Source organism: Petaurus breviceps, unplaced genomic scaffold, assembly GCF_028583685.1.
Source record: "Petaurus breviceps papuanus isolate PSGF00001 unplaced genomic scaffold, PetGlider_PUasm1.0 90804, whole genome shotgun sequence".
NCBI classification, from domain to species: Eukaryota; Metazoa; Chordata; class Mammalia; order Diprotodontia; family Petauridae; genus Petaurus; species Petaurus breviceps.
The window spans coordinates 6453204-6525292 of record NW_027187348.1 but is presented as its reverse complement, the minus strand read 5'-3'; the positions used below and the strand labels follow the sequence as shown (position 1 = coordinate 6525292).

Genomic DNA, 72089 nt, shown 5'->3' with positions numbered 1-72089 from the left:
AATCTGGTAGGTAATATGTTCCATCTTCTTCCAACTTTCTTGTAATATTTCTCTTCATATCCACATCATGTACACATTTTGAGTTTATCTTGGTCAATGATATAAGATATTAGTCTGTGCACAGTTTCTGCCATACTGCTTTCCAGTTTTGCCAACAATTTTTCCCAAACAATGAATTCTTATCTGAAAATCTTAAGTCTTTACACTTGTCAAATACAAGGTCATTATGTTTATTTACTACTATAGATTATTTATCTACTCTGTTCCACTGACCTACTGTTCTATTTCTTAGAAAGAACCAGAAATTTTTGACAATCACTGCCTTATAATATAGTTTAAGATCTGATACTGCTAAACCTCCTCCCTTTACATTTTTAAAATTATTTCCTTAGATATTCTTCAGTTTTCTTCCAATGATTTTATTTTTTCTAATTCAGTAAAATAATTTTGTTTATTAAATTGAGATAATGTTGAATATAAAAATCGGTTTTGCTAAAATTTCATTTTTATTATATTGGCCCTGTCTATCCATAAATACTTAATATTTCTCCAATTATTTAAATCTGATTTTATTTTTATGAATTTCAAAAATAATGTTGTTTATATAGTTCCTGGCTTTTTTTTGACAGGTTTACTCCCAGTTATTTTATGTTGTCTAGAGTTATTTTAAATGGGAGTATTTTTAACTATCTCTTTTTTCAGAGTTTAGCTTGTAACATAGATGAATGTTGATGATTTATGTGGATTTGCTTTATATCCTGCTATTTTGATAAAATTATTAATTGTTTCAACTAATTCTTTAGAGTTGTCTTTGGGGTTTTCCAAGTATGTTACCATATAATTTGCCCCCCCAAAAAAAGATAATTTTATTACCTCATTCCCTATTCTGATTCCTTCTATTTCCTTTTCTTCTCTTATTACCATTGCTAGGATTTCCAATACAATACTGAATAACATTGGTAATTTGGTAATCCTTGTGCCATCCTTGTTTCATACCTGATCTTAAGGGGAAAGCTTCTAGCTTATCGCCATTAAAAATAATGCTTGCTGTTGGATTTAATTTTTTTTTATCAATTTAAAGAAACATCCATTTATAGCAATACCTTGAAGTGTTTTTAATAGAAGAGTTTTTAATTTTGTTAAAAACTTTTTCTGCATCTATTGATAGAATCATATATATATATATATATTTTTTACTTTCATGATTGATATAATGAATTACATTAATTCTCTTCCTTATGGTTAGCCATCCATGCATTGCTGGTATAAATCCCACTTGATCATAATGTAGATTCTTTGTAATATATTGTTGTGATCTTTTAACTATTGTTCTATTTAGGATTTTTGTAACCATATTCATTAATTAAATTGGTCTGTACTTTTCTTTCGCTATTTTTACTCTTTCTGGTTCAAATATTAGTATCACATTTGTTTCATAAAAGGAGTTTGGTAGGATGCCTTCTTTACCTATTATTCCAGATAATTTATTTAAGATTGGAATTAGTTGATTTTTAAATAGTTTCATAGAATTCACTTGTCAATGCTTCTGGTCTTGTTGCTTTCTCTTAGAAAGTTCATTTATGGCCTGTTCAATTTCTTCAAAAAAAAAATAAATCTAGTTAGATATTCTATTTCCTTTCCTGAAAATCTTACAATTCATATTTCTAAAATATGCTTCCATTTCACTTAAATTATTAAACTTTTTTGCATATAGCTGGACAATTTAAGCTACCACCTCTCAAGGACAATACTTCTTGATTCTCATAAATGTTCATTTCTCTAGATTGCACAGTGGATACAGTGCTGGACCTGGATTCAAGAGTAACTGAGTTCAAATTCAGCCTCACACACATTCTAGATTTTATGACCCTTCACAAGTCATTTAACTTCTCTCTGTCTCAATTTCCTTAATTATAAAATGGGTGTAATGATAGTATATCCCTCCCCAGATTGTTGTCCGTATCAAATAATTTAATATTTAAAAAATTATTAGCACAGTTGTAGGTGCCATATAAACACTTGCTTCCTTCTGTTCCTCCTAACATTACCTTGTTTATTTAACTATTTAAATGTATATTCCCAAATAGTATACAAACTTCTTGAGGATAAAAATTGTTTTATTGTTGTTGTTTATGTTTCCAGCATTTAGAACTTTCTGTTATGTTTTTTCTTTAATATCACTTGTGAAGAGAAATCCTGGAAAGGAAACTTTTCTGCCAGTACAGATTCATAGCATGTCTGTAATATATGGTCTTGGAAAGCTGCCTGGGGCACTGAAAGCAAACCAACTTATCCAGAGTTACACAGTTAGAATGGTCAAAAACACAACTGGAACCAAGGTTTTCTTGGTTCAAGACTGACATTCTATGACACCTTCCATATTTTTAGAACTTTAAGGTTTACAAAGCATTTTCGTATCTCCTATGCCAGTCTGGTGAAACTCAATTCCCTGCAGGTCACATATTGACTTCAACAGCCACAAATTAAAATTATTCATGTTGTATTTTTATTTATTTTTGTTAACATTTCTCAGTTGGGGCCCAGGAGAGAAGTTTGACACCTCTGCACCATGATGACACAGAATATGTTTTATATGCTTAATATATGCTTGCTGACCTTAAGGAATGAGGGAGTATTTTTTGCAGGGGAGGTAGTTCTCTTCTGGTGGGAGTGGGGGAAGGAGAGAAAAAATATTGTTCTGAATATGATTTTGAATATTTTTTGTTTAGTATTTTATTTTTCCCCAATTACATGTACAAATAATTTTAATGTGCATTTTTCAAACTTTGAGTTCCAAATTATCTCCCTTCCTCTCTCTCCTCATTGTGGAGGCAAGCAATTTGATATAGGTTATGCGTGTGTAATCATGCAAAATATATTTCCATATTAGTCATGTTGTGAAAGAAAACATAAAAAAACCAAAAAGATGTTTTAAAAGTATTCTTCAATCTTTATTCAAACACCATCAATTCTTTCTGTGGGGAGAGATGGCATTGGTCTTGGATCATTATATTGCTGAGAATAGCTAAGTCATCCCCAAATGATCATCTTACAATGATCCTGTTACTTTATACATAGTACATGTCACTTTGCATAAGCTTCTGTAAGTCTTCCCAGATTTTTCTGAGAACATTCTGCTCATCATTTCTTTTCTTTTCTTCTTTTTTTTAAATTTTTTTTACTCATCATTTCTTATAGCACAATAATATTCCATCACAATCACATAACACGTTTGTTCAGCCATGCCCCAGTTGATAAACATCCCCTGAATTTCCAGTTCTTTGCCATTAGTAAAGGTCTGTACAAAATACTTTTGTACATGTATGTCCTTTTCCTTTTTGTTTTTTTAATCTATTTTTGATACAAATCTAATAGTGGTGCTGCTAGGCCAAAGGGTATGCATGGTTTTATAGCCCTTTGGGCATAGTTCCAAAATCTACAGAATGGTTGTATCAGTGGAATAAGGTTTGATAGCAATAAATGTTAGGGGAAAGGTCAGGGCAACCCTTTCCAGTCATTTATTTCCAACTCCCCACTCTCTCCCTCTCAGACATAATTAGGGAATTTTTGTTTTCTAGACAAGTAGCTCAAAGTATGACCTAATGGAATATATGGGAAAGAGGCATAGAGAGATATAGACTTTGGACATCAATATGAGTCCAGTGCTGGGGAGGTGGCTCTGGGAAGAAAGAACAGGAAGAAGCAAGGGTTCATTTGAATTTGTGATGGGATATTATACAATTTCAATTAATACTTGCTACTTAGTTGCTTATTTCAATTAAGACTTACTAAGTAGTTGCTAATTTCAATTACTACTTACCAAGCAGGTGCTAATTTCAGTTTCTGCATTGTTAAAGGGCTAAAAGCTCTATCAGCAGCCACTTTACCCATTGGCAAAGCTCCTTTCTCCCCTCCTTACTTATGGCTCTATGTCCCCTTACTAAAGTAAAATGAAAGTCTAGCTGAAGATTCTTTATCAACCAAAGAGCATCAAAGGAAAATGCAAACTCTTCTTTAAAACAGTTACATTTTGCCAAAGCATACTGTATTTGGTATTTAGATATTAAAATGAATTCACTAAAAATATAGTATTAAAGAAAGAGGTTTAGGTAAAATGCAGTATACAGCTATCTTGGTTTCTTGTTCTTTTTCGTCTACTTGAATTCTCAAAATTGTAATCATTCATTCGTGATTTTCATCTCTAATTGTTATATACGTATATGTATATATAATCATACAACATGTTGGCATTTGAAATGTATCTTTTGAAAAGTCTGTAGATGAACAATTTATTGATCCATAATGGGGAACTTGACCCAAAATATTAGAAATTTAGGGGGGGGATTTGAAGGCTGTTTCAATATTCATTTCAGTCCTTTCTGATACCTTAACTTGCTCTCATCAATATTGGCTTAAAGAGGGAATAATCTACATAATCTACACAGTCAGTTGAATATAGATTCTATCTTAACCGATAGGGAAATAGGAGGGGAGGAGATTAAGTAAAAGTGGTAGGTATGGGATTGTGGGTGAGGAGAGGGACTTAGAGTAGAGAGGAAAGACTGAGGGAAGTGGTAGAAAGAAGCAAAATGCTGTTGAGGAGAGAAAGGATGAAAGGAGAGAGTGAGGACAAACAGGAGTGAAAATAGGATGGAGGGAAATACACAGATAGTAAACATAACTGTGAATATGAATGGAGTGAAACCTCACATAAAAAAAGAAATCAATAGCAAGCAGACATGATCAAAAACCAGAATCCAACAATATGTTGCTTGCAAGAAACTCACTTGAAGCAGAGAGATACATGCAGAGTAAAGGTATTGGGCTGTATTATCTGTCAACTGAAACAATAAAAAAGCAGTTGTATCAATTCCAATCTCAGACAAAGTAAAAGCTAAAATAGACCTAATTAAAAGAAATAAGGAAGGAAACTACATCTTGTAAAAGGTATCATAGACAATGAAGTAATATCAATACTAAACATATACATGTCAAGTGGTCTAGCATCCAAATTCTTAAAGGAGAAGTTAAGTGAGTTATAGGTTCATGACCAAAGAAGAGATGATATTCTGAAATGTAAAATAGGTAATTTTTATTATATTAAATTTTAAAAACTTTTATACAAAGAAAACCAGAGTAAGATTTGAAGGAAAGCAGAAAACTGGGAAAAAATCTTTATGGAAAGTATCTCTGATAAAGACCTCCCTTCTCAAACATATAAAGAACTGAGTCAAATTTATGAGAATACAAGGCATTCCCCAATTGATACATGGTCAAAGGATATGAAGAGGTAGTTTTCAGATGAAGAAATCAAAGCACATGAAGTGTTGTAATTATGTTTGATTAGGAAGTTGAACATTAAAACAACTCTGAGGTGCTATGAGATTGGGTAATACTACAAAAAAGGAAGATGATAAATGTTGGAGAAGTGGGAAAATTGGGGCACTAATTCACTGCTGGTGGAGTCGTGAACTGATTCAACAGTTCTGAAGAACAATTTGGAACTATGCCCAAAGGACAACCAAATTATGCATAAACTTTGATCCAGCAATACCACTGCTAGGTCTGTATCCCAAAGACATCATAAAAAAGGGAAAAGGAATTACATGTGCAAAAATATTATAGCAGCCCTTTTTGTGGTGGCAAAATATTAGAAATTGAGAGGATACCTATCAGTTAGGGAATGCTGAACAAGTTGTGGTGTATGAATGTAATGGAACACTAGTATTCAATAAGAAATGATGCACAGGCATATTTCAGAAAATCATGACAAGATCTGAACCGATGCAAAGTGAAATGAGCAGAACCAGGAAAACACTGTAGACAGTATCAGAAACATTATGTGATGATCAGCTATGAATGACTCAAGTCTTCTCAGTAACAAAATGAACCAGAACAACTACAAAGGACTCATCCAGAAAAATATTATCCATATCCAGATAAAGAACTGATAGGCTCTAAATGCAGAACAAAGCATACTTTTTCACTTTATTCTTTTTCATGTTTTTCCTCTTTTGATCTGTTTCTTCTTTCACAACTGTGACTAATATAGAATATGTTTTTACATGTTGGAGTATGCATAACCTATATCAAATGGCCTACCATTTTAGGAAGAACGGAGGGAAGGGAGGAAGGAAGAAAAACTTGGAACTCAAAACCTTGTAAAACTGAATGCTAAAAATTATCTTGATATGTAATTGGAAGAAAATAAAATACCATAAAAATAAAGCAAAAAAAAATAATGTAGAAAAGGGGTAAGAAGCAGGGAAGATGGAAAAGGAAAGAACTCATTAGAGGGAGGACATCACAGATAATCCAGCAAAGACTTAGAAAGAGAGAAGTAGAGGAAAGAAAACTTGCATTTTTCTTCATTTTTTTCTTCTTCTTGACCTGTATTTATTTTCATTAACAAGTCACTGGTCTAACTATATGTGGAAAACTGAGATATAACTTCTCACAACATCTCAATAAGAATGATTCCATCCACTCCCAAATAAATAACAAGTGATTTCATCTCTATTGAAATAGAGGCAATTTCATTTTCTATGATTTTGTTCTGTGTTTACTATGTCCAGTACTTTCCTATTTTTAAAAATGTTTAAATATGTTTTAGTGATGCTTTTCATTTTAAAATCACAGACATTACTAGAAATACCTCAGACATTTCACCCCAAACTTCCTACCGTGTTTCCCCGATAATAAGACACTGTCTTATTAATTTTTTTGGACAGAAAAACACCAGAGGGCTTATTTTCAGGGGAGGGCTTATTTTAATGAACATTGACAGCAATTTTAATAAACAGGTAAATGTGAACAAAAAAATGTACCTTTATTCAATAAGCAAATCACTGGGGAAGTACAGGATGACGCGCTCACTGCTGCAGCTCTGAATGGATGCAGCTCGGAGCGTGGCGTGCGTTTCATGGGGGGGGGGGGGGATACGGGGGCGGGGTTCCCCTGCCGGGGGTGCATAAAGCGAAGGGGGTTACTTTCAGTGCAGTGGTAATCTCAATAGGGCTTATTTTCGGGGGAGGGCTTATTTTAGAGGAATCTTACACAGTAAGGGGAGGGCTTATTTTCGGGATAGGTCTTCTTATTGGGGAAACACGGTATTATTACAAACTCTCCCTTTTAACATTTAAGCAAAATAGTGACTGTTTCTGATAATAAATACAATATTCTGCCTTGGAAGCCACTTGTTTCTCCGCTAACAGGAGGAAAGTATGTCTGGAACTACTCTTGGTTTTTCATTTATTTGCTCACAGTTACTTTCCTTTTAATGATTTTCCAGTGATTCATTGAGGAAACTATTCATGTTGTGTAGGTTAGAAGTTTCTGTACAATCTGCATATCTTTAACCTTCTGTTTCCTTAATCCTGTACCCTATTTCCCAATATAACTTTTTTTGCCAATCTCATCTAGTCCAACCTTTGTGTTCAAATCAAAGTTATTTTGTCTAATTTGGGCAATATTTGATAGTTTTATAATGTGTTTCCTATTTATCTTTTTATTTAATTCCTCATATTCTGATACAAGGTGTCAAAGCCTACTATTATTGATCTTTTAAAATTATTTCTCCTTCTGTAAAGTTGTGAACTTTTATAAATGTTACATTATCATCATTAGGTAGATGCATATTTAAAATTTGTGTGCTCTCTTTTTGGATAGAATCTTTTAGTATGATAAAATATTATTATTTATCTCCTTTAATGCTCTATGGTTTGAATTCCACTTTCTTGCTCATCCATGTCACTACTACTTTTCTTTATTTAGTATGATGACATGATAAATTTTATATCACCCTTTCGGTCAAATCTATTGAATATTTATAGATCAAATGTTGCCAAGTCTGGAAATAAATAACCAAAAAGTCAAAGAAGTTATGCAACCACTGTTAACTCTAAAAATACCAAAGAGCTCACCAGTTCATCACAACCACAGTTAACACTAAGAAACACAATAAAATAAAGACAAAATTTAAAAAAAGTAGGGCCAACAAAAGTCACAAGGAAAAAGTTTACTTTTTTCTATTGGAGGAGGGAAACTGGACATATGTGCTAGGGTCTACTCTAATAGGAGACCTGCTTTAATGTGGGCAAATATTAATATATATATATATATATATATATATACATACATGAATTTACAGTGAGATGTAGCCTTGACAATGAAGGGTAATAGCAACAATAAGATAAGCTTGATTCATAGCAGGGCTTCATGACTGAAACATCGGTCCTGCAGGTGCTTGTCTGAGCTCAAGGACCACCGAAAATGGTATGAATAATGGGATGTTGCTGCAACTGAGTTCATCCGGGGGGGAGGGTGCAAAAGATTTTTATTATACCAAGATCAGGGCACAGCTTGCTTGTTGGAACTTAGTTCTGGAAAATAGGGTGTCGCCTAATAGTAAATACAGAGGAGTAAAAAGAGAGGGGTAGTCTTGGCATGTGGATCCTGACAATGTGTTTCCTGAAAACAACTGAATTCTTGATTTTAATTCCTTATTTCTTTTTCTCATCGAAGAATCCAATTAATTTAGCTTTACTGGTCAATTTTTTTTCTTTTTTGAATCATTATTGAATTTATCACAAGGGAATAAAATAATGTTTTGATATTTTCCTGGACTTGTGAAATCATCAATATGGATATTTCTTCTAATAATGTAGACCATAACACATTCATGACTTCCTATTCCACATGCCTCTTGGTAATGTTCTCCTTGCCAGCTTTTTAAAGGGTGCCCAGCTGGCAGTTTAGGAACTTGTTTTGAAATCTCTTGACATTGAATGAATACCATTGAATTGTGCAGTTTGGGCATCAGTTACCTAGTCCTTTCTGTTTATTGGCCCCTTCCAGTACTTCAGTTTTGAGCCCTTCCTTGTAACCAGCAAAAAACAATTAATACAGTGACAGTGTCTTACCAAGTATGAAGCATTCTTCCCTCTCTGCTAAGAGGATGCAAATAGAGTTTATTACCTATTGTCTGGGGTTAAGGCTGGTCATTTTAATTACTTAGTGTTTTTGCTCCTTTTAAAGTTTTTTCCATTTATATTATTTTAATCTTGTGTATAATCTTGATGATAATCTTAATCTTGTATATCTTTGTACCATCATCTTTTGGTTCCACTTACTTCACTCTTTCTCTTCATCCTTGTCTTCCCATTTTTCTTTTCCATCCTTCACTTCCTCGTATTCATAATTTATTATTTAACAACATTGCAACAATTCATATACCACAGTTTGTTCAGCCATTTCCAAACTTTGTTTTTAATTCTTGATTCCCAAAAAATAAATTGCTACTATGAATATTTTGTTATACATATCTGGTTTCTCTTTGACAACCTGAGTGTATATGACCAGCAGTGGGATCTCTCACATAAAGGTATGAATAGTTTAGTCATTATTCTTACATAGTTCCAAATTATTTCTCATCATGGTTAAAACAATTCGCATTAATCCTACTTTTTGTTTCTTTGTAGCTATGCATTTCTCTGATGACATTCTTTATATTGCTTTTATATATATTCTGTATATTCTTTTGTGATTCTTTGTTTCCATTTTTTGTTCATAAAAAATTAAAAATCTTATTATTTACTTTGATAAACCTGAGCTTAACAAAACTCTCAAAAGTCTTCTTGTTATGTGACTAACTGTAGGCTTTAAAACATCAAAGATAGCTCTCAACTCCTTTAGCAAATAAAAGCACATTAACATTATCTTACCATGTCTCTTATTCCTTCTTAGTTTTCCCTTTTTCAATTTATCAGAAACATTTAGTCATCCAGGCTATATGATATGGTCTAAGTAGAAACTAATTTGTTTTGAATTGAGAAAGATGAATCATTTCAAATAACTCCCTTTTGGAGTGGAATCATGGTTATAATTAAAAGATTTCCTGAAAGACATGTCTCTCTGAAAACTCTTTTTGACAGTTTTCTTGAATGATCTACTGGATACTAGTGTTCATATTCTTTTGTTTTGCTAAATTTTCAGGTTGACTCTAATTCATAGGTTGCTCCATCTTCACCTATCCTGTGAGCCTGTCACTTGGCACTGTAAATTGATCCATTTTCCCAGAATGTTCTCCCTTTTCAACATTGCTATATACAGTTATATTTCTTTCCTATTGTTGCAAGCCAGTTGCTTCTGTGGATTACTTTTTTAAGCTTTTTGTTATATGGTTTCAATATTACTTTTTCTTCATTATTTCCTTTCTACAGATTTTATCTATCTTCATGCTGACTTGAGTCCTTCTGATTAAAAAAAAACATTTCTATTAACTCCTTCATTTTTTAGATATTCACACACAAGCTTTTTCTTGCTTAATGACTGCTTAAATGTGTCATTTATTTATCTGAAGTTGTTTCTTAGTGCATCTTATGTTGTTTGATTTTGTTTTTCCATTTAGCATTTGCTTCTGGCATTTTATCCTTTTTCAGCTACATGGAGCATATTTTTTGTATTGCCACTCATTACTTACATTTAATCCTGCTTGATCTATATCTCTCTATGTGGTTTTTTAAAAGACATTTTCCCTTCTCTTTTGTGTTCTTTTTGTTATTTTTTGAAAGATATGAAATGAGCCTGACCCTCTTCAAAATTCTTTTTCTACCATCTTGACTGGAAAGTCCCAGGAGTGTAAATTTCATAAGTATCTTTGACACTTAGTATTTCTCTCATTTATATGAACCAAACATACTAACCCCCACCCCCATCATTGCTAGTAGTTGTATGTAAGGGTTATGGGATTTAAAGATCTCCCATGCCCCATGGACGTGCTGACATAGGAGAGCAAGAGAAAGTGAAAAGCCGAGCTAACGGTCCTGCAGTTGGCAGTTGGTGGCAGTTGCCTTTTTTTTTTTTTTTTTTTGAGTAAGGACTCCGGCTGAGCACTGCCAGGGGCCAGAGCTGCTGGGAGCGCTCTTCCAGGACACTGGGTGGTTGCTGTGAGTGGGGAGAGGAGGACCTTTGCCTGAGGTAGCCTGTTCTGTTTTAAAGGCTTGAAAATGTGGGTGCTTTCTACTTTATCTACCTGTGCCAATATCATAACTACACTGATGGCTTTCACTTTCTGGTTTTGGGACTCAGTCTTTTGGTATCTTAATAAATTTTCTAGTTTATTTCCCCAAATGGCAAACCTGACGTATTTTGTGATGGATAATTATATCAGCATATTTGTAATCTCTATAGGCATTGTGAATATGGCATTGCTGATACATTGTATAATCTTCTAAGGTTTTGAAAATGCTTAACAAAAATTATCTTATTTTATTATTATGACAATCTTGGAAGGGAGGTGCTATTAATATCCCATTTTTATAGATGACTTGCCTAAGACCACACTGCTAGTTTTTGATCTATTGTGTGGCTTAAGTGCTTTACAAATGCAGAAATACATGAAACAAACAAATGCAAACAAACTGAACAGTTATTTGAGATAAACAGTGCCAGTTATCAACATCTCAATGTGAAATGTATCATGGTTAAGGAGAAAGAAGATGGCTATACCAATTTGATCGATATGTATCAACATTTTGATTGACAAATAACCAACTATTTATAAAGCATGGTGCTAAGTGTGGGGGAAATTATATGAAGTAAAAGGCATAGTTCCTACAATTATAAGCTATTTGGAGAGGTGAGAAATACACATAATGCAAAAAAGATAGATAACAATATGTTTGGACATTTGTCAGTAGGAGATCCAAACAAAAGGGTTAAATTGTCCCACCAAAGCCTGCCTTACAGGTAGATGTGACCAGATGCTGTCTATGCCAGTGTTTTCCCTCTTTTAAGGTCCCAGAATACCCAGATATTAATTAATCCCTCTGCTCCAGGATTGCTGAGTGTCAAGGATAGGGCCCCAAAGGGATGACAAGTAAATGTAAGCTCTAATGTATGTGGGAAGTACTTCAGTTCTTGGAACTGAGAGTTCCATGTGAAGAGGCAAGGATACTGTCAGAGGTGCAATAATCTCTTCCTGTGTAATCGGCTGAAAAAGAGAATCTTTTAGTCTATGACTAGAGAACTGAATTTTACAAAACTCTCAAGTTTTCCTTTTATGCCTGGTAGGGGAAATCTTGGAAGAACAAAAATATTACCTCTCAGCCTCAGTTAGTCATGCCTAAGGCTCTTAGTAATGTGAGTATACATTTTTCCCCTCTCCTTTTTCTCCTCCCTGCCCCTCTTCTCCTTCACCTCTCCATTCTTCTTTTCTCTCCTTTTCCAGATTTCTCACATTCATTTGAAGAAGTTTGGACTCTGGGAAGTGAGATTGCTAGTGTTCAGAGGCCTCATACTCATTGTTGGAAAGCCTAAAACTGCAAAAGATAGCAAGTCACCCTAGGAAAGAGAACAGTAGGCCCCAAATTTGGGCCTTGAACAATTTGATCCTGTTTTCAAAGACAGAGACATGGCTCAAAGAGGGGTTTTGCACATTTTTTTGCTCAGATATGCTTAATTTATATTCTTCTATGACAATCTGCCCAATTAATGACAAACCTTTGGTTCTGTAGCAACAATGCCTTTGCAATTTTTCAGGTTCCTATCTTTCATTTTTTCCTGTAATACAAGAGATGTGAGGTAGAGAGGAATCTTTCTCTTCTCTATAAGAATGTTACATTTCACATTAGAAGAGGATCAGGAGAGTTGAAAACAAAAGTGTGAGATCTAATACTGATGTTGGGATAAAATCTTGTCTAGTTGTAAAACATAAGGAGTGGGGAGGTCCTCTTTCTGAACCTTGGCTTAACTCGTAACAAATTGAATTATTCTAAATTTTGAGGTTATGGGTTTACTTTTGAATTTTATTATTTGGATTTCTTGTTTAATTCTCTTCTTGGTTGGGGAAGATTAAAGGTGAGAAGGGGATGGGAAAAGAGGGAAGGGGAGAGGAAGAAATCAAAGGGGAACAAAAGAAAATTAGTTGGCTCATTGTTTACCTAGGAAAATAGGTAATAGATAACCCACTGTAATCAGGAGGCTTTATGATTTAAGGGAGACTTTGGGATTTTATAATGGAGTAGTCAGCTAAGATAACATTGATTCCAATTCTTCAAAGGGTGTTCTAGGATAAGAGATATTGTTCTTTTCTGGTGCCTTCAAGAAATTTGAAGGACTTGTACAAAATGAAGTTGTGATGGGCCAAATTAGACCCAGGAAACGGAAACTAGAGAGAATAGCATATGATTCAAGTGTCAAGTACTTAGGACTGGATAGTTTTCTTTTATACTCACTTTCAGTTACTTTACCCAGAATTTGAAAATTCCTTATAAATAAATGGCAGAAGTTCATTCCCATAGGTTTATATGTGTATAGACAAGGAGTAAAGTGGAAAGAAGGAGATGTCAACTTTGAGTGAAAAGTTATGGAGGAATAAGGAAAAGAAGAAAATAATTAGGGATTAAGTATAACAGACCTCTCAATCAAGGTAGTAAATAGGTTCAGGTGTCAGAAAATTGGGGAAATTCAATACCTTAAATTGAGGTTAAGTGATGTAGAAGTTTAGGAATAATTGAAAAGTAAAAGCCTAAAATATTTCCATGAACCTTCTGGTTCTTGGAAGTGGCTAGAATTCCAAAGGTTCCCAAGAACCCACCATTCTTGGAAATGGCTGGAACTGCTGTGTAACCAACTTGAATGTACAAGAACTAAAAACAAGGCTGGTTCTTTTCTTGGGTTGTCAGGCACCAAATCTTTGTTTTTCCACTTTGTTCTAGTGAGGAAGAATTTGAAATAATGCTGTTGGCTTAGTTGTATGGAAGTTGTCAGATCTTGACAATTCTACTTCCACAATGTCTCTCAAACACACTTCCTTCTTTATACCCACACTACTACTACTATGGTTTTGAGTCACATTCACCCTAAGTTAGACTATATCAATAACATTGATTAGTTTCCCTGTTCCCCATCTCTATATTCTCTAATCTATCCACCACACAGCTGCCAAAATAGTCTTTCTAAGGCACAGCTTTGACCATGTTTCTTCATAGATTAAAAAATTTCAATGGCTCCCAATGGCCTCTAGAACAAAATAAAGTTGCCTGAGTCTGGTATTTAAAGTCTGGTTCCAATCTTGTAGTGGTTTTCTGTTGTTCTCAAAAGGACCAAAATAACATTCCTATGTTAGAGTCAAGTTGCAATGAGTCTGACAGTGGCTGATCAGGCTACAATGAAATTGGAATGCTCTACCCTAGGTAGGGCACAAATAGTCCATGTGATCATTTGGGGGTGGATTCTCTTAACTTGTGCATCTCTCATTTCTTTTGAGCTGCTTCAGTTCTGCTCTGCTCATAAAACACAGCATCATATTCGATGCAGGCACACCATGTGGGGCTGTCCTTTGGCAGGGTCTCCCATGTCACACAGCTGATTCTAAAGTTCTTCAGAGAGATCTTGAGAGTGTCCTTGTGTCACTTCTGACTACAATGTGAGCACCTGTCTTGTGTAGGTTCTCTGTAAATAGTCTCTTAGGCAAGCATACATTTGGCAATTGAACAACATGGCCAGCTCATTGGAGTTGCACTTTCTGCAATAGAGTTTGAATGTTTTCACTTTGGTTTAAAGAAGGAACTCACTGATATCTTATACTTCCAGGTGAAAAATTCAGTATCTTCCTAGGACAGTGCAAATAGAAGCAATTCACCTTCCTGGTATGACACTGTTATGCTGTCCAGTCTTCACAGGCATACAACAATGAGGTCAGCACAACAGCTCTGTAGCCCTTCAGTTTGGTAGAGTCTAATGCCTCTTCTCTCCTACACCTACTCCAATTGACATTCTTTCTGTCTAATTTTCTGTGGATATAACTGTCAGAGAGATCTTGATTCCTTTTTACTTTGTAATCAGAAGTTGTGGGACCCTAACAGCAGCAGTCTATAATTTCTGGGGCAATTTGAAACATTTTTTTTTCTTGACTTCAAAATCTGCGTGTTTTAAAAAATTAAATTTTGTTATACATTTTCTTTCACAGATAGCTAAGAGCTGACTTTTCCATGGAAATGAGGAACTACACAGTCGTGACCGAGTTCATCCTGTTGGGAATCCCAGAGACAGAGGGGCTAGAGACACTGCTCTTTGTTCTCTTCTTGTCTCTGTACCTGTGCACACTGTCAGGGAATGTGCTCATCCTCATGACCATCATTTCTTCCTCTCGTCTTCATACCCCTATGTATTTCTTCCTGGGAAACCTGTCCATATTTGACATGGGTTTCTCCTCAGTTACCTCACCCAAAATGTTGTTCTATCTTTCTGGTAAGACACCAGTCATCTCTTTCCAAGGATGTGTAACCCAGTTGTTCTTCTATCATTTCCTGGGCTGCACTGAGGGCTTCCTGTACACAGTAATGGCATATGATCGTTTTGTTGCCATCTGTCACCCTCTACGTTACACAGTTATCATGAATCAGAGGGTGTGCTCCATCCTAGCAACAAGCACCTGGATGTGTGGATGTGTTCATGCTATTCTCCTGACTTCCCTTACTTTCCAGTTACCTTATTGTGAACTCAACCAAGTAGGCTACTATTTCTGTGACATTCCTGCTGTTCTAGCTCTGGCCTGTGCAGATACATCTTTAGCCCAGTGGGTCAGTTTCACTAATGTTGGTCTTGTGTCTGTCATATGCCTTTCTGTCATTCTCATTTCCTATACTCGCATTGGGATCTCCATATCACGAATACGCTCCACAGAAGGTAGACAAAGAGCGTTTTCCACTTGCAGTGCACACCTCACAGCAATCCTTTGTGTCTATGGGCCTATTATCATCATCTACCTACAACCCACTCCCAGTCCCTTGCTTGGTTCAGTGGTTCAGATATTAAATAATCTTGTGACCCCCATGTTGAACCCTTTGATCTATAGTTTAAGGAATAAGGATGTGAAATGTGCCCTCAACAAAGTGTTGTCTAAAATAAGACTCGCTGAGAATGAATAAGCCTCTAATTATAGATGGACAAAACTTGATGCCTCCTTGCTGGACCCAATTTGTTAAGAACATCTTTCGAACTTTGTTAAGAAACTGCAAACAATTGTGAATTATTTCATCTTTTGAGCTTGCTGATTCTTAAACATATGTTTATGTGTGTATGCATTTCCCCATGTTTTGTAATGAAATTTTGTTCATATAATAACATATTTTTAATGAGTATTTTCTTTTTATTAAAATATAAACAAAAATTAACATTTCCATTTACAAAGATTACAGAATAGAAAAATATGTGTGGAATTATAAACTTATATTATGTACAGTTCTTCAAAATATCTCAATCTCATACTGTAGTAATAAAACTGCCATATTTATCTGCCTGTAACCCTCTGAAATTGCTTTTGCTCTCTTTGGTATATTTTTAAAATAATTTATTGATGCATTTTTCTTTCTTTTCTTCTTTTTAAAAAATCTCTATCATTTTCAACCATCTTGACTTTCTTCCAGATAGAAACTCTACTTTCAAGTAAGTATAATCAAGTCAGGAAAATCAATATATTCAGTTTGTCTGAAATTATGAATCATTCTGTACTTCTAGTCTGAACTCTCTCTACTGAGAGATGGGAAACAAATTTCTTCAGTCTTTTAAAGTCCTGATTGGTCACTGCATTTGTCAGAATTCTGAAATCTTACAATATTGTTTTCCTTTCCATTATTTTGGTCATTGTGTAAATTATTTTCCTGGCTTGTTTTACTCTACATCTGTAATTGTTACTCAACAAAGGTGCTGGTTGATTGATTTTCCTTTATAAACAAACTGCTTCTTAGTACTTTCATCCTGTTAGAGGACATGTGAAGGTAGAGAGACCCAGTCATTCACTCCCAATATTTCAGAGGTATGTCTCCTCTATTTTATAAGGACATAAAAAAAATTGAGAAGAAAATGAAGAAGGTCAAAGTTGTGAAGGAGTATTGAAATTGCCTTCTGCTTCTCTACTTTTTTTATCATTCCATGAAGACGAACAAGAATTGGGTCCCTTAGTGGAAACTAGATAATATGACTGTCCCTGAACCTGCTAATTATAAGTATCAATAAGAGCCATGGTATGAACTGGTGAAAATTCCCAATATTTGACTGATGAAGTAAAATTCATATGGTGAGACAATAAATCACTAATAGAGTTGCTACATTATTATTATTTTTATTATTATCAAAGAAATCCATTTATACAAATCACAGGAAAATAGAATTCAGAGAAAGTATGTATAGAAGGATATGTGGCAGATAATAAAGAGGCAAGGAGCTTTTCTTTGGAAAGCATGATTTCCAACCAAGAGAGAGAGAGAGAGAGTTCTATATCTAAACTGAGGGGAAATTCCTTGAAACAATAAAGATATTGCATTTGGTAATTTGACTAGTATGGCTCTGAATAAGTAAACTAATTTAGGTAGATTTGTCATTTTTACAATTTTAGCTTGACCTACCCCTGAGTAACTAATATTTTTCTAGTTATTTATATCTGACTTTATTCATGTGGAAAGCATTTTGTAATTATGTTCATATACTTCCTGCATTTGTCTTGGCAAGTAGATTCCCAAATATTGTATATTGTCTATATTTATTTATCCATTCATTCATTCATGTATTCATTTATTCTTTCATTAATTCATTCATTCATTTTAAAGCAATTGGGGTTAAGTAACTTGCCCAAGGTTACATGGCCAGTTATTTTGTGTAGGTGTTAAGTATCTGAGGCTAGAACCAATCCCGGGTCCTCCCAACTCCAGGGCCGGTGTTCTTACTCACTGCGCCACCTAGCTGCCCCTAGTCTACATTTATTTTAAATGGAATTTCTCTTTCTATCTCTTGGTTTATGTGGATTTATTTTACATCTTGCAAGTTTGTTACAGTTGTTAATTATTTTAAGGAGTTTTCTATCTGATTCTCTAGGATTCTCTAAGTATACCATCATATCATCTGCAAAGAGTGATAGCTTTGTTTCCTCATTGTCTATTTTAATTCCTCTAATTTCTTTTTCTTCTCTTATTACTAAAGCTAACATTTCTAATACCATATTGAATGATATTGGTGATAATGGACATCCTTGTTTTACTCCTGATCATGTTGGGAATGTTTCTTGCTTATTTCCATTATATATAATGCTTGCTGATGGTTTTAGATAGATGCTACTTGTGATTTTAAGGAAACTTCATTTATTGCTATGTTCTCTAGTGTTTTTAATAGGAATGGGTGCTATCTTTTTTCAAAAGATTTTTCTGCATCTATTGGAGTAATTATATTATTTCTATTAATTTCATTATTAAAATTGTCCAATTATGCCAATAGTTTTTCTAACATTTAAACATCCTTGCACCTCTGGTCTAAATCCCACTTGGTCCTAGTGTATTATCCTCATGATGAGTTTCTGTAAACTCTTTGCTGATATTTTATTTGAAATCTTTGCATCAATATTCATTAGAGAAATTGGTCTATAATTTTCCTTCCTTATATCTTTTAATTAGACCTATTTTTGCTTTTGCTTTCTCTGAGATCAGGATGGCTACCCATCCTTTTTTTTTAACTTCAGCTGAAGCATAATATATTCTGCTCCAGCCTTTTACCTGTATTCTGTGTGTTTATCTCTCTGCTTCAAATGCATTTTCTTACAAACAACATATTATAGGATTATGGTTTTTTAATCCACTTTGCTATCTGCTTCTGTTTTATGGGAAAGTTCATTGGGGGTAGCTAGATGGTACAGTGAATAGAGCACCAGCCCTGGAGTCAGGAGGACCTGAGTTCAAATCTGGCTTCAGACTCTTGACACACTTAATAGCTGTGTGACCTTAGGCAAGTCACTTAACCCCAATTTCCCTGCCCCCCCTTCCAAAAAAAAAGTTCATTGTATTCATATTCACAGTTATTATTACTGTCTTTCTCTCCATCCTATTCCCCTCCCTGTTTATACTTTTCTCTCTCTTTTCCCCATTTCCTTCCTCACTAGAGTTTTGGCTCTGACTACACCTTCCTCAGCCTGCCCTCCCTTTTCTTTCCCCTTTTTCCTCCTACTTCCCTATAGAATACAATAGATTTCTATAACCAACTGAATGTGTATGTTATTCCCTCTTCGAGTCAAATCTGATGAAAGTAAAGTTGAAACAATGTTCCCCCCATTTCTTGCCTCTTCTCTAATAGGTCTTTGCACAACTTCATGTGATGTTATTTACCCTATTCTGCCTCCCCCATTTCTCTTCCCCCAATGAAATCCTTTTTTTTCATCCCTTATTTTTTTTTATCACATCAAAGTCAATTTGTCTATGTATATCCCTTTAAATGCCATAAAAGAGATACAGTTCTCAACAGTTCTACATTTTCACATGTAGGGATGTAAACAGTTTAACCTTATTGAATAACATGTTTATAATTTGTCTTTCCTATTAAATCTTTTATGTTTCTCCTGAGTATGGTATTTGAAGTTGAATTTTCTGTTCGACTTTGGTTTTTTCATTGGAAATGATTGAAAGTTCCTTATTTCATTGAATGTCCATCTTTCCCCCTGAAAGACTGTGTTCAATTGTACTTGTTAGTTCACTCTTCACTGCCATCCAACCTCCTTTGCCTTCTTGAATATAATATTCCAGGCCCTCTAATCCTTTAATGTAGAAGCTGATAAATCCTGTGTGATCCTGACTATGGTTCTTTGACATTTAAATTGTTTCTTCCTAGCCATGCGTAGTATTTTCTCCTTGACCTGATAGTTCTAGAAGTTGGCTACAATATAACTTGGAATTTTCATTTTGAGATCTCTTTCCAGGAGATTATGGTGGATACTTTCAGTGACTATTTTACCTTCTGGTTCTAGGATATCAGGGCAGTTTTTCTTGATAATTTCTTGAAAGATGCTGTCTGGGCTCTTTTTTTATTCTTATTATCATGGATTCTGATAGTCCAGTAATTCTTAAATTAGCTCTCTTGGATCTATTTTCTAGATCAGTTTTTTTCCCAATGAGGCATTTTACATTTTCTTCTATTTTTTTCCTTCTTTTGATTTTGTTTGACTGATTATTGCTGTCTCATAGTGTCAATAGCTTCCACTTGCTGAATTCTAAATATTAAGTAAAGATTTTCTTCAGTTCTTCCTTTTCCATTTAGCTAATTTTACTTTTTAAGGAGTTGTTTTCTTCAGCAGATTTTTCTTCCATTCATCCAATTGTATTTGTTAATGAATTGCTTTCTTCATTCAGTTTTTGTCCTTTCTTTTCCAACCTGTTGACTCTCTTGCATACCTCCAATTTCTTTTCCCAATTTTTCTTCTACCTCTTTTATTTAACTTTAAAATTCCTTCTTGAGCTCTTCCAAGAAGGATTTCTGGGCTTGAGACCAATTCATATTTCCCTTTGGGGTTTCAGATATAGTCATATTTCCAATGTTGTCCTCATCTGAGTTTGTGTCTTGATCTTGCCTGTCACTTCAGTGACTTTCTATGGTCAGTGTTTGTTTTTGCTTCTTGTTCATCTTTTTTGCTTATTTCCTGACTCTTAAAGTTGAGCTCTCCTGCTGGAGCACAAGGGTCACTGTCCCAAGCTTCTTGTGCTGGGTGTCAAGGGCATGGTCCACTGGCTGTGTGTGCTGGAGCCTCATGTGCTGGAAGCTGGACACTGCAGAAGTCTGGCAGATTACCTGGTGCTGAGCTACGGTCCCAGTGGTGGTGTCTGGCATGTGCTAAGGCGAGGTGATGTTTTTCTGTATTTCCCTGTGCTATACTGAAGAATATGGAGGTCTGGCCACCAGAGGATGGCTGCTCCCCCCGCCCCCCACCCATTTCCACTTCCAGGGCTGTGCTAAAGCACAAGAAAGTCCAGCAGCCAGAAGATGACAATCTTCCCTAGGCTGCACTGGGGTATGTGGAGTTCTGACTGCTGGAGTATGTCTGCCAGCCCTGGACTGCACTGAGGCACATGGTGATTCTTGAAGAATCACCTGCCAATTTCCCTGACTCTGCTAAGACACATATAAGGTCCTGGTGTTGGCATTTCCCACTCCACCACCCTGAGGCTTAGGATATTCTGCTGGTTTTCTGAGGTGGGGCTTGCTGAGATGCTTCCTGTCCTGTAAAGCAACCACTTTTACTCATGTAAGCTGGACCTTTCCTACCAGTCCTCCAAGTTTCCTTGGCTAAAAGGCTTCTCCACCCCATCTTTCTGCTGACTCTGTTATTTCAGGATTTATTCTGGGGGACTATTATATTGTTGTTCTGAGGTGAATATGGAAAAGCAACAGTGTTTTACTGCCTACTTTGCCATCTCGCCTCTAAGATATTGGAGCCTCGAGATCCTGCATTTGAAAATCAAGTAGAAAATAAATTATGTGACATTTGAGCATTGAATATCTTCAGAGAAAGTGCTTGCAGGGCAGAAACATTAAACATCTTGTCAAATGCTAGAAGATAAAATTAAGATGATAGTTTGATTATCCCTTATCTCTTTTATACACATTAAAGAATTTAACCACTTTCTGATGCTGAAAAGTTATTATATCTAATGATCTGTTCACAAAGTGCCATGGTTCTAGTGCAAACTTATAACCTCTATCAAAAATCATTTTTCTTTTGCTTTCTCTCTCTTTGTTTTTTTTGTATTATTTAGTGCAAAGGTGTCAAACATGGGGCCTAATGGCTTTATATGCAGCCACACTCCAGACAATGTCCTGAATCAGATTAAAATGTAATTGGAAATGTTTTAAAAATAAATAAAAATATAAAAAATATACATAATGTTAATACATGTTTTTATAAGTCAATATGCTTCCACATAAATCCTTTTACATGGTTTAGTGACCCCCATTCCACTTGAGTTTGTTATCACCAATCTAGTGTATACCCAATTTGAAGGCCACAGAAGAGATCACATTCAAATAATGCAGGCAGCATGCAGGCAGTGGCATGTCCTGGTTCAAGAGGAATAAAGTAGAATAGGATGTCAATTCAATTCTTTATGAATTGAAGTCATTACTGAAGCTACCACAGTCTTATGGTCCATAACTGATGGAGTGAAACAATGTTACACAGACAAAAATGTCAAAATGGTTTGTCCTTTGCACTTTGGTAACCACGGTGATCCAGGCATCCTTCTCCAAGCAACCCCTCCATGGGTCACTCATATAGAGCTATACTTCAGGCTGTTTTCAAAAGAATGTGTTTGTTCACATGGACACTTTAAAGCTTTAAGTTATTTTTACTGAGTTGTAACCTAAAATTGCAGTTCCGTATAAAGATAATCACATATAGAGATGAAGACCAGCAGAAGCCCAAAACAAAGGTCTGAAGTTGTAATAGTAATGGAATTTAGAGATCCCCCTGTATTGGCTTGGTTTTTGGGTTGAGTGTTAAAACCCAGAGCTTGTGAATCCCACTTGTGGGATGGACTTGTTGACGTGAAAAGAGAGGGCTGAACTGGGAGGAGCTGGTGCTGTAGATTTGGAGAGGCACAAGCAGAGGAAGAGAGGCAGAAGAGTTTTTGGAATCAGCATCGTGGAGGCAGAGTGAGAGAGAGAGAGGATTCCTGAGGCCCATTTCGAGCTGCCCAGAACTTTTGAGAGCTGCCACCAAGAGCTGCCAAGGACTGAGGAGACATGGCTGTGATGCTGGTACTTTGTCTGCCCATTTTGATGTTGTTTTGTTAGATTCATCCACTGGTGAAGGACAGTGTTGTTGCAGAGGTCCTGGAACCTTGCTGTTGGTTCAGGTGTCCTGAGACTGTTCTGCAGACAGAATGAATTGCACCCACTGGTGAAGGCCAGTGCCATTGTTGCAGAGGTCCTGGAACCTTGCTGTTGGTTCAGAAGCCCTGAAGATGGATTTTCTTGTTGCATGTTTACAGAAATCCTGGAAGAGGGTTTTACTAATGTTTTCAGGGGTCTGAAAATCCCTGACTGTTCCACAGACAGAGAATGAATTAATGAGGACACTGGCAATGTATCTTGTGGCCTTGTTAAGCTCTCCACAGGAACAGAGATTGCTGAGAACTTGTCTCTGGTCAAGATGAAGAAAAGGCCTCTCTTTGGGTATTAAATGCTGTGGTTAAGCTTGAGGTAACTCAGGGGTAGATGACCTTTTCAGTTGTGATCCAGGGGTGGGAAACTTTTGACTTTTTTTGTGTTCTGTGATTGACCAAAAAAATGTACTTTGTTTATGATTGGAAACTAATCTCCATTTGAGAAGAGGGTCTTTGGGATTGAATAAATGAATGTACTTCCCAGGGGTGGAGTAGTACTTAGAAATTATTGAATTATACTTGGTGAATGCTGTATTTTAAATTATGCTGTATTTTGATTTTCTCTGTTCTTAATTTGTCACTGAATATAATGAAGAGCAGCTATGCTGGTATTTTGAACCTTTGGGAAGTTGCCTTTGCTTGGCATTACAGAAGTCTAAATTTTTTCTTAATTGCACCCACCTTTATTTAATATTTGCTTTTTATTTTCTCAAAAGCAACCTCCACTCCCCCATCTTGAATGCTTTTTTTTGTTAGGAGTGACATCTAATCAACATAAATTGATTTATTTCTTATAAAAACAGGATCTATTCAGATTCTTGCCCAAATGACTCAGTAATGTTGAGAGAAAATACCATACAAACCAATTACTGGAATCAAAACCAAAACAAAACAAAACAAAAATGCTCACACATTTCATTCAAATTTCTTATCCCAACCTTCTGCCTGGTCTGAGAAAAATACAACAAGCCAATGCCAATTCCTTTGAAAAAATCTCATTTCTTCTTTCTTTTTACTTTTTCCAGAATTTTATTTCCTTTTAAAAATCATCTATTTTACTTTTAATTTATAAAATAAAACAAGCATTTCCATAACATAGTATAATATTATAAAAAAATTATTATACATGAAACTGAAAATCTATTATGGACAACTTGTTACTGCTTTTTATTTTTTATTTAAAAATTTTTTAATTTGTTTATTTTTAGTTTTGAACATTAATTTCCACAAGGTTTTGAGTTACAAATTTTCTCCCAGTCTGTCCCCTACCCCCAATCCCAAAATAGCAAGACTACTAAATATTCCTTCCCCCAATCGACTCTCTCATATCCTGCCCCATTCTCCCTGTAACTTTCTAGTAGGACAAGATGGAATTCTATACCCCAGTGGCTGTATATCTTATTTCCCACTTGCATGTAAAAAAACCAATTTTTAAACATTTGTTTTTAAAACTTTGATTTCCATATTCTTTCTTTCCCTTCTTCCCTCCTCACCCGCCCCCACTGGGAAGATAAGCAATTCGATATAGGTTTACACATGTAGTTATGCAAAACTTTTCCATAGTAATTATGTTGTGAAAGACTAACTATATTTCCCTCCATGCTATACTGCCCCCCACTTATTCTATTTTCTACTTTGACACTGTCCGTTTTCAAAAGTGTGTATTTCTAAATTCCTTCTCCCCCAATCTGCCCTCCCTTCTATCATCCCCCCTCTTAGCCCCTTTCCCTGTACTGGGTAAGATACCCAAATGAGTGTGTATGTTATTTCCTCCTTAAGTCAAATTCAATGAGAGAACTCCCTTTCACGTTCCTGTTCTTCCCCTCTATTGTAATAGTTTTCTCTTGCCTCTTTTATATGAGATAATTTACCCTATTCTATCTCTTTCTCCTTCTCTCATTACAATTCTCTCTCACCTCTTAATTTTATTTTTTAGATATCATCCCTTCCTATTCAAATAATCCTGTGCCCTCTGTCTATATATATACATTTTCACACATATACACACACTCACATATGTATTTATATACACATACACATCCTATACACACATGCACACACAAACACACATATATATGTATATGTGTATGTATATATATACACATATATATATATATTCTCTTCAACTATCCTCATACTGAGGAAAATCTCATGAGTTACAATTATAGATTTTCCATGTAAGAATGTAAATAGTTCAACTTTAATAAGTTCCTTATGATTTCTTTTTCCTGTTTACCTTCTCTTGCTTCTTGCATTTGAAAGTAAAATTTTCTGTTGAGCTCTGGTTTTTTCATCAAGAATGCTTGAAAGTCCTCTATTTCATTGAATGACCATATTTTCCCTGAAGCATTGTACTCAGTTTTGCTGGGTAGGTGGTTTTTGGTTTTAATCCTAGCTCCTTTGACCTCCAGCATATCATATTCAAAGCCCTTTGATCCCTTAGTGTAGAAAGTTCTAGATCTTTTGTTATCCTGACTGTGTTTCCATAATACTCAAATTGTTTCTTTCTGGTTCCTTATAATATTTTTTCCTTGACTTGGGAACTCTGGAATTTGGCTATAATATTCTTAGGAGTTTACTTTTTGGATCTTATTCAAGAGGCGATTGGTTCATTCTTTTGCTTTCAATTTTGCATTCTGGTTCTAGAATATCAGGGCAGTTTTCCTTGAGAATTTCTTGAAGGATGATTTCTAGGTTCTTTTTTTGATCATGGCTTTCAGGTAATCCAATAATTTTCATTTACTTATTTATTTATTTAAAGCAATGGGGGTTAAGTAACTTGCTCAAGGTTACATAGCCAGTTATTTCTGGGTGTGGTGCTAAGTATCTGAGCCCAGATTTGATCCTCAGGTCATCCCGACACTGGAGCTGGTGCTCTTACTCGCTGAGCCATCTGGCCACCCCAATCCAATAATTTTTAAATGATTTCTCCTGGATCTATTTTCCAGGTCAATGGATTTTCCAATGAGATATTTCACATTGCCAACTTATTTTTTATTTGTTTGGTTCTGTTTTATAGTATCTTGATTTCTCATAAAGTCATTAGCTTCCATTTGCTCCATCTAATTTTGAAGAAATTATTATCTTCAGTGAGTTTTTGAAATTCCTTTTCCATCTGGACAAATTGGCTTTTTAAGGCATTTTCTTCTCATTGGCTTTTTGGGCCTCTTTTGCCATTTGAGTTGGTCTATTTTTAAGGTATTATTTTCTTTAGTATTTTTGAGGGTCTCCTTTAGCAGGCTGTTGACTCACTTTTCATGATTTTCTTTCATCATTCTCATTTCTTTTCCCAAATTTTCCTCCACTTGTCTTACTTGATTTTCAAAATCCTTCCTGAGCTCCTCCATAGCCTGTAACCAGTTATTATTTTTCTTGGAAGCTTTTGATGCAAGAGTTTTGCCTTTGTTGACTTCTTCTTGTTCCACGTTTTGATACTTTTTGTCCCCCAAAAGGACTCTATGGTCTGATTGTGCTTCCTCTGCTTGCTCATCTTCTTTCAGAGTGGAGAGAGCTTTGTCCCAAATATCTGGGGTTTTCACAAATGTTTTCAGAGCTAAGAGGAGGGTGCCCTCTCTACAGCCACCACAATCTCTGGCACACTGTTGTTTCTCACCCCAGGACCACCGCCCAAGACAGCGACCCAGATCCAAGCAGGTCAAAGGAGGAATGATTACCCTTTGCATGGTCACTTGGTCCCCCTATGATCTATAGGCCAGGAGCTCTGGAGGTAGCCACACAGCAGCAGCTGCAGCCAGCATACCTCCTTTACCTCTCTCCATGGGGGCAGGAGCTGGACCATGCTTTTCAGTCACCCAGTTGCAACAGAGTTCCCCACTGACCTTTTACTTTCTCTTTCTTGTTAAGGGGTTGAGAAGTCTGAAAACTGCCACAGGTGCTGGTGATTCACTCTCCTGAAGTCTGCTCTAGCTAGTCTATGCCATTGGTAGGGGCTGCCCTGGATCTCAGACCAGCACAGCTGGTGAGACTAAGCTTGGCTCCCAGCTTGGTGAGATAGAATTTGAACTTAGGTCCTCCTGACTACAGGGGCTGGTGCTCTACTCACTGTACCACCTAGCGGCCCCTATCCATGTGTTTCTAAGATGATCAAGTTCATCATTTCATATACCACAGTAATATTACATCATTATCATATAACCACAACTTTTTTAGCCTTCCCCATTTGACAGACATCCCCAAAATTTCCACTTCTTTGCCACCACAAAGGGAGCTACTATAAATATTTTAGAAATATAGGTGTTTTTCCTTTTTCCCTAATCACCCTTAGAAGTATACCAAGTAGTGGTATTGCTGGGTCAAAGTATATAGGTAGTTTAATGACTCTTTGGCTATAATTCCAGTTTGCTCTCCAAAATGGCTAGAATATTTCACAATGCCACTAATAATGAATTAGTATACTATTTTTTCCATATCCCTTTCAACATTTGTTGCTATCCCCTTCAATCATTTTATCCAGTCTGGTAAGTATAAATGATATTTCAAGGTTGTTTTAATTTTTATTTCTCTAATCAAGAATGACAGAGCATTTTTTTCATATGACTATGAATTATTTTGATTTCATCATCTGAAAATTGCCTGTTCCTTTTAATTTATTTTATTTTTAATTTATGGATTAAAACAAGCATATCTATAACATAGGACAATCAAAAAAGATAATTGTACATAAAGCTTCAAATCTACTGTGCAGTTTGCTATTGCTTTGAAATGTACAACAAATTTATCATGTAAATTTATTTTTTCTCATTTTTTCTTACCTCTCCTTTCCACTCCCCACCCTAGAGATGGTTACCATTACACACACACACACACACACACACACACACACACACACACACACTCACACACGTGTGCATATGTGTACATATATACACATACATATATATGTAAAATTATTCTATGCATACTTCTATTTATCAATTCTTTCTCTGGATGTAGATAGAATCTTTGTTCATATGTCCTTTATAGTCAATTTAGGTATTTATAATAGTCAGAGCAACATTCACACAAAGCTGTTCTTAAAACATTATTGCTGTTACTGTACACAATGTTCTCTTGGTCCTGCTCATTTGGTTCTTCATTATTTTGTGTAAGTTTTCCCATGTTTTTTTCTAAAATCATTGAGCTCTTTATTTCTTATAGCACAGTAGTATTCTATCATAGTAATATACCACAACTTGTTCAGCCATTCCCCAATTGGTGGACATCCTTGAAATTTCCAGTTCTTTGCCACCACAAAGAGAGCTGCTGTAAACATTTTGGATCATATAGGTAGTTTTTTTCCCCCTTTTCCACTAATCATCTTTGGGAATAGACCTAATAGTGGTATTTCTGGGTCAAAAGGTATAGGTAGTTGCATAATTCTTCCACCATAATTCCAGATTTTTCCCCAAAATGTTTGGATCAGTTCACAATCCCACCAACAATGAATTAGTGTCCCAATTTTTCCATATCCCCTCCAACATTTGTTGCTTTCCCATTCTATCATTTTAGTCAATTTAGTCAGTGTAAAATGATGTCCCAATCTACATTTGTTAATATTTTAATTTACATTTTTCTAACAAAAAATGACAGAGCATTTTTAAAAATATGACTAAAAATTGTTTTGATTTCTTCATTGGAAAACTACTGGTTCACATCCTTTGACCATTTATCAAGTGGCAAATGATTCATGTTCTTATAGATTTGATTAAATTCTTTATATATTTCAGATATGAGACCTTCATCTGATAAACTGTCTATAAATTCCCACCTCCCTCCCACCCCAATTTTCTGCTTTCCATATGATCTTGGATATATTTGATTATTTTTGATTATAGAAAAACTTTTTAATAAAAATGATCTATTTTACATCTAATTGTGCTCTCTATCTCTTATTTATTCATAAATTGTTCATCTATCCATAAGTCTGATAAGTAATATGCTCCATGTTCTTATAATATTTTTGATAAAATCTCTTCTTATATCTAGGTCATGTATCCATTTTGACCTTATGGTGTAAATGGTATAACATGTTGGTATATTCCCAGTTTCTGCCATAGTGCTTTCCACTTTTCTCAACAATTTTTGCCAAAGAACAAATTCTTATCTAAAAATCTTAGGTCTTTACACTTGCTAAATACAAGGTTATTATATTAATTTACTGCTATAAATGACACCTCTACTGTATTCCACTGATATACCTTTCTGCTTAGCTAGTACCAGATAGTTTTTATATTTGTCTTATAATCTAGTGCAAGATCTGGTACTGCTAACCCTCCTTGCTTTACTTTTTTTTTTCATTATTTCCTATGATATTCTTGACTTTTATTTTTCAAAGTGAATTTTGTTATTACTTTTTTTCCAATTAAGTAAAATATATATAAATTAGTTTGGGTAAAATTGTCATTTGTATTATATTGGCACTGCATACCTATGAATAATGTCATTAATTATTTAAATCAGATTTTGTTTTTATAGAAAGTATTGAATACAATTTTGTTTTTATAACTGCTATGTTTGTTTTGGTAGGTGTACCCCCAGGTATTTTATATTGTCTAGAGTTATTTTAAATGGTGTATGTTTTTTTTTTTTACTATCTTTTCTTGCAGTTTTGTTTGTGACATAGGAATGCTGATGGATTATGTGAATTTACTTTATATTCTTCTATTTCACTAAAATTATTACTTGTTTCAACTTATGTTTTAGTTGAGCCTTTGGGATTTTCCAAGTATATCATCATATCATCTGCAAAAAAAGGGAAAATAGATAGTTTTATTATCTCATTCCTTATTTGAATTTCTTCTAGGTTATCTTCATTATAAATCATGCTTGGTGATGGTTTTAGATAAATGTGTTTTTTTATATCAATTTAAGGGGAAATCCATTTATACCAATACTTCTAAGTGTTTTTTAATAAAATAAATAGTGCTATACTTTCTCAAAAGCTTTTTCTGCAATCAATTGCTATAATGGTGACTTTTGCTACTTTTTTATTGATATTATCAATTATGTTAATACTCTTCCTTACGTTAAACCATTGCTGCGTTCCCAATATAAATCCCACTTGATCATAATGTAGAATTTTTGTAATATATTGTTGTAATCTTTTATCTAGTAATTTATTTAGAATTTTTGCATCCATATTCTTTAATAAAATTGGTCTATAATATTCTTTGTTTTTATTTTTCTGAATTTAGGGTATCCGTATAATATTTTTTTCATAAAAGGAATTTCATTGAATTCTTTCTTTATCTATTATTCTAAATATTTTTTTTAATTTTATGTTTATTTTTAGTTTACAATTTCCAAATTTCCACAAGATTTTGAGTTGCAAATTTTCTTTCTGTCTTTCCCCTACCCACCACTCCAGAACAGCGATCCCACTGAATAGCCACTTCTCCAATATGCTCTCTCAAATATTCTCCCCCCTTCACCCTCCAACTTTACAGTAGGGCAAGATGGATCTCCATTTCCCAGTGCCTGTATATCTTATTTCCCAATGCATGTAAAAATTTTATATATATATATATATATATATATATATATATATATATTATATATGTGTTTATACATTTGATTTTAAAACTTTGAATTCCAGATTCTTTCCCTTCCTCCCTCATCACCCACCCTTACAGGGAAGATAAGCAATTCAGTATAGGTTGTACATGTATAGTTACGCAAAACATTTCCATAGTGGATATATTGTGAAAGACTGACTATATTTCCCTCCATCCTCTCCTGCCCCCACTTTTTCTGTTTTCTACTTTGACCATGTCCCTTTTCAAAAGTGTGTGCTTCTAAGTACTCTCCCCCCCAAATCTGCCTTTCCTTCTATCATCCCCCTCTTTTCCTCTTCTCCCCTACTTTCCTGTAGGGTAAGATACCCAATTTAGTGTGTATGTTATTCCCTCCTTAAGCCAAATTCAATGAGAGTAAGGTTGACCCATTCCCTTTCACCTTCCTGTTCTTCCCCTCCATTGTAACAGTTTTCCCTTTTCTCTTTTATATGAGATAATTTACCTCTTCTGTCTCTCCCTATCTCCTATCATTATATTCCTCTCTCATCTCTTAATTTTATTTTTTAAATATCATCCCTTCCTATTCAACTGATCCTGTGAGCTCTGTCTATGTATACCTGTACACATATATACATACATTTATATATGTATTCATATGCACATATACCCTCCTATATAGACATATATGTATGTATACATATAGAAATATTTATGTATATCCACATTTATATTCCCTCCAACTATCCTCATACTGAGAAAAGTTTCATAAGTTACATTTATTGTTTTTCCATGTAGAAATATAAATAGTTCAACTTTGATAAGTTCCTTATGATTTCTTTTCCCTGTTTACCTTCTCATGCTTCTTTTATTTGAATGTCAAATTTTCTATTCAACTCTGTTTTTTCATCAAGAATGCTTGAAAGTCCTCTATTTTGCTGAATGACCATATTTTCCCCTGAAACATTATACTCAGTTTTGCTCAGTAGGTGATTTGGTAGTTTTAATCCTAGCTCCTTTGACCTCTGGAATATCATATTCCAAGCCCTTCTATACCTTAATGTAGAAGCTACTATATGTTGTGTTATCCTGATTTTGTTTCCACAATATTCAAATTGTTTCTTCTTGGCTGCTTTGTAATATTTTCTCCTTGATCTGAGAATTCTGGAATTTGGCTAGTAAAGTAACATTCCTAGGAGTTTTCTTTTTGGAATCTTTTTCAAGAGGTGATTGGTGAATTCTTTCCATTTCTATTTTGTCCTCTGGTTCTAAAATACCAGAGCAACTTTACTTGAGAATTTCTTGAAGCATGATTTCTAGGTTCTTTTTTTTTATCATGGCTTTTAGGTAGTCCAATAATTTAAAAATGATCTCTCCTGGATCTATTTTCCAGGTCAGTGGTTTTCCACATGAGATATTTCACATTGCCTTCTATTTTTTCTTTTGTTTTAATATGTTTAATAGTATCTTGATTTTGGGGTGGCCAGGTAGCACAGCGAGTAAGAGCACCAGCCCCAGAGTTGGGATGACCTGGGACTGAATCCAGGCTCAGACACTTAGCACCCACCCAGAAACACCTGGCCATGTAACCATGAGCAAGTTACTTAATCCCAATTGCTTAGGGGTGGCCAGGTGGCTCAGTGAGTAAGAGCACTGGCCCCAGAGTCGGGATGACCTGAGATCAAATCCGGGCTCTGATACTTAGAACTGCACCCAGAATTAACTGGTTGTGTAACCTTGAGCAAGTTACTTAACCCCGATTGCTTAAAAAAAAATTATCTTGATTTCTCGTAAAGTTACTAGCTTCCATTTATTCCAATCTAATTCTGAAAGATTTATTCTTTTCAGTGAGCTTTTGAAATACTTTTTCCATCTGGCAAATTTGGCTTTTTAAGGCATTCTTTTCCTCATTGGCTTTTTGGGCCTCTTTTGCCATTAGAATTAGTCTATTTTTAAGTTATTTTCTTCAGTCAGGTTGTTGACTCACTTTTCATGATTTTCTTGCATCATTCTCATTTCTCTTCCCAGTTTTTCCTCCACTTTTCTTATTTGGTTTTCAAAATCCTTCTTGAGCTCTTCTATGGCTTGTAACCAATTCATATTTTTCTTGGAAGCTTTTGGTGCAAGAGTTCTGACTTCATTGTCTTCCTCCTGTTCCATTCTTTGATCCTTTTTGTCCCCAAAAAGAAATCTAAGATTTTACTGCTGTGCTTGCTTTATTTCCTTTGCTTGCTCATGTTGCCACTAAATTACTTAACTTTTGAGCTTTTTGGCACTGTAGAACTCTGCTTCCAGAGAGGAGAGCTTTGTCCCATATTGTTGGGGTTTATGCAGATGCTGGAGCTATTACTTGGGTGCCCTCTCTGAACCTCCACATGCTCTGGCACCTGTCACACACCTCAGGACCTCCAACCAAGACAGTGATCCAGATCCAAGCAGCTTAAACCAAGAGCAATTACACCTCTGAATGGAATCTTGCTCCCCCTACAATCTACAGGCCAGGAGCTCTAAAGCAGCCCTGTGGGGGTAGCTGCATGGCCATAGGCCTCCACCACTTCTTGCCTTCTTGCCCTGGGTGCAGAGGCCAGATGCCACTCTTGGTCCCCTTGTACCCACAATGTCCACACTGACCTTTTGCTTTGCCTTTGGCATTTATGGGTTGATAATTCTGGAAACTGCCACAGCTGCTGATGATCCACTCTCCCAAAGTTCCACTCCAGTTGCTGCTGGAGGATAAAACTGCAGCCTCACGCAGGGCTGGGCATGGCTTCCAGTGTTCTGTGATGGACCCTTCCTGCTGGTCTGCTGGGCTGCCTTCAGTGAGAGATTTTTTTTCTCTGTGTCACTTTGTGGGTTCTGTAGCTCTAAAGTTTATTTAGATTCATATTTTATAGATATTCGAGGTTGTTGTGGAGGGAGCTCATGGAATTTTCCTACTTCTATGCTGCCATCTTGGCTCTGCCACCCCAATTTTTTTTTTATTATTAGAATTAGTTGATCTTTAAATATTTGATAGAATTCACTTGTAAATTCATCTAGTCCTGGTGCTTTTCTCTTAGGTAGATCATTTATAGCCTGTTCAATTTTTTTTTCCTACAATAGATCTGTGTAGATATTTTATTTCCACTTCTACTAGTCTAGGCAATTTGTATTTTTTTTGGTGAATATTCTTTCATTTTACTTAAACTGTTAAATTTATTGGTATAAGATTGGTCATTTTGGTCTTTTGAAATGTTGTAATTTCATCTTCATTAGTGGTATATTCACTGTTACCATTTTTGATACAAAATCAAATTAACCAAGTGTTTATTTCTTTTCATAAAACGAACTCCTAGTTATATTTATTAATTAAATGGCTTTTTTACTCTCAATTTTATTCATCTCATCTTTAGTTGTTAAGATTTCCAATGTAATACTTTGGTTTTTTATTCATTCTTTTTCTAGTTTTAAAAAGATTACATATTCATCTTGTTTTTTCTTATTTTATTGATGTAAGCATTTAGAGATTACATTTTTCCTCCAATCACTGCTTTTGCTCTATATTGTTGATTTTGATATGTAGTCTCATTATTGTAACTCACTTTAATTAAATTGTTGAGTGATTTTATGTTTTGTTCCTGAATCTACTCATTCTTTAAGATTAGGCTGCTTATTCTCTGGTTAGCTTTTTTTTTTAAGCAATCAGGGTTAAGTAACTTGTTCAAGGTTACATGGCCAGTTATTTCTGGTTGTGGTGCTAAGTATCTGAGACCGGATTTGATTCCCAGGTTATCCCAACACTCGGGCTGGTGCTCTTACTCGCTGAGCCACCTGGCTGCCCCTAAGCAATTGGGGTTAAGTAACTTGCTCAAGGTTACACAGCCTGGTGTTTTTGGGTAGGTGCTAAGTGTCTGAGCCTGGATTAAATCCCAAGGTCATCCCAATACTGGGCCGGTGCTCTTACTCACTGTGCTACCTGGCCACCCGTTCTGGTTAGCTTTTAATGTATGTTTCTTTGGTTCCTTTTTAAATAGAAGTTTTATTGCATTATGATCTGAAAAGGATACTTTTGCTATTTCTGCTTTTAACTATAAAATTTTTGTGGCCTAATAGGTGGTCAATTTTTTTTTAATGATATCATGAATCACTGAGAAAAAGCTGTATCTCCCCTCTATTTCCATTCAATTCTTTTTAGACAACTATTGTATCTAAATTATCTAAAATTCTATCCATTTCCTTAACTTATTTCTCAACTTTGTTCCCTCTTCAACACAGAGTAAGGCTGCAACATTATCAGTCCTCCACCCCTACCCATGTCTTCAGTATTTGTTCTTCCTTTCATGCCCTATTTTTATGAGATAATTGCTCCCTTTTACCTTTTCCTACACAATTTTTTTTAGAATCACCCCACCATACACAACTCAGCCACAACCTTTCTTTCAAACTGCCTCAGTAATGATAATAGTTTCAAGAATACTGATAACATGTTCACATATCATAAGTAAACAGTTTAGTCTTTATCAGTGTCTCATAATTGGTCTTTAATGATTTCCTTATATTTCTTCTGGATCTTCTATATTAACTTTTCCATTGAGTTCTGGTCTTTTTGTTACAAATATCTGAAAGTTCATCAAATAGCCATTTATTTTTATTAAGGAGTATAGTCAACTTTGCTGGGTAAGTTATTCTTGGATGCAACCTCAGCTCCTTTGCTCTTTGAAATGTAATGTTCCAAGACCTATAGTCTTTTAGTGTAGGAGCTACCAGGTTTTGTTAAATCCTGACTGTAATTTTTTTTTTTTTGTTTCTTGTTACTTGCAAAGTTTTTTCTTTAATCTAGGAATTTTGAAACTTGGCTATGACATTCCTACAAGTTTTATTTCTAGTATCTCTTTCAGGTGGTGAACAGTAATTTTTTTTCTTTTACTTTCTGGTACTAGAACTACAGAACAACTTTCCTTAATAATTTCTTGTAATATTTTACCAAGATTCTTTTTTTGATCATGATTTTTCGGTAATTAATTCTTTTATTCTCTCTTTGATCTGTTCTCCATATAAGTTAATTTTCTAATAAGATGTTTCAGATTCTCTTTTTTTCCTATTTTTATTATTTCTTGGTGTCTTATAACATCATTTGATTCCACTTGCCCAATTCTAGTTTTACAAAGTTCTTTTCTTCCTTAAGATTTTGTATCTCTTTTTCAAATTGGTTAACTTTCTTTCAATAATTTTCTTGGATTGCCTTTATTTGGTTTTTGAATTCCTTTTTAAGTTCATCCAATAGTTCTTTTGAGATTTGAGAAGATTTGATGTTATTCATAGGGGAAGGAGTAATCTTTTTTTAATCTTGCTATCTTTTGCTGATTATGAATCCAGATCTTCGTTAGCACCAATATAGCTATCCGTGATCATGTTTTTTTTCCTTTGTTTACAAATTTTAGGGTTTTTTTTAGTCACTAGTTATTATTATTATTATTATTATTATTATTATTGAGCTTTAATTCCTAGTTGTAGGCAATTTTGCCCTAGGCTTCAGATCCTTCTTATTGTTGCTTTCTGAATTCTGTTCAGGGGCTCCAGTCACACTGTTCCAAAAATACCACTGTTCCTGTGGTATGGCACTCATCATTGTTCCTCACCCTGCAATTCCCTAGATGAAAGTTCGCAAGGTAAAAGTTCATGAAGTGAAAGTTCCTGAGGCTGTGAAGTAAAAGTTTCTGAAGTGAATTTTCGTGAGGCTGTGAATGAGGTGAAAGTTGAAACAAAATTTCCTGAGGCCTGGGCCCCTTCCCTAAGAGCCTATTATTTGTTGATTCAATGGGGTTGGCCTGAAGGTATTTACACTTCACTGACCAAATCTCAGCCCCTGGAGTCTTTTCTGAGGTCCTCTCAAGTTGTTTTAGGAGAAAGACTGCTTTACTCCTTTATGTTTGCTGCTCTACATTCATTTTGTGGCAATTTTCTGTCTGTTTGTGGAGGAATTCTGGGGAGCCTGGAAATTTCTCCCCTAATCTTCCGTCTTCCCAGAATGCATTCCAAATGCATTCATATCCCTTGCCATTTATCAGCTGGGGAATAATTTGTATTCTTATGGATTTAACAAAATTCTTTGTATATTTGATACAGGAGGCCTTTATTTGAGAAATTGTGCATAAAATTTCCCCCCAAAATTTGTTTTTCTTCAGATTTTGGTTACATTTGTTTTATTTATGCTGCAGAATTGGAAAGGCTAATGATTTACTAACCACCTTGATTTGCTTGAGCTACCTTACTATCCAGAGGAGGCTGAACTAACCTGGGAATCAGAATCAGCTGATCAGGAGGGAGACTATGCATCCTTTGAGTTTGCCATACAAGAGATCCTTTTCAGTGTTCACTTGCTGGCCGGGAACTCCCTTTTGTAGTATTTGCTTGCTGAACCTGGAACCCCATCTGCTGTACAGCAACCGTAGTACTGACTTAAATTGGTTAATACCAGCTCTAATGGAAAGAGCTAGCACAATCATTTTAGTTCTGGAACTTTGGGTACTTTTTCTGTCTCACCCTCTTCCTTGTTCTGTGTAGGTGTCTCATTATCTTTCTTGAAATGGACCCTACTTGGGAAACACAAATTGAACCTGAGGGACTCTGGCAATGTTTAATTGGGCCACTACACAGCCATTCCCACCCAGCTTTGTGGTTTGTTTCTTTCTTTATAATCTATGCAGCCTAATCCCAAAGTGAGCTCAGTTCTGACTGCAACTGTGCATGCATGCCACTAGCTTGAGAGAAATAAAATATGCACCCAGATTAATTAGGCTCACCTTTCTGAGACTGATCTCTAGAGCTGACAATACAAAACCTTTTAAATTTGACGTCATTGAAATCATCCACTGTTCTCTCTCTTCTTTTTTTTTCATATTATTCACCTATCCATAAGTGTAATAAGTAGTATATACGCTCCATGTTTCAGTTTTCTTGTAAGTCTATCTTTATAGCTAGGTCATGTACCCATTTTGATCTTATCTTGGTAAATGGTGTAAAATATTGGTCTATGCCCAATTTCTGTCATATTGATTTTTGTTTTTCCAAGAAATTTTTTTTTTACCAAATAATGATTTTTATCTCAAAATCTTGTCTTTACATTTGTCAAATATAAGCTTACTATATTTATTTGCTGCTGTAAATTGTATATCTACACTTGGTCTCTCCTTTGGTCTATCCTCATATTTCTGATAATTACTGACTTATAATGTAGTTTAAGATCTGGTACTGCTAAACCTCCTTCCTTTACTTTTTTCTCATTATTTCCTTTAATATTCTTGAATTTTTGTTCTTCCAAATGAATTTTGTTAGTATTTTTTCCTCATTGGGTAAAAAAGAAATTAGAAATTTAATTGGGATGGCATCATATATATATATATATATATATATATAAATTATTTTAGGTAAAATTGTCATTTTTATTATGTTGATCCTGCCTAATCACAAACAGTTGCTATGTCTCCAATTATTTAAATCTGATCTTATTTGTATAAAAAGGTTTTTTTTGTTATTTTGTTTATATAGTTCCTAGGTTTGTTTTGGCAGGTATGCTTCCAGGTACTCTATACTGTCTACAATTGATTTAAATGGTGTAATTTTTTGCTATCTCTTCTTGCAGGGTTTTGATTGTGATATAGAGGAATGCTTATATTTTATGTGGATTTATTTTATATTCTGCTACTTTGGTAAAATTATTGTTTCAAATATGGCCTAAGACATTTACTAGTTATGCGACCCTGGGTCAATCATTTAACCTCAGTCTGCCTTAGTTTCCTCATTTGAAAAATGAGGATATAAATAGCACTTGCCTCCCAGGTGTTATGAGGATAAAATGTGAAAATATTTGAAAAGTGTTTTGGAAGCTTCTAAGTGCTAGGTCAATGCAAATTGTTATTATTATGTCCATGCTACTCTTAAACTCCCTTTGCTAAATGTATGAATGTGTCTTTTTATTCTAATCCTGAGCCTAAATCACTAAATAACCTGAATCAGACTTATCCCAGAACAAGTAGACTATTCTAAAAATCTATGATGAGGTTAAGAATCTGAGTTCGTATTCAGGCTTAACATTAACTCTCCCTTTCAACATGGAGACTTGCTTAGATGATTTGAAGTCTTACTGGGCATAAAAGGTATGTCAATGGATAGACTGGAATAATTGATTAAAGAAAATGTGTGCTTAGATAAGCTCCTGTATCCGTGAATGGTGATGAGTATAGATTTTCTCTAACCATATAAGCTCAGAACCTTCATTAGAATAGATCCATATCCTCCTAGGGAAGAATCAGCCTAGAATTATCTGGGCCATACAACTGAATCCTGGTAAGTGACAGATACAGGAGAAGGTAGGTAGACTTCCAGTAAGTGTTCTTTTTTAATATTTGTTATTTGCTTTACTGATATATTTTATTTTTATATTACATTTGCAGATTATTCCCATCTCATGAGAAGTTGCTTGTAACAAAGTAAAACAGTTAAATTTAACTAATAATCAACAATGACCTCATCTGAAAGTTCATGCCATAATTCAGATCTGTAGCACCACCCTATCCCTCTATGATTATGCAACATACTTCTTTAAAAAAAATAATAGAAATCAATTTTCTCTACTTTTATATCCCCACCTCCCATGAAGGGAAGGGAAAAAGAAAATATCTCATAACAAATATTCATAGTGAAGGAAAATAAATTTCTTCAATAGCTGTATATATAGATATATATGTATGCATGTATGTATGTACGTACATATTCACATCTCATTCTGCCCTAGGTCCATCACTTCTCTGTAATGGAGGACATGTTTTATCATTGGTCTCCTGGATTGATGGATGGTCAATGAATTGACCATAGTTCTCATAGTTTTCAAAGTCATTTGTTTTTTACAGTGTTGTTATTGCATGAATTGTTTTACAAATTCTGCTCAATTCTTCCTTCATTAGTTTATAAAAGTCCCCATAATTTTTCACTTTTCAAAAAACCAATGTCATACTATAAATTGTCCTTATGGTTTTGCTCATTTCAATGTTCATCAGTTCATTTAAGTCTTTCTCTGTGTTTTTTAAATCATTTCTTTCCTCATTTCTTATGGCACCGTAGGACTCCATTACATCCATGTACTCTTATGTTGCCATTTTTCAGTTATTAGGCAATCTCTTCATTTCTAGGTGTCACTACACAAAAAAGAATTGATATATATATATATATATATATATATATATCATATATATGATATCATTATATATATATATATAATACAAATGACATATTGTTCCTTCTTTGATTTCTTTTTGGTGTAGGTCTAGTTGTGGAAATTTTAAAAGATACATCTTTTAAACTTATACAGAATCCAAAAGCCACATACCCTGAAATCATGAAGCAGGAATTCTTGTGAAATCAGAAGCATGGCAATAGTAAGATGGTGTGGTGGCCAGTGTATCATAACTACTACCTTTCAGCATAAGGGGAGAAACTCTCTGGACCTCAATTATAAAATGAGAGACAGTATATTATGAGTAGAAAAGAAGTTGGTAACTTTTATTTTCTGTACTCCTTTGCTTGCTGGGCAGAGGGAAAAACCTGATTCTATATCTAGATCATAAAACTACTACATTTATGACCATCACTGCCAATTGGTATCAACTGGTTAAAACCTGTCTGAGTCTAGGCAAAGCTAAAGGCACGCAACTTGATGTTCTACTTTATGTTATTTTGTTCCTTTTATTGAGTCCACTACTAAGGAAAACATGGCATAGGTCAAACTTATTTGCTTGTGGGTTGGAGGCCCATAGTGAACTGATCACATGACAAGCATTCATTGAAATACAGCTGATTAAGGGATGAGGTAGAGATAGAAGTTTCCCAGTAGAATAAGTTCTTCAGGGGCAGCTAGGTGGCGCAGTGAGTGAATAGAGCACCGGCTCTGGATTCAAGAGGACCTGAGTTCAAATTCGGCCTCAGACACAACACAAAAACTAGCCGTGTGACCTTGGGCAAGTCACTTAACTCCAACTGTCCTCTAAAAATCAAATGAATGAATGAATGAATGAAAACAAAAAAGAACAGGTTCTTCACTGCCAAGAGATTAACAAAATGGACATAGCCACCCAGGGTGAGGTGGGTCTCAATGATAGAAGAACCTCATTCCCCAAGAACCATAGAAAACCCAGAGTTGCTCTGGTGTTGAGTGGAGCACCTAACCACCAAGCTGAACAAGTGACAGAGAACTCGGTGATTTAGAAATGGAACCTTAGAAATATCCATCTTGCAGATGAGGAAACAACCCTGGAAACCTTAAGTAATTTGCCCAAGATCACACAGGTAGTAGAATAACTATTAAGAAATTTAGAGTACAGCTTAGGTTCTCTAAATTAAGAAAAAAAAATCAAAATAGAACTTAGTTCCTCTTAACTCCAAATGCAGTTTTTCTTTTCTCTTTATTGAGCAGCCTGGAATGCCAGAAACTGCAAACACCTTTAGTAAAGAGATTAGTGGCTTCGTAGCACCACCTGGTGGTTACATTAAAAATTGGGTTTGACCTTTAAAAAAATAATTCTGATACTTTATGTAACTTCCTTACTATTTACACCTGACTAGTTATGCTGAAAGGGTATCTATGTGGCAGCAACGAGGCACAGTGGAGGGAGCACCAGGCATGGAGGCAGCAGAACAGTTTTCTGAGTTCAAATACAGCCTCAGACACTTTCTAGCTATGTAACCCAGCAGTATGAGACTGGGTAGGTCACTTAACCCTGTTTGCCTCAGTTTCTTCATCTGTAAAATGAACTCACAAAGGAAATGTTAAACCACTCCAGTATTTTTGCCAAGAAAACCCCAAATGGGATAATGATGAGTCAGACGTGACTGAGCAACAAAGTCATACTGAAGCCCAATACAGAATATGCATATCATTACATTTTCCATTAAAATCTTCCCAGGGTGGCTCATCATTCAGGGAGGTGACCCTGGGTTATTGAAAGCCATACCAACAAACTGTGTCAGGTCCCACCAAAATGAAAAGACCTTGAAGCTGGTATTGACAATAAACTGAATTTCTATCATTTGAGCATTGTCCTGACTAAATTGGTAAGGGCTTGTCATGAAGGTGGCTGCAAAATGATGAAATTTTTCATCCCAGAAACTGTCTTAATAACATCTATAGATTATATTGAGGTTGTTATCTGTGTTGGTGGAAGAAATACAGATAGATCATTGATAGTATCAAAATTATTTTTTTTTAAAGCAATCGGGGTTAAGTAACTTGCTCAAGGTTACACGGCTAAGTGTTTCTGGGTAGGTGCTAAGTGTCCGAGCCGAGAATTCGATCTCCAGGTCATCCCAACACTGGGGCCGGTGCTCTTACTTGCTGAGCCACCTGGCCGCCCCTAAAAATATGGAACACTTCATGAATTTGCATGTCATCCTTGCGCTGGGGCCATGCTAATCTTCTCTGTATTGTTCCAATTTTAGTATATGTGCTGCCAAAGCGAGCACTGTCAAAATTATTTTATCATGAAATGTGTAATGGTAAAGGAATTTAAAGATCCCCTTGTATTGGCTTGGTTTTAGGGTTAAGTGTTAAAACCCAGAGCCTGTGAAGCCCACTTGTGGGATGGACTTGTTGACGTGACGAGAGGGGGTTGAACTGGGAGGTGCTGGTGCCATAGATTTAGAGAGAGGCCAGAAGAACTTCTAGGGTCCAGCATCTGGAGGCTGCTGCTACTGCTGGAGAAAGAGAAATGAGAATTGAGGACTGAACTTGGAAGAAGTATGACTGTGGTGCCAGTATTTGTTCTGTCTGTTTTGATGTTACTTTGCCAGATTTGTCTGCTGATGTAGGACAGTGCTGTTGTTGCAGAGGTGCTGGAACCATGCTGTTGGTTCAAAAGCATTGAAGGAGGATTTCCTTGTTGTATGTTTAAAGAGATCCTGAAGGAGGGTCTTGCTGATGTTTTCGGGGATTCTGAGACTGTTCTGAAGACAGATAGTGAATTGATGAGGACACTGGCAATGTATATTATGGCTTTGTTAAGCTTTGTCTTTCCAGGAACAGAGATTGCTGAGAACTTGCCTCTGGTAAAGATGAAAAAAAGACCTCTCCTTGGGTATTGAATGCTGAGATGATATAACTTTGTTGTGGCTTAGGGGTAGATGGCCTTTGTGCTCTCCACTTCCCCTTTGAGAGGATGCTTGGTGGTGATGGATGGTATTGTAATTCATTTGTGATCCAGGGTTGGAAAACTTTTGACTTTTATACTTTGTGACTGACCAAATGAACGTACTTTGTTTATGATTGGAAACTTATCTCCAGTTGAATAGAGAGAAGACTTTGTGATTGACTAAATGAATGTACTTTCCAGGGGTGGAGTACTTGAGAACTTACTAGATGACTGAGTTACCCTCTATTTTGATTTTGATTTTCTGTGCATGATTTGCCTTAATCTGTCATTGAATAGATGGAGTTTGCCATGCTTGTAATCCAAACCTGGAAGTTGCTTGTGCTTGGCATTACAAAATGTCAAATAATTTTTTTTATTAGAATAGCAAAACCTCTATGCTTATCCAGCAAGCATTTATTAAGCACTTACTATATGCAAGGTTTATAGCTTTGGCTCAAGAAGGCTTCCTTTTGCAGGTGAACAGCCATCTGTTCTTTACCCTGTGGGACAGAGAATTATTGATGTGACTGTATTAGAGATAGTTCCCTCTAACTGACCCCTACCAGCTGTACTTTTCCCAGTTCCACCCTCTTAGACTTTAGGGTATCAGAGAAGTTTCTCCAGCCTGGGAGATGGGACAAGAATGGAGGGGAGGAACTTCTCCCTATCTAAGTTCAGCCAGTTTGAGCTAAGGACCCTGCTGGTGCTCAGACTATTCTGAGTATATCATCAACCAACTGCTACTGGCCTCCCCAAATGAGTCCTTAATTGATCTTGACTATTCCAACTGTCCATATATTAAAATTTTTTTTAAAAGTTTCACACAGGCCAAATGTATTTGACCATAAAAAAAAAAGTCCTCAAAACTTGACCTCCAAAAAAAAATGAGAAAAGTCCTACACAGCTACAAGACAGAAAGGAACTGACCATATTTATGGTTCTGAATCTTTTTCATGGTATGGATCCCTTTGGCAGTCTAATGATACAAATAAATCCCTTTGGAGAACGCTGTTTTTAAATGCACAAAATAAAATATATAGGATTACACAAGAAATGAATTTTATTGAAATGCACCTCTCTCTCTCTCTCTCTCTCTCTCTCTATATATATATATATATATATATATGTGTGTGTGTGTGTGTATGTATGTATGTATGTATGTATGTATGTATGTATAAAGTACACAGACCCTAGGTTAAGACTAATGCCCTGACCTAAAGAAATTAATCAGTCCTGGGAAGTTTGAAAAAATAACAGAGGAGGCTAACTTCAGTCCTAGGCTTAGCCTAGGGAAATTGACCAACCTACTAGTAGAATTTATGCCATAATCAGTCATCAAGTACTGATTGAGTGCTCACAGAGAAAAGCAGCACTAAACTTCTTTTCAATGATAAATCTTTCTTGAAACAATACTAAAAACAATAACAAACTGACATCATCCTAGGCCTTGATACTGAGAGTGCATTAACCTAGACAAAATTAAAATCTTGTCAATTGAAATGAGTGCAAAGTTATAAAAATGCATGAAACAGGAAGGGGGCATTAAAATTATTTTGGCAAATTCCAGAAGGGACTGAGTGAATGTGGAAGGGTTTTTGATAACAAGTTATTGTTGGGCTTCCAGTCTCTGCATGTTTCCTTTTGAGCTAGCAGTAAGGTCTTTTAATACCAAAAGGGTGACCTTCATACCCACTCGAACTTTTTGTGCTGTCCTACTTCTAGCTCTCCTTTTGGCTACAAGCCCAATCAGAGCATAGGATGGAGGGAATGACTTGAGCAACCTCTCAGAAACTGAGATGAGGGAAAAGGAGGAAATGGTCCCATGGCTTAACTCCGAAGTGCTTACCATTTGGTACAGTACTTTTCTCAAGGTCAAGTTCATTTCCTTGTTCTTCAATTCAAAAAGCAAGGGATTCAAGGAAGGGGTGAAATGTTATTCAACACTTGAACCACAGAATCCAGCCAAGGTGTAGAAGCAGGTCTGAGATAGATGAGGACCACGGGCCCATAGAACAAGAGGATGGAGGTCAGGTGAGCACTGCAGGTGGAGAAATCCTGGTGCCTGGCCTCTAATGAGTGGATTTTCAATATGGAGAATACAATGGGAATGTATGAAGTAACAATGAGCAAGAAACATAGAAGAGCCAGGATGCCAACACTGGTGAAACTTACCATCTGGACTAGAGAGGTGTCTGCACAAAGTAGGAGCAATGCTACAGGGATATCAAGAAAGAAATAATTTACCTTATTTAGGCCACAGTAGGGTAATTTAAAGATGAGAAATGTAAGTACAGCTGCATACAGGCAGTCACCCAGCCAAGTACTTATGGTGAAGACAGTACATACCCTTTTGTTCATAATGACTGTATACCTCAATGGGTGACAGATGGCTCCAAAGCAGTCATATGCCATCACAGTATAGAGAAAACACCCAGTGCAGCCCAGAAAATGGTAGAAGAACAGCTGGGATGCACAGTCCTGGAAAGAGATGGTGTGACTGCATCCCATGAGGTAGAGCAGCAATTTAGGAGAACTTACTGAAGGAAAAATATATGTCAAACACATATAGATTTGCCAGTAAGAAATACATGGGGAGGTGAAGCTGAGAAGAAGAAATAATGGCTGTGAGGATGAGCAGATTCCCCAACAGGGTGAGGAGATAGAATGTCAGAAACAGGATAAAGAGCTCAGCCTCCAGCCCCTCAGTGTGGGGTATTCGCATCAGGATGAACTTGATCACTACTGTGCAATTCTTCAGTTCCCAAGGAGGATCTACCCTGGGAAAATTAAAAAAAAAACCTGATACAATATTATAAGTAACAGAGTAAGAGATTCATAGGCAACTAGATTTGGAAGTTAACTCAGAGGTCATCTTGTCCAACCTATATCTGAACAGCTAACTCATGTACAATATCATTGATGCCACTCCTGACAATCCCACCTCTGCTTGTAGACCTACAACAATTAAGAACATACTACTTTCCAATAAAACCCATTCCAGTTTTTGGTTCTTTGAATACTGAGAGAAAAAAAGTTATTATAAACCATGAAAATCTATTTCTATGTATTCTCTACCTATTACTCTTAGTTGTACTTTTTGGGGCCAGGCAGAATAAATCATATCAAAAACAGATGCATTGGGGGTGGGGCCAAAATGGAGCAGTAGAAGCAGGAAATTGCTGAGCCCCCACCCCAACCACCTTCAATACCTGTAAAATATGACTCTAAACAACTTTTAGAACTACAGAACCCAAAAAAGTGACAAAGAGAAATGAATCTCCTGCTGAAGACAGCCTGGCAGGCTGGGTCTATCTCACTGAACTGGGAGGCAAGTACAGTCCCGCATGAACCACACTACCCTGGGGTGGCCCTGACCAGCTGCCTAGACCAGCCAGAGCAGACTTCAGGACAGTGAATCATCAGCAGCTGTGGTGGTGTCCGGAATTCTCAAGCCATAAAAACGAAAAGAGAAAGTAAAAGGTCAATGGGGAACTCTGTTGAAACTGAAGGGCTTGTTCTGGCCTCTGCCCCCAGGGTGGGAGGTGGAGGAGGCATGGTGGCTGACGCTGCTGCTGTGTGGCTGCCTCCAGAGGTCCTGGCCTGCAGATCATAGTGGGACCAAGCAACCACGCAGAGGGTAATCTCTCTTGCTTTGACCTGCTTGGATCTGGGTCTCTGTCTTCGATGGTGGTCCTGAGGTGAGAATGTCAGAGCTTGTGGTGGCTATAGAGAACGCACCCTCCTCAGACCTCTGACATTTGCGAAAACCCCAGTGATTTAGCACACAGCTCTCTCCACTGTGGAAGCAGAGTTCTACCATGGCAAAGAGCTCAAAAGTCAAGTAATTGGCTGGCAAGATGGGCAAGCAGAGGAAGCACAATCAGACCATAGAATCCCTTTATGAGGACAAAAATGATCCAACATGGAACCAGAAGAAATCAACTGAGGCAAAACTCCTGCATCAAAAGTGTTCAAGAAAAATATCAACTGGTTACATGGAGGAGCTCAAGAAGGATTTTGAATATCAAGAAAGAGAAGTGGAGGAAAAATTGGGAAGAGAAATGAGAATGATGCAAGAAAATCATGAAGAGTGAGCCAACAGCCTGCTAAAGGAGACCCCCAAAAATACCGAAGAAAGTGACACTTTAAAAAATAGAATAACTCAAAAGGCAAAAGAGGCCCAAAAAGGCAATGAGGATAAGAATGCCTTAAAAAGTCGAATTGCCCAGATGGAAAAGGAATTTCAAAAACTCACTGAAGAGAACAATTCCTTCAAAATTAGATTGGAGCAAATGGAAGGTAATGACTTCATGAGAAATCAAGACACTATAAAATATATCCAAACAATGAAAGAATAGAAGGCAATGTGAAATATCTCAATGAAAAAACAACTGACCTGGAAAATAGATCCAGGAGATATCATTTAAAAATTATTGGACTACCTAAAAGCCATGATCAAAAAGAGAACCCAGAAATCATCTTTCAAGAAATTCTCAAGGAAAATTGCCCTCATATTCTAGAACCAGAGGGTAAAATAGAAAATCAAAGAATTCACCAATAACCTCTTGAAAAAGATCCAAAAAGAAAACTCCTAGAATATTATAGCCCAAATCCAGAGTCCCTAGATCAAGGAAAAAATATTACAAGCAGCCAGAAAGAAACAATTTGAGTGTTGTGGAAACCCAATCAGAATAACACAAGATCTAGCAGCTTCTAATACTAAGGGATCCAAGGGCTTGGAATATAATATTCTGGAGGTCAAAGGAGCTAGAATTAAAACCAAGAATCACTTACCCAAAAAAACTGAGAATAATACTTCAGGAGAAAATATGGTTATTCAATGAAATAGAGGACTTTAAAGCATTCTTGATGAAAAAAAAAACAGAGTTGAATAGAAAATTTTATGTTCAAATACAAGAAGCAAGAGAAGCATGAGAAGGTAAACGTGAAAAAGAAATCAAAAGGAACTTATTAAAGTTGAACTATTGATATTCCTATATGGAAAATCTGTAATTGTAACTCATGAGATTTTTCTCAGTATGAGGATAGTTGGAGGGAATATATATGTGTGTATATATATGCATATATAAATATATGTATATATAGGATGGTATATGTGTGTGTAAATAAATATGTGAGTGTGTGTATATGTGTGTACATGTATACATAGAGGGCATAGGATCAGTTGAATGGGAAGGGATGATATCTAGAAATAAAATTAAGAGGTGAGAGAGGAATGGAATGAGAGAAGTAGAAAGAGATAGAATAGGGTAAATTATCTCATATAAAAGAGGCAAGAGCAAACTGTTACAGTGGAGGGGAAGAACAGGAAGATGAAAGGGAATGGGTCAAATGTACTCTTATTGAATTTGGCTTTAGAAGGGAATAACATACACACTCAATTGGGTATCTCCCAACAGGAAAGTAGGGTGGAAGGGTATAAGAGGGGGATGATAGAAGGGGAGTAGATTGGGGGAGAATGTAGTTAGAAGACCACACTTTTGAAAAGGGATAGGGACAAAGTAAAAAATAGAATAAGTGGGGGGTAGTATAGAATGAAGGGAAATATAGTTAGTCTTTCACAATATAACTACTATGGAAATTTTTTGCATCACTACACATATATACCTACATTGAATTGTTTATCTTACCAGAGAGAATGGGTGAGGAGGGAAGAAAGGAAAGAATCTGGAAATCAAAGTTTTAAAAACAAATGTTTTTATTTTATTTTTTTACATGCAACTGGAAAATAAGATATATAGGCACTGGGGTACAGAAATCCATCTTGCCCTACTAGAAAGTTAGAGGGGGTGTGGAGGAGGATATAAGAGAGGGCAGATTGGGGGTAGGGGTATTCAGTAGGCTTGTTATTTTGGGGTATGGGGTAGTGTAAAACCAAGCATGAGCAGCTTTCCAGAGGATTGTTGCTATGAACAACTTTCAAGTTTCTGATTACATAGTATAGTGAGCTTTTAGTAATCACTTAGTAACTAAGTAACTAACTAAGTAATCAATCACTTAGTAACTCAATAATTCAATCATAAAGTACAAAAGGTCAAAGTCCTCCACTCATGGGGCACACTATGTTATAAATCGATTAGTCACCATTCAGTCATCAGACACTATTCAATCATCAGTCACTACTCAGTACCCTCTTAAGGGGTAGTGGGAAATACACAAGCCATCCACCCCTAGGTCACTAGTAAATTACAATTTCAGTCACTACTCAGTACCTATGGAGAGGTCTTTTCATCTTGACTCGGGCAGCCTTTCAGTCTCCATGGCTCCTCTTCCATGGTTCTAGCTTCCACCCAAATCTAACCAACTGCCACCCAAGTTCAAAGGCAGAAATCTCCCAGTTTCTTTTCCAGCTCTCTGTGCAGTTCCTGCTCCAGTGTCCAGTCCATCTCAAATCCCTCACAGTCTGTGTTCCTGGAAAGACAAGGCTTAACAACACAAGAACATTCATACATATTAACAAAACCACAACAACCTTTGTACAGAATACTGACACCACAGTTATGCTTCGTCAGTCTTCAGCAGTTCCATCTGGCCCTCAGAAATCCTCAGCAGCCTCAGCAGCTCTGGCTGGCCTTCGTAATTTCTTCAGAAGCTTCACTCTCAAAATCAAAATCACTTTCTCCACAGAAGTTCCAGTCCAGCAGCAGCATACCAGCCTTCACGTGCTCATTCCAAGAAGTTCTGACTTTTCCAGCTGGGGTTTTTCCTTATATACAGTATTGCTACTCCTTGTTCAGCCCCTTCCTGTTAAGTCAGCAACAGGGAGTCATACATTCTGTTTCTTTAACAGAGGCTTAATTTGAAACTAGGTGCTAAGTCAGTTTAGCAATACAAAGGGATCTTCAAATTTTATTACTATTACAGGTAGGGGAAAGACAAGGAGAAAATTTATAACTCAAAATCTTGTGGAAATGAATGTTGAAAACTAAAAATAAACAGATTTAAAAAAAACAGATGCATTTTCTTATTAGAAAATAAACTCCTTGAGAGCAAGGACAAGTATCTTCGTTTTTGTGTTTGTATCCCTAACAAGGCTTGAAATACAGTAAAGGCTTAATGAATGCTTTTTATTCATTTATATTTGTGAGGACAGATAACTTCTCAGTCTACCTAAAAATCACCTGTAAGATCCTGTTTCCTTCCAGACCCTGCTCTCAAATAATTAGCTCAGTTTATGTTTAATGAATTCACTTCTGTGAGAGAATATATTATTGGGGGAAGAAATGTTAAGGAAACCAGTTCTGATCTAACAGTCTGTTCTGGAATGTGTTAAGGCCTAAGAAATGAAAAGGCTAGATCCAATTCTAGGCTTACTGAAGGGAACTTGGCCAACCTATGTGTAGATTTTGAAACATGGACAGTGATCAGGCATCAGTTGGCTCCCCAATGGCAAACAGTAGACCTGAATTTCTCAAAAGAATCTTAAAAAAACAAAAACAGAAAAAAAACCTCACACAAATGTGCAACTTGAAGAAGCTTGGTATTGAACAGGTAAGACAAGATACACTCATCAACTGAAATATAAAGCTGCTAAGTTGTTAAAAAGTTTCATAGTTTTTAGAATATCATAATGTGAGGTAAGCTTCTGCTTTTTGATGTGCACCCAAGAGGGAATGAATCAGAGAGACAGCTGTGCTCAAGCCCCACAAAGGTTGGTAAACTATCATAGATCTGAGACTAGAAGGGACCTTAGGCCATTTAGTCCAACTTTTTCATTTTATAGATGAAAAGACTAAGGTTGATGGAGATTAAATGCTTTATCCAAGGTCAGTAAATGTCAGAGGAAGGATGTGAACCCAGCTTCTCTGATTGTACAATCAATGCCCTTTCCATCGTACTATAGAAGTCTCCTTTGGAACCTCCTTTGCCTCTGTTGCTATAAACAGGCTCCAGTCACTGAAAGTCAAAGGTATGGGACTGATTCAAGTCTTCAGGAAATTATGGTACTGGATAAATTGCTCCTCAGAATACTTAGATCAGTTCACAAGTCCACCAACAGTGCCTTAGAGTCTCAATTTTCCCACATCCTCCCCAACATTTATCATTTTCCTTTTTTGTCTTATTAACCAATCTGATAGTTATGAGGTGGTACCTCAGAGTATTTTATTTTGCATTTCTTTAATCAAAAGTGATTTAGAACACTTGTTCATATGACTGTAGATAGTTTTGTTTTCTTCATCTGAAAACTACCTGTTCATATACTTGGGCCATTTATCAATTGGGGAATGAATTGTATTCTTATAAATTTGACTCAGTTCTCTATATATTTGAGAAATGAGGCCTTAACAGAGACACTGGTTATAAAGATTGTTTTCCAGCTTTCTGCATTCCTTCTAATCTTGGTTTTATTGGTTTTGATTGTGCAAAAGCTTTTTAATTTAATATAATCAAAATAATCTATTTTATATTTCATACTGCTATCTCCTATTGCATTATGAATTCTTCCCTTCTCCATAGATCTGACAGGTCTACTATTCCTTGATTTTCTAATCTTCATGGTATCATCATTTATGTCTAAATCATGTACCCATTTTGACCCTATCTTGGTACATGGTGTGAGATGTTGGTATTGAAGTGCCCACCAGAAATTATACACCAAATTCCCCTAAACCTGTTAGAAGGGGACCCCTACCAGGGTCCCTGGAAATTACCTAATAGGCCACAATAGTGAGGGAACGTTTCACCTGTGTTGCTAGAAACATACCCCAGATTCAGGTCTGTTTATGTTTGTATCCAGGGCTTTGCTAGGTAATCAAGGCTTCACTAGAAATAGCATTAATGGCATTACCCCCCCTTGAAACAATACTGTGTTGTTAGCAACATCTCAGTCTATATAAGTTTGCTCTGTAAAGGGCTCGGGGCTGTCTTCCCTACTGGGGAGGCAGTCACCGCAGTTAATAAACACTCCTATCAAATTATAATTGGCTTTGCTGTCATGTTCATTTCATCTGTCCATTTCAGGTATATGTTTGTGCTAGTTTGTGCCCTATTGTTTTCCAGTTTTCTGAGAAGTTTTTGTCAAATAGTGATTTCTTTTCCCAGAAGTTGGGATCTTGGGTCTATCAACACTAGGTAGCTATGGTCATTTTTTACTGTGTCTTGTGGACCTAATCTATTGCAGTGATCTGCCACTACATTTTTTAGCCAAAACCAGATAGTTTTGATGATCATTGCTTTACAATATAGTTTGAGATCTGGTATTGCCAGGACACCTTCCTTTCCATTGTTTTCATTAATTTCCTTAATATTCTTAATATTCATTTGCTCTTCTAGATGAATTTTGTTATTTTTCTAGTTCTATGTAATGGAAATGGGAATTTGAAGATCTTCCCTGCCCCTTAATACACCTGGGAGGAGTTTGAAGACCTCCCCCTGCTTTGAAAGTAAACTCTGTCCCCTCCCCCCCACACACACACCCAGGGCTCAAAGGAAGCTGGGTCAAAACAAATCTGACAGCTGGAGATAGTTACAGACAGTTGGAGATGGAGGAGTTCATTAAAGAGATAGAGGGTTTTGTGAGTAAATATTGATCACGTATTGGTTTGTGGGAAGACTAAAGGATGCTGTGGCTCTCAGCATTATTATTGCTTCTGAAAATCTTTGGTACTTCAGCTTACTGGTTTTGGGATTCAGTTTTCTGGTGTCTAAATAAATTCTTTAACTTTATCCTCTATCTGAAGAGTTAGAGATATTTTGTGATCAAACTCCATGAGATAGTTATAGTCACAGTCTCTATTGTGATAGTGGGTGCTGTAAATATTGCATTGGTGCTACCCTCCATCAAATAATTTTTTTGGTAGTTTGGTCTCTGAATAATCCTTTTTATTATATTGACTCAGCCTACCCATGAGCAATTGATATTTTCCCAACTATTTAGATCTGGCATTATCTGTGTAAAGTGTTTTGTGATTGTCTTCATATATTTCCTGAATTTGTGAACTCCCAAGTATTTTATATTGTTTGCAGATATTTTAGATGAAATTTGCTTTCTCATGCTGCTGGCCTTGTTGGTCACACATAGAAATAAATGCTGATGATTTGTGTGGGTTTATTTTGTATGCTGCAATTTTGCTGAAGTTGTCTAGGATTCTCTAAGTATACCATCATATCATCTGCAAAGAGTAATAGTTTTGTTTCCTCATTTTCTCTTTTAATTCCTTTGATTTCTTTTTCTTCCCTTATTGTTATAGCTAACATTTTTAGTATCATATTGAAGAATAGTGGTGATGATAGACATCCTTGCTTCACCCCTGATCCTGTTGGGAATGCTTCTAGCTTTTCTCCATTATATATAATGCTTGCTTATGCTGTTGGGAGGGCTTCTGTCCCATCCCCATTATAGGTGTTGTTTGCTGATGGTCTTAGATAGATGTTGCTTATCATTTTAAGGAATTCTCTCTATATTGCTATGCACTTTAGTGTCTTCAATAGGAATGGGTGCTGTATTTTGTCAAAAGCTTTTTTCAGACATAATCATATGATTTCTGTTTGTTTTGTTATTGATATAGTCAATTATGTTTATAATTTTCCTAATATCAAACCAACCCTGCATTCTTGATATAAATCCCACCTTGTTATGGTGTATGATCCTTGTAATATACTGCTGTAATGTCCTTGGTAGTATTTTATTTAAAATTTTTGCATCGGTATTGATTAGAGAAATTAGTCTAGTTTTCTATCTCTGTTTTAACACTTCCTGGTTTAGGTATAAGCACCATATTTGTTACATAAAAATAATTTGGTAGTATTTCTTTTTGCCTTTTCCCCCAAATAGTTTATATAGTATTAGAATTAATTGTCCTTTAAATGTTTAGTAGAATTCAATTTTGAATTCATCTGGCCTTGGGGATTTTTTTTCACCCGGGGAGTTCACTAATGGCTTGTTCAATTTCTTTTTCTAAGATTGGACTTTTCCCTTTTTCCTCCCTAGCACTGCAAGGGCTGCTGGTCTATAGTAAGACCATTGGTCTCATTCTGCAAGATCGAAATTGTTAAAGTTGTCAAAAATAAAGCCTATTCAAGAGGTACCAAGTGAAATTCCAGAGAAGGTGAGAAGGGAAAACATTACTCTGCATGGAAATGTTTAGTAATCCAAGATAAAAAAACATGCATAGCACACCAAAATGCAGGACGACAGTCCAGCTCACCAATGGAGATATCATCTGCCAGATTGCTTATGCCCGTGTAGAAAGGGATATAATTGTCTGTGCAGTTCATGCCTATGAGTTACCGAAGTATGGTGTGAAGATTGGCCTGACAAATTATACTGCTGCTTACTACACAGGCCTGCTGCTGGCCCACGGGTTTCTTAACAGATTTGGCATAGACAAGATCTATGAAAGTCAAGTGGAAGTGATTTGAAATAAGTATGATGTGGAAAGCATTGATGGTCAGCCTGTTGCTTTTACAAGCTACCTGGATGCAGGTCTTGTCAGAACTACCACTGGAAGTGAAATCTTCAGGGATCTTAAGGGAGCTGTGGATGGTGGTCTGTCTATCCCTCATAGTACTAAATGCTTCCCTGGGTATGATTCAGAAAGCAAGGAATTCAATGCTGAAGTACATCATAAACACATCATGGGCCAAAATGTTGCAGATTATATGCATTATTCCATGGGAGAAAATGAAGATGCTTATGAAAACCAATTCTCACAGTATATAAAGAATAATATAAATATCCAGTATATGAAAAGAAACCCAAAAGGGAAGTTAAAAAGAAAAGATGTAACCACCCCAAAATGTCCCTTGCCTAAAAGAAAGCCTGGGTTTCTCAGAAAGCGAATTTCCTGAGAGCCAGGAGCAGGCAGCTGATAGCTAAAACATCAAAATCTGTCATTTTCTATAAAGATTTTCAGATGAAGATGAATGATTGCTTTAATTTCTTCTTCACTGGTGGTGATTTCACCCTTATCATTTTTGATACTGGGTTTTTTTATTTTCTTTCTTTTTTTTTAATCCAAATTAACCAATGACATGTATCTTATTGACTTTTTCATAAAAACAGCTCTTAGTTTTATTTCTTACCTCAATGTTTTTCTTGCTTTCAATTTGATTAAACTTACCTTTAGTTTTCAGGATTTCCAATTCAGTGCTCAATTGGGGATTTTTAAATTGATGTTTTTCTAGGTTTTTTTTTAGCTTCCTGCCCAATTCATTGATATGCTCTCTTCTCTATTTTGTTAACATAGGAATTTAGAGAAATAAATTTTCCTTTAAGTACTGCTTTAACTATATCACATACATTTTGATATGTTTTCACATTGTTGGCATTCCCCCTCTTTCTTTCTTGAGGCATTTGTAATAATGAGATTTGTGATGCTGAGACTTGCTATCATCTTTCTTTATTCCACTTTCAATGACATCAGCATCTTTCATTACTGTGTTAATTCCATTTACTGTGCCTATAATCCAAAATACTTCCAGTTTTGCTTCTGGAGGCATTTTTTATGCTTTTACAATGTATTCATTCAGAGGATTTACTTTTATACATGGCATTTGTTTATCTTGAAGGTGGCTTTTTTTCTCCTTTCTCATTTCTGTGCTTTTCTCTAAGACAACAGTCATTTGAGGATTCCATTTGAGTGTTTGCTTGTTTATACTTTTTCACTGTTTTTATTTCTTGCTAGTGTTTAGGGAAATATTAAAGGATGAGGCTCCTTATGATTTTTAATTCCATTATCTTACTGAAAGCTCACCTGTATGCTTTTTCTTTAAGTTTATAGCATCATAGATCTGGAGCTGGAGGAGACCTTAGAGGCTACCTACTCTAAGTCAATACCCTCATTTTAAAGTTGAGGACCTCTGAAGCAAAGAGTGCATTAGCCAGGGTAACATGAGTACTAAGTAGCAGAGTCAGGACTTGAACCCAAGTTTTTCTCACCCAAATCCAGTATGCTTTGCACTGTGTCACTGGGCTTTGTGACTGGAATGCTCTCAACCCCTACCACCCCCCTTAACTGGTTGAATTTATAATCTTCCTTTTCCAGACAAAATGAAATACCACTTTATCGATGAAAATTTCAATGATTTTTCTTATTTTATGAGTTTTCCCCATGGATTTTCTGTAGCTTTTGTTTTCTTTCCATATAATATAGTTATTATGAATATGTATTTTCTTTTTTGTTCTCTACTAGATTATAAGCTCCATGGAGACAGTGACCATGTCTTAACAAAATTTTTCATCTCCTTGAGCTTTAAGCTCAGTGCTCTACACACAGTGGGCTCTTAATAAGTGTTCATTAAATTCAACTTAATTTGTGCTTTCTCTACAGAGAAGGACATTGGTGACAATTGAGAAGTTAAAGAAAGGATGCTAGACCATTTGAGACAGGAGATGAAGAGAGAGAATTATCAGAACTGATAATCATATGAAATATGTAAGTGGGATTGAAGAAAAATCAAATGCATAGCCTCAAAAGTCTGTAAATGCATGCATAGCACAGTGCATGGCACATAATAAATACTTTATAAATGCTTTTTGACTGTATAATATAGAGTTTTTCATGCAAAATGACAAATTCAACTTCATATGTTGGTTGGATGGCTGAAATATGGCTATGGCTAGATAAATTATTCAAAATGAACACGTTAGATTTAAAGGGAGTATGTTAATCCTTATGTATTGAAAACATACACTTTTGTGAGGAAAACTGTGAGGCAGATAGAGGAATCAGAAGAGAAGCTTTTGAGTAACCATGAATGAAGGAAGAAATAAGTATGATCTTATGATGGGAATGTTTTATAGAGCACCTGAACATGAATTTTGAAATGTATGATAAGCTTAGGAAGGGGATCAGAAATCTTCCATAGAGCTTTCAGTCCAATACTGATGAGGGACTTCCATTAGAAGTCCATTAATTGAATTGTCTACCCCCAGCAGACAAATTTATTTATTCTTGATTTGTGTTAATAAGAAGTTTATTCTTCAAAAATGAAGAAAGTGAAGTGGGAGACTGTCACTTCATATATGATTCTATTTGTGAGGAAAATAAAATGAAATCTTGAGGAATCTTGAGATGAAGTGACTAACTATTACATCATAGTGTTTGTGATAGGTAAGAAATTAGTTAAGCAGGGGTGACTAGGTGATGCAGTGAGGACCCGAGTTCAGTTCCAGACTCACACACTTAACACCCCCCCCACACACACACACACAAAACTAGCCATGTAACCTTGGGCAAGTCACTTAACCCCAATTACCCTCCAAAAGGCAAAAAAAAAAATTAGTTAATCATAGCCATGCATACACCTTTGATTACGGGAAAAAATAAAGAGATTTCAAAGAGTTTATAGAAAGGTACTGTGGCCTGTATTATATAGGGAGTAAATAGCCAAAGAGGAATGAAATACTCTGAAGAATGAAATTCTAACACACACTCCTGCAATAGACCTTAGAGAAATGATTATTAACAAACAATGATTTGGGGGAGATTCAGATTTTCCCCTTTTTCTATTATCCTCATTTCAAGACCCCAGTCTTCAAAGATGGAGTTAAACTTCTCCTCTATCCAACCTTACTAGGAATCTCTAGTCTAATATGAATTCCATTCAATCAGACTTGGGTAGAGATATTCTGTTGTCTATCCTTTTGCCCAAGGCCGAGGGTGGCCTGGGTATGAAGATACTCTGTGCAAGAGTGATATGATGAAGGCAGCCAGGTAGCACAGCGAGTAAGAGCACCGGCTCCGGAGTGGGGATGACCTGGGGATCAAATCCGGGCTCAGATACTTAGCACCCACCCAGAAATAACTGGCTGTGTAACCTTGAGCAAGTTACTTAACCCCAATTGCTTCAAAAAAAAAATAGAGTGATATTATGTCACTCTCATCCCCTCCTCTCATTAATTGTTAAACAGTCAGAGTTGATTGCCACCCTGGGGGCAGAGGGCAACCCCTCTTCCAATAGACATATAAGCTGTGACTCAGACACCATGATCATCTTTGTTCTAAGAGAGAGATAACTAAATGAACTTCATTTTATTAAAATGCTGGCATTATATTAAATTACCCAGAAATAATGTCTCTCAAACTTTTAAAATGGCACAGCCCTGAAACTCAGAACTCCTCAGTACTTCTTGGCCTTGGAACCCTTCCTTCTTTCTGATGGTAGAGGGTAGAAGGTGGACAATAGAGACCTCCTCCAGATCCTTTATTTAAGGAGATTGTCCAGCACAACCATCTCATCATTTCCCACCCAACTGTATTCCTCAGAACTTCCCCATTTTCCCCTTCTGGGTAACTTCTCTCCTGCTTTTCATTTTCTTTTTATATACTGTCTTCACCCTTTAGACTGTGTCCTCTTTGAGGATGGAAGTTATTTTGTTCCCCCTTTCTTTGTGTCTCATTGGTACTTAACACAATGCCCAGCACATAGTCGGCACTTAGTAAATCTGTGTCTTTTTCCCCCCTCTTGTAAGTGTATAGTCTTTTAAGTAGATTTACTGTTAGAGTTGAAAGGGATCTAGTCAAAGACCTTCCTTTTGCAGATGAGGAAATTGAGACCCAGAAAGGTGAAGCGATTTTCTTCAAATGGGTCATGATTATTTTTTTAATTAAATGAATAAGTTTAGAGGTGGCTAGGGGATGCAGTGAATATAGCACCGGCCCTGGAGTCAGAAGGACCTGAGTTCAAATCCAACCTCAGACACTTAACACACACACACAAAATCTAGCCGTGTGGCCTTGGGCACGTCACTTAACCCCAATTGCCCTCCAAAAGGCAAAAAAAAAAAAAGAATAAGTTTACTGAAAAGAGCTGTTTAGAGGCATCTATGGATTTTGTGTTATGGTCAGTCAGGAAGCAAGTGTTAATTAGTTTCGCACAGAGAAGAGTAGAAACATATTGAGAATAAGTATATTTTAGTTCGTTGTTTTTATCATTAAGAAATGTACAGTCTCATTATTTTGGCAAATTCAAGAATGAACTAGCTTTATCTGCGAGGAGGGGTGTGTTTTTTTGTTTGTTTATCCCTATTAAATTTTAGCTCATTCTACTTGGTCCCATGTCCTAGCCTATTGAGATCTTTTTGAATCCTGACTATCACTCAGTATGTTAGCTATCACTCCTCGTATTATATCTTTGATGACATGAAGCTTATAACTGAAATATGACTCGGGAAGAGTTTATTTTATTAAGGGAAAAAAAGGGTAATTTTGTGATCATTCTTATGCAATGGAAAAGTGTTATAAGAAGTAGGTCTTGAGTATTGTGACATTGAGGACACAATAGGGTCTCTAAAAAATCAAGCTGGATTACCATGCCCACTCTATGCTGCACCAATGTCAAATGGAGGGAATGAAATAGAGGCATATTGGGAAAAACCCCAGAGTTATAAAATAAAAGTATAACAAGAAGAAAATGGCTTTACAACTTAAACCCCTGTGGGGTTTTCTACTTGGTGCAAAACTTTTCTCAAGGCTGATTTAACATCCTTGTTCCGCAGGCTATATATCAAAGGGTTCAGGGAGGGGGTGACAATATTATTCAGTACCTGGATCACAGAACCTAGCCAAGGAGTAGAAGCAGGTCCAAGATAAATAAGGATTACAGGCCCATAGAACAAGAGGATGGAGGTCAGGTGGGCACTGCAGGTTGAGAAGGCTCTCTGCCTGCCCTCTGATGAGTGGATTTTTAATATGGAGAGCACGATGCGAATGTAGGAAATAAAAATGAATAAGAAACATATAAGAGGCATAAGGCCAACATTGGTGAAACTCACCATCTGGGCTAGAGAGGTGTCTGCACAAGCCAGGGGCAACACTATGGGGATATCACAGAAAAAATAGTTTACCTCATTGGGTCCACAGTAGGGTAATCTGAAAGTGAGAAATGTAAGGATAGTTGAATGAAGACAACCCCCCATCCAGGTGGCTATGGTTAGGATAGCACACACCTTATGGTTCATGATGACTTTATACCTCAAAGGGTGGCAGATGGCTACAAAACGGTCGTATGCCATCACAGTATAGAGGAAACACTCAGTCCCTCCCAAGCAATGATAGAAGAATATCTGGGATGCACAGCCCTGAAAAGAGATTGCATGGCTATTTCCCATGAGGTAGAACAACATTTTAGGAGAACTTACTGAAGGAAAAAATATGTCAAACACAGATAGATTTGCCAGAAAGAAATACATGGGGGTGTGAAGCTGGGAAGAAGAAATGATGGCTGTGAGGATGAGCAGGTTCCCCAGCAGGGTGAAGAGGTAGAACATCAGAAACAGCATAAAGAGCTCAGCCTCCAGCCCCTCAGTGTGGGGTATTCCCAAAAGAATGAACTCAGCTACTACTGATTGATTCCTCATCTCCATGAAGGTCTCTCCTAAGAGAATAAGAATAATTACTTGAAATAACACAAATAACAGCTCAGGGTGAAAGGTTTCCACCCAAATCAATTCGTTATAAGAATCAGCTAGAGGTGGATAATCTAGGGCAAAGACCCAGTGAACTGAGAAAAAGTTAGGATGGCTGTGTTTTAGTTTGTTTTATGCTATAATATTGTCAAAAGTGGAAAGCCACCAACTTACAGAGATATCATTTGAAAGTTTGACTACTTAAATTTATTTTTATTTATTCAGTTTTATTAACTTTCTATATGAAATTTTTAATTTAATTTTAACCAGAAAGGGGACTTTGTCATTGTGAATTGCTTGTGAGACAATTTCTGGATGACAATTTCACCTCATTCTCCCGATGTATCTCCATTAGACTTTTTCTTGTGATGTCATGACAAAACTGTTGTGTATGCATCTAAATAACTTTCTTTGGATGATCTTAAGGCTAGGAATGAATATGAATGCAATTTTTTTCAGTCACTAACTGGCTGTTGATGAAATTCTTTACAAATTCAAAAATTGACTAGAATAATATATAGCCCAAGATGATAAAATTGTTAAATATTAATAGAAACTTATCAATAGTCTAAAATTTTAGATAATTATCCTTCCAAATGTTGGCAGGATTTTTGGTAAGTTTACAGTATTTATACTTCAGAAGTTATTAAACCTTAAAACTTCAGTAAGATTTTTGGTACACCCTGCATGTTTATAGAATTTTAGAGGCAGATTTCTCCCTACCTTAGTGCCAATGTCTCATATATACCTGCTATGGTGATCTAATTCTTGTATTTACTACTTGTGTGACCCCAAATACATCTTTGCCTTTCTTTGGGTCTTAGTGCCCTCAATTGGCCTTCTTTGGGTCTCAATGCCCTCATTTGTAAAATGAGGATAATAATTACACTATTTACCTCATGATGCTTTTTAACTCAACAGAATTAGATTGATTTTCGTGAAGAAATTGATTTGTAAACCTTAAAATCCAATATTAATGTGTAATAGATTTAAAGTTTAAGATCAGGTGTGTGCTGAAGATAACACAAAGGAGTTAATGGTCAAATTATCAGTGTGAGTATTTACACCTTGGAAAGTTACAAAGCAGAACTTGTTTTATTGCTTTGTTGATTGTCTCGAAACTAAAGAAAGAGATGGGAACTGTCAATAAAGCAGATTAAATTTAAAAGTTTCATGTGTTTTGGTCAGTCACTTGCTAAGTATTACCAATATAGCCCTGGTTGAGACCCACATTTAATTTGTGAGCTTCCATGTGGCAAAGGGGAAAGCAGAGAAAACTTAGATGCAGAGAGGAGGTGGCTTGCTTAGGATCACAGAGTCAGCATTTGAACTCAGATTGTCAGACTCCTCATCTAATATACTTTCCACTGTAACACACTGCCTCCTAGATTAAATGTTAGTTTATTATCATTCCTAATAGAGCATTAGATGACCCCATAGGAAATAAGGGGGGATGTAAAAAAACAATTAGGAACTAAAACTCTTCGGTTCTTAAGTTTCTTTCAAAATCTAAGATCCTATGATTTTAAGCAAATCACATTCAATTTTATCATATTCCTCCACCACTTGCCTTCAAAATCTATCATATTCTTGGCCTCTCCCCCCTTTTTTTTACCAACTGTGCTCAAAGAGATTAAATGTATTTTCGTGGTGAACAAGAGAAAAAAAAAACATAACCAATACTCCCACCCTGCAAAAATGGCATAAAGTATTTGGGATTCAAATAGAAATGTGCTGATATGATCTGTTGGTCTGCATTATCCTCATCACTGCTGTGTTTCATCAGCATGGATAATGGAGAGTTGACTATCCTTTTTCACCAGACAATTGATTTTTGAAAAAAGGGAAGCATTAATGTACTACTAGTATGTAGTATATAGTAGTATATTATACTACATAGATGATAGATATGCCAACCTATCCTGGTAGCAGTGTGCCCATCCTCCCCACTGCAAGTTTTCCTATATGACAGTCATAAGTAATCTTGGTTTAAAGCTGTTGAGCATCCTTAGATAAGGCTTGCCCCAAGAAAAACTAGGCAATGCTTAAGGGTAACTACTTCTACCCTTATTCTTTGTTTTTTCTTTATTAAAGTAACTCTCCCAGGCCACTCAGTATCTTTCTTCCAATGCTCATCAAACTCTGCTTTCAGAAAAGGAAGTAAAGAACCCATTCAGGGTATTGTATTGCTTGCCTTCTCAATGGGGAGAGAAAGGGGCTATCAGGAGGGAGAGGATTTGTAACTCAAAATTTTTTTTAAAATGAATGTTAAAAATTAAATAAAAAGCAAAAAATAAAGAACCCATCATATCAAGATTCATAAGGCTAAATAGGATACCTTTACCATGGATGCTTACATTGTGACAGGAGGCAATAGTTTAAAGGGTTTAACCTCTGATTGTGAACTTCAAGGAATTACCACAGAAGATTTTGGGGGGCAAGGTACCTAGTACCCCTAGTCCATTCGACTGCCTCTGACCTGTCTTTATTAAAAATCCAGAGTATTTTATGTGAAATTAATTAAGTCTCAGGAGATTATTCTGTTAGCTTGGAAAGGGACAGATAGAGGTAAAAGGAAGATGCTTTTTCCCTTTCAAGAAACATTCAAAAAGCCAGATAAATACAAGTCTGGGCCATGTTAATCAACAGCAAAATTATGCGTGGAGAGAGGGAGCAAACAACTGTCCCCAAAGCAAAAAAAAAAAAAAAAAAAAAAAAAGAAATAACCACTGGAATTGGAGTCAGAGGATTTGGGTGGAAACTGAGGATCTTCTCTACCTATATGAACTTGGGTAGGTCACCTCACCTCTGTTTCCTCATCTGAAAAAAATGAAGGGCTTAGATTTGTGATTTATCAAGTTCCTTTAGATATCAATCCTAAAACTCTATAAGAGAATGACTAGAGTCAATTGTATGCATATGAGAAGAAAGGAAACAGAGAGAGAGAGAGAGAGAGAGAGAGAGAGAGAGAGAGAGAGAATTAAACTGAGTCTGATGTTATTTTGGAAGTTTAAAGTCTGGATCACAATTTCTCAACCTGGTGAGAAAAGTCTCTTTTTGCACCTCCATGGCCTATCATTGCAAGCAGGCCTAAGCTACTGAAAACTGCAGGTTTGGGGCGGGGCCAACATTTAGCAAAATTGTGAAACTGGCTAAGAATTTCTTTCACCTTGCACTCCTCTCCCATCATTGAGAACACAATCCTGCATCCAGGAAAGGATCTGAAGTATGGTTCTGAGGAGGAAAATAATTTTTTAGTTCAAACTAAGAATAAATTAGACTTGACTTAGTGATTAAACTCAATACTTCAATAGACAGTGAAAACCCATATCTGTAATCACTTTAGCAGAGGGAACAAAGACTGCATGACCACTTATTTGGTGCAATATAGAGGTTCTTTCTTATATATCAATGACATTATACAGCATCTAGAATACTGTCCAGATCTGAGATTCCAGGTTTTGTTGATCACCTTGCAGATCAACTTAAATTTTGATCCAGGACCCTTATAAATCCTATCCATCTTTCCATCTAGAAAAACTATAGGTTGAGTCTTACCTGAGCCCTAGCACAAAATTAACCCTTATGTAAAGAAATGGAAAATAAACCTTGAATACATAGTTCAGGCGACCTAGCATTGTCAACTTTCCTAGTGGTCCTTCTCTGGCCTAGGACCTTGCTTTAGAAACTGGGCTCCTAACTTGTCCCCAAGAATTTTGCTTTTGTTCTCTTTGCCTAAAACACAACTTGCTATGCTGCCAATGGTATTAAGGTTTCTATCATGCTAGGGTCTTGTCCTGATTTTACTGGTCTTCTAAAGATATATTGCTGAGACCCTGTTATCCTGCTGACTTGCAGCCTTCTCTGCTAATTGTCTATTGTTCTGGCTCTCCACCATCAAGTTGCTGTTGAATTACTTTGAAAGATGATTCTTTCCATTCACCGTCCTCATTGGACTTCTCTTACATGAATTGTTTCTGGCTGTCATTACTTCTGACACTTTCCACATCTTATTTATGTTGATTTTCTACTTTGACTATCCTGCGCCATTCTCTGTGGTCTGGATCACCAAGGCCCATACTGATATTTTTCCTGTAACGGAAACTGGACTAGAGACTGTATATTCCCTCTCTAAATTCTATGATTTTCTGTCATTTATAACTTAGTATCAATTAAGAACAATCATGAGATCTTTAAGAAGTTTTAGTATTTTAACCCTTCATGTAGGACTTCATTCCAGTTAAAGGGAGATCTTCCTTCTATGATCAAGTGGCAGAAACATTTGATAAGCTGGAATTTTTTTTTTTGGCGGAAGTTCTGGAATTCTATTTTACAGATGTCAGCCATTCTGTCTATGCCCAGGCCTAGGGATCATCATACCTACTATTCCCTTAAAATTCCTCTTTATTCACTCCTGAACTTCTTTTGGCTAGTCTGGCCCGTTTGGGAGAGTGGAACACATGCCTTCCCTAAATAAGGATCAAATACTACAATTTACACATCTAGATTTAGATAGTATATCTTTAATATATTTTGGTGGTGGCTGTTATTACCCAATAAATATTTTGTTGATAAACCAATGAGATTTCCTTGCTTTGCGAAGGCCCTCATTTTCTTTCTTCTAGTGTACAGGGATTGCAGAGTAGATAAAGAAAGAATGAATGAAAGTAAGAGGAAAAAGGCAATGAAGGGAGAAGAGAAGGAGAGAGACAGTGAGCAGGCAAAATAGAAGATACTTACATGACTGAGCAAGAACATATCTTTTTTAGGTTGAGCGAATGTTTCTGATCCTTCTGCAAGTTTCCCTGGATGAAGAATGAGCCCCTTCAGCTCTGACTTGTCCCTGCTAAGGTGCTATAGAAATGGGGCTGGACTTTGTTATTTCTCTTCGTGGTCAGAGATATACTCAGAGTGAAAGACACAGACTTAACTGTGCTTCTTTACCTTGTTGTTCCTCCCAGACTCCAGGAGCCTTGGTATTCTCCCCATATCTAAGGTTTTAAATGGCCTTGATGTTCCCTTTGGAGCCAGTTCTCTGCTATACCCCGACTCTTCAGAGAGCCTGATGAGCAGAGGGAGCACCAATTAGCCTAGGTCTCATTACTTTTTTTTTCTTTCTAACAACATGGAGAGCTGGGGTATTTTATCTAATGCTGTTTTCCTAACACCTGTGTGGAAGAAGTGGCTGGACTGGAGTACAGTGAATTCTGGGGAAACATTCTCTTCACATAAAGTGACCTCAGAGGCCAAAGAAATAGAACTATGGGTGATAGAGTTAACAGAGTGCTATACCTGGAGTCAGAAAGACCTGAGCTCAAAACTGGCTTCAGACACTTACTAGCTGTATGATAAGTGTGGACAAGTCTGTTTGCCTCACTTTCCTAAATTGCAAAATGAGTTGGAGGAGGAAATGGCAAGCCACCCCCAAATGAGAGTCATGAAGCATCAGACATAACTGGAATGGTTGAATAACAACCATAAGAAATAGAGACTCTCTGGCTACATTGTATTCCTCTTCTCACTGGCAACATACTGATGAGCATAACTGATTCTGTCTTCAAGGAGGCTTCCACTATAGCAGAGATTTACTACCAACATATGACATCCCAATTAGACTGAGGGAGAAATGTACTTTTTTCCTTCTGACCTTTAGCAAGTCCTTTGAAGTGTTGGCAATTTCTCAAGGGTTGTATACTTCCTTCAATTCCATTCTAATGCATAATGCTGTTGATTGATGGTGCACTGTAAGTGGGCCTAAAAAGCTATAAAAATTCAAGGTGTATTCTAAGAAGCCTAGCTATAGACCCAAGAAATCTTCCTTAATGAACTAACACGTTTATTTTTCTTTCAACCTGGCTATTTACTTTTTAACTCCCAGTCTAATTTATGGCAAGATTTTCCCTGGATTCTCAAGTAACACAGAATGGAAAACTCTTATAATACCATCATCTTATAAAAAATGTCTTGGATTATTTTCCCCATAATGTTTTACTCATATTTGCTTATATAGGAAGCCAATTAGCCATTCACATGCCCATTTAAATGAAATTTTATCCTTTTGGTCTTTGCATTTTACTATCTTATAAAACTCAGAATCACTCGACAAATTCACTATTGCACTCGGTACTCTGAAATTCCAAATATTTTTATTTAAAATATATCAGTGCAATTTCTGTGTCTCAGACTCCCATGCTATGAAGGTCCATGGTATCCTGTGAACAATATTGTTTTTTCTCTTAACTTGTACTCATGAAACCAGAAGTCTAGAAAAATCTCTGCATAATGCCTCTCTCTACACTGACACCAGCACTTTATTCACTAGTGTAGGAAGAAATTTTGTGTGGAGGCTGCCATGCTGTCAGCCAATCAATCAATAAACATTTATTAATATGTATTGTGTCAGGCACCATGCTGAGCATTTAGGATAAAAAAAGAGTAAAAAGACAGTAATTATCCTTAAGAAGCTCATAATATAACAGGGGAGACAATAAGCAAACAATTAAGTACAAATAAGCCATATACAAAAAAATTGGGCAGGATGGCGGAGTAGAAGCATGACCTTCCCGCAGCTCCGGCTTACACCCTCTCCAATCCATGTAAAAAGGGGACTCTAAACAAACTTTGGAGCTGCAGAACCCACAAAATGACATAGAGAAGCTAACCTCCCGCTGGGGACAGCCTGTCAGGCCTGCAGGAATCCAGCACAGCATTCTGGGAGCCGAGCCCAGCCCCACGCGAAGGCTTTAGACCCAGGGCGGGCCTGACCAGCCACCAGCCAGAGGGGCTCCAGATCAGCAGCAGCTGTGGCCATTTCCAGATTTATCAACACATAGATGCAAAGGACAAAGTGAGAGGTCAGGGCAGTCTGGACTTTGGGACCAGTAAGTGGGAGTCCATGGCTTTTACCCCCAGTGCGAAAAGCCTCTGAGATACCAGCACAGCCAGCCAGCGCCACATGGCGGCTTCAACTCCTGGCCTGCAGAGTGTAGGGGGACCAAGCACCAGTCTGAGGGGTAATCGCTCTTGCTTTAACCTGCTTGGATCTGGATTGCAGTCTAGGGTGGAGGTTCTGGGGTGTGTGTCCAGCTTGCCAGAGCGTGTGAAGACCTCAGAGAGGGCACCCATCTAATAACTCCAGCAGCTGAGAAAACCCCAGCGTTTGGGACGAAAGCTCCCCTGTCTGGTGGCAGAGTCCTACTGTGGCAAAAAGCCCATAAGTCAAGTAATTGAGTGGCAAAATGAGCAGGCAAAGGAAACAAAGCAGACAGAAGATTCCAACAGTACACTCCTATTTGGGGGACAAAAAGGAGCAAAGCATAGAACAGGAGGAAAACAGTGAAGTCAGAACTCCTGCACCAAAAGCTTCAAAGGAAAATACAAGCTGGTTACAGGCCATAGATGACCTTAAGAAGGATTTTGAAAACCAAATAAGAGAAGTGGAGGAAAAATTGGGAAGAGAAATGAGAACAATGCAAGAAAATTATGAAATGAGAGTCAACAGCCTGACTGAAGAAAATAATACCTTAAAAAACAGACTGACTCAAATGGCAAAAGAGGCCCAAAAAGGCAATGAGGAGAAGAATGCCTTAAAAAGCCAAATTAGCCAGATGGAAAAAGAATCTCAAAAACTCAATGAGGAGAATCATTGCTTTGGAATTAGATTGGAGCAAATGGAAGCTAATGACTATGAGAAATCAAGTTGCTGTTAAACAGATCCAAACAAATGAAAGAATAGAAGGCAATGTGAAATATCTCATGGGAAAAACCACTGACCTGGAAAATAGATCCAGGAGAGATAATTTAAAAATTATTGGACTACCTGAAAGCCATGACCAAAGTAAGAACCTAGAAAGCATCCTCCAGGAAGTTCTCAAAGAAAACTGCCCTGATGTTTTAGTACCAGAGGGCAAAACAGAGGTTGAAAGAATCCACCGATCACCTCCTGAAAAAGATCCCAAAAAGAAAACTCCTAGGAATATTATAGCCAGGTTCCGGAATTCCCAGATTAAGGAGAAAATATTACAAGCAGCCAGGAAAAAACAATTTGAATATTGTGGAAACACAATCAGGATAACCTAGGATCTGGCTGCTTCTACACTGAGGGATCGAAGGCCTTGGAATATGATATTCCGGAGGGCAAAGGAGCTGGGATTAAAACTAAGAATCACCTACCCAGCAAAACTGAGCATCATGTTTCAGGGGAAAATATGGTCACTCAGTGGAATAGAGGACTTTCAAGCATTCTTGCTGAAAAAAACAGAGTTGAATAGAATATTTGACATTCAGATACAAGAAGCATGAGAAGGTAAACAGGGAAAAGAAATCATAAGGAACTTATCAAAGTTGAACTATTAACATTCCTACATGGAAAAACAATAATTGTAACTTACGAAATTTTTCTCAGTAGTTGAAGGGATTAGAAATATATATATTTGTCTATATATGAGGGTATATGGGCATATGAATACATATGTGAATGTGTGTACATATGTTTATATGTATACATGGATAGAGGGCACGGGACCAATTTAACAGGAAGGAATGATACTTAAAAGGTGAAATTAAGAGGTGAGATGAATATAATGAGAGGAGATGGGGAGAGACAGATTGGGGTAAACTATCTCATACAGAAGAGGCAAGAGAAAATGGTTACAATGGAGGGGAAGAATAGGATGGCAAAAGGGCATGGGTCAACCTTATTCCCATTGAATTTGGCTTGAGGAGGGAGTGAAATACACACTAAATCAGGTATCTCACCCTCCAGGAGAATAGGGGGGGAAGGGGATGTGAGGGGGAATGATAGAAGGTAGGGCAGGCTGGGGGGGAGGGAAGTTGGAAGCACCCACTTTTGAAAATGGACAGGATCTAAGTAGAGAATAGAACAAGTGGGAGGTGGGATAGGAGGGAGGGAAATATAGTCAGTCTTTTACAATATATCTACTATGTTATTGTTTTGCATTAGCCACACATGTACAACCTATACTGAACTGTGTATCTCCCCAGTAAGGGTGGGTGACAAGGAAGGGAATGAATCTGGAATTGAAAGTTTTAAAATCAAATATTCAAATATATATATATACACAGATGTATGTATATATATACATATGTATGTATATATGTACATATATATACATATGTATGTATACATATATATACTATTGTTAATACCATCTTACATGTAATTGGGAAATATGATATACAGGAACTGAGGCATAGAGATCTACTGGAAAAGTAGAAAGGGGTATGGAAGAAAATATGGGAGAGAGCAGATTGGAGGAGGGGATATCCTGTGGGACTGCAGTGGGTAGGGGAAAAATGGGGCGAAAATTTGTAACTCAAAATCTGGCGGAAACAAATGATGTAAATCAGAAGTTAATAAAGCATTAAAAAAAATTGGGCATAATTAAAAGAAGGACACTAGAATTAAGAGGGTCTGGGAAAAGCTTCCTGAAGAAGATGGGTTTTTATATGGGCCTGTAGCAGCAAGCACCCCAGAGTCCCCAGGGTGGCTTCCAACACACGTTCTTAGATCTGCTTTGTTAAAGGAAAGCAACTCAAAATGGGTTAACAAGCTTACTTTAATCAGTCAAATATGTATAGTCTACCTAGTTCAGGGGAAAAATAGTCAGCACCCCGAACTTCAGAATATACAGACAGAATTATCAAGAAAGAGAAACAGATCAAGTAGACAGTCTCCAAATTGTCCAACCATTACATCCATACTAAATCAACATCTGGGTTTCATCAACATCTGGGTTTTTCAAAGCCGGGGGGGCTCTCAGCAATGGCTTCCCAGAGTCTCATCTGATCAAATCACAGAAAATTTCTGAAAGTGAGCCCCAAAACAAAGCTACACATCATGGCTTATATAGCCTTCTCCTGGCTCAGAGAATGTCACAACCTTATTGACCCACTGGCCAATCAAAAAATATCTACTGCAAAACTAGCCTCCTAGGGGCAGGGAAGATCTTAAAAATTTACATGCCCATTACAGGGCCTTAAATCAAGTCATTAGGCAGAGATGAAGGAGAGCATTCAGCCATGTGTAACAGTTAGAGAAAATACATAGAGTTGAGAGGTGGAGTATCTTGCTTGTGGAAAAACAAGAGGTCAATGTTGTGAAAGCTCCTAAACAATGAACTTGTTTTGTTCAGAATTTGAAAATTGTAATGATTCTAATTGATTAATTAATCATTAATTCTAATGATTGTCTTTACACCAGGATAAATTTAAATTTGAGAAGGAAAGCAAAACAAATGAAAGATGTCAAGTGAAACTCCTTATGTATGTAAGTCATGGTAAATTTTTATTGCTAAACAACTCCATAAGAGTAAAAATAATTGTATCTAGCCCTAAGCTCTGATTAGTGAAACTTGCTATTTGAGGTAAAAGCTCTTGGGTGTGTGATTTGGCCATATGAGACTCTGGGTTGCCATTGAGCCTCCCAACTTAGAAACCCCAGATGTTGATGCTTCTCTCTCTGGTAACTATGTATGTATGTAATGGTCAGACAGCTAGAAGGCCTGTCTGTTGGTCTTATATATATAGCCTTCTCCAGGGTCACAGGGTCAGAGGACTTCATAACCTTCCTGACACACTCCCTAATTACAAAGTAACAAAAGGTATGGGCCTTCCTGTAAAACACGTCACCCCTAATCAAGCTTCTCTTGCTAGTCTCCAAGTGAGGCCCATTAAGGGGCAGGGAGGATCTTCAAATTCTCTTACCATTACACCACCATGTGAATGCTGGCCCTGTGTGAGTTCTCCATAAAATAGTCTTTTTGGCAAGTGTGCATTTTACATTTGAGCAACATGGCCAGCCCATTGGAGCTATGCTCTCTGAAGCAGAGTTTGAATGCTTGCAGTTTAGTTTGAGTAAGGACCTCAGTGTCTAGTACCTCATCCTGGCAGTTGATTTTTAGAATCTTACCAAGACAATTCAAACAGAAGTGATTCAGTTTCCTGGCATGGCACTGGGAGACTGTCCAGGTTTCATGGGCATAAAACAATGAAGTCAGCACAATGTCTCTGTAGATCCTCAGTTTGGTGGTTAATCTAATACTTTTTCTCTCCCATACTTCCCTTCAGAGTCTCTCAACCACTGAGCTAGTTCTAGCAATGCACGTGTCAGTCTCATTATCAGTGTGTACAGCCCTGGAAAGTACACTACCAAGGCAAGTGAACTTATCCATAGTATTCAAGATTTCTCCATTTGCTGATGGTTCCATGTATGGATGGTGTGGTGGTGGCTGAAGGAGCACCTATGTTTTCTTGGTGTTAATTGTTAGGCCAAAATTAGCACAAGTTAATTGTTACTGCAGTGGAATTGTTACTGCATGGTTAACTGTGACTCCTACCTAAAATAAAATAGAGCTAAGCATGATAATAATCATGTGTAATGGTAAGCAAAGAAGTAGTTAACACCTTGTTTCAGTTCATGATTGTATCAAGTATTAAGATCCAGAACGTGTGAATCCCACAACTTGTGAACCTCAGGACTTGTGAATTCCTGCAACTGGAAAGGGAGGAGTTAATGACCACATATAAGGAGAGGCCCAGGTTGGAGAGAGCAGAACTGAGAAGGGAGCTGTCGTGGTGAAGAAGGAGAAAACTTGTGGTATCCTGGCAATCTGTGTTTGTCTGTTATGTCTGTCTTGATGATTGTTTGTGATACTTTGTACAGAAGCCCTGGGACCTTACAGGAAGCCCTAAAAGAGGATTTTCTGGTTGTCTATTTACAGAAGTCCTGGAGGAGAGATTCGGAGGTCCTGGGACTGTACTTGTGTTGAGTTCTCAGGCCTTGTTTGTGGATCTCTGTTGATTTCTATGTTTTTTTTTATACATATATATATATATATATTTGAATATTTGATTTTAAAACTTTCAATTCCAGATTCATTCCCTCCCCCCCCTGCCACTCACCCCCACTGGGAAGACAAGCAGTTCAGTATAGGTTGTACATGTGCGGCTAATGCAAAACAATAACATAGTAGATATATCCATCCCTCCTATCCCACCTCCCACTTCTTCTATTCTCTACTTTGATCCTGTCCCTTTTCAAAAGTGGGTGCTTCCAACTTCCCTCCCCCCCTGGCCTGCCCTCCCTTCCATCATCCCCCCTCTCATCTCCTTCCCCCCCTATTCTCCTGGAGGGTGAGATCCCCTATTTAGTGTGTATTTCACTCCCTCCTCAAGCCAGAGTCAATGGGAATAAGATTGACCCATTCCCTTTTGCCTTCCTATTCTTCCCCTCCATTGTAACCATTTTCCCTTGCCTCTTCTGTATGAGATAGTTTGCCCCAATCTCTCTCTCCCTATCTCCTCTCATTATATTCCTCTCACCTCTTAATTT

General features: G+C 36.6%; 2 protein-coding genes, 1 non-coding gene and 2 pseudogenes across 3 annotated transcripts; 2 read left to right on the top strand and 3 right to left on the bottom strand.

Moving 5' to 3' along the window:
* Positions 1-14993: 14993 nt before the first annotated feature.
* On the top strand, positions 14994-15932 carry LOC138147695 (putative olfactory receptor 10D4). Its single transcript, XM_069070270.1, has one exon. It carries the CDS (start codon positions 14994-14996, stop codon positions 15930-15932), a length of 939 nt encoding a protein of 312 aa, XP_068926371.1.
* A 25662-nt stretch (positions 15933-41594) lies between these two features.
* LOC138147757 (U6 spliceosomal RNA) lies at positions 41595-41701 on the bottom strand. The gene has a single exon (XR_011164884.1). It is a non-coding gene; the product is annotated as a U6 spliceosomal RNA (small nuclear RNA).
* Positions 41702-43972: 2271 nt separating this feature from the next.
* On the bottom strand, positions 43973-45121 carry LOC138147644 (olfactory receptor 10D3-like; annotated as a pseudogene).
* Positions 45122-49740: 4619 nt separating this feature from the next.
* On the top strand, positions 49741-55681 carry LOC138147642 (large ribosomal subunit protein uL18-like; annotated as a pseudogene).
* Positions 55682-58756: 3075 nt separating this feature from the next.
* Positions 58757-59695, bottom strand: LOC138147694 (olfactory receptor 10D1B-like). The gene has a single exon (XM_069070269.1). The coding sequence runs from the start codon at positions 59693-59695 to the stop codon at positions 58757-58759; it is 939 nt and encodes a 312-aa protein (XP_068926370.1).
* Positions 59696-72089: the final 12394 nt, after the last annotated feature.

What these genes read in the sequence shown, in the direction of transcription:
- LOC138147695 (XM_069070270.1), top strand. Translation starts at nt 14,994, where the DNA reads ATGGAAATGAGGAACTACACAGTCGTGACCGAGTTCATCCTGTTGGGA.
- LOC138147694 (XM_069070269.1), bottom strand. Translation starts at nt 59,695, where the DNA reads ATGGAGATGAGGAATCAATCAGTAGTAGCTGAGTTCATTCTTTTGGGA.